General features: G+C 40.7%; 1 protein-coding gene and 1 pseudogene across 1 annotated transcript; one reads left to right on the plus strand and one right to left on the minus strand.

The window, feature by feature from the left end:
• The first annotated feature begins 25308 nt into the window (after positions 1 to 25308).
• Positions 25309 to 27003, plus strand: TMEM215 (transmembrane protein 215). The gene is made up of 2 exons (XM_030292588.1): positions 25309 to 25467; positions 25751 to 27003. Exon 2 carries the CDS (start codon positions 25809 to 25811, stop codon positions 26514 to 26516), a length of 708 nt encoding a protein of 235 aa, XP_030148448.1. The 5' UTR covers positions 25309 to 25467; positions 25751 to 25808; the 3' UTR covers positions 26517 to 27003.
• Positions 27004 to 35390: 8387 nt separating this feature from the next.
• On the minus strand, positions 35391 to 55275 carry LOC115498945 (annotated as a pseudogene).
• Between the last annotated feature and the right edge of the window lie 5673 nt (positions 55276 to 60948).

Here is a 60948-nt window from a genome sequence, read left to right on the forward strand (position 1 = left end):
AGGCTGGAAGACAAGGGAATCTATTGATATGGCTCATGCAGGTCAGTATCCCAGGGCAAAGCATAAAGAAGAGCACAAAAGTGGACCTGTAGAAGCACATAGGAGAGACCCCCCACTCAGTTACTCTTTCCTGACCTCTCACAGGACTCTGCACTTACCCTCTTTCTAGCACTTTCATATTCAGTGGTAATTATCTGTTGACATTTCTATCTCCCTCCCATACTGTGGTTTCCCTATAGGCAGGTACCATGTCCTGCTCACTTCCACAGTGACAAAACCAAGCACAATGTACATCCCTAAGAAATATTTGTTGAGTTTCAATTTGAGGCAATGGTTTTGAAAAACAAGTGCCATATGGCTGGTATAGGTGGCATCTGCTGATTCTGCTGGGTGTTCCTGGGACCCGTGGGTCCTGGAACACAGCTCCATTCCCAGAGCACTACACGAGATGAATGGAGAAAATCACACTATTCATGTGTTTGTGAAGCTGAGGCCAGTGAAGAAATATGTCAAACCTCTTGACTGAAGCTTTTATAATTTTAACACAAGTGATTAAGTCTCTAACCTCATGGAAATGATCTGAATTTTCTGAAAGTTTTTGCAGGGCAACTTTTTTTTTTCTTATTTCAAAGTGTCTCCTATTAAATTACCCTCTCTCATTTCCAGAGTCACAGAACATTGGAGGGACTGGGGATAGCACATGTGAGAAAGTCTTTGTGCCAAGTTGTCTCAGATTCTGGAACAGGAAGGCTCTGCTCCAAACACGGTTCCCACAAGATCCAGTGCTCCAGAAGAAGCTCCAAGAGGTTGAGGAACAATGGGATTCTGTGGACAGAGCTCTGCCCATCACAGGTCTATTCACACCGACTGATGAATTCACCCCGGCCTTCTTTTCCTAAACCCTTTTCCACACATTCAGGTTGAGGAAGTTTGTAAATGGGATGCAGATTTCCGGTACAATGATTTCTCCCTGGTTTCTGGCCCAGAACTTCAGCTGAGAGAAATGAGTCAGTGCCCTCCTGTAACCCAGACCCCAGCCATAAGCTGGGAGCACAAGCCCCACACATATATTCTTAAGAATAATATTTCAAAATGCTTTAAATTCCTAAGATTAATATTTGGTCACATGGCAGGAAGTGTCATATAAAGGTAAGAAAGACTCCATAATTATTCGGTGGTTCTGTGAGATGATGGAGGGAAAATGTTTGATGTAGGTGGTTTACGAGCTCCTTATGGATGGGTGTTGCCCAGAAGTGAAGAGAGAGCTGCTCAATCTTTCCTTTTGTAGATCACAGCTAATATGCCCACACAAAGCCTTCTTCTCTAGTCTACCAGGCACTGGAGTCATGGTTATAGTGGTCAAATTAGCAATACTCTGATCAAAGTATACTATGATCAATTGCCAAAATGCAAAGGACAAGCCGAAAATGAGATAGTTGTGTGCACAGAAGATGGAGGGATAGACTGTTACATACAGCATCAGAATATTAGCCAGTGGCCAGAAAATACAGAAAGAAACTCCAGACATAAATTCTTTTCCCATCTAGGTGCAGAGGGGCACAAGCTCTATGCCCTTCTAAACAGAGGGAAGAGGAGCACCTGGGTGGCTCAGTCGGTTAAGCGTCCAACTTCAGCTCAGCTCATGATCTCACGGTTCGTGAGTTCAAGCCTCGCGTCGGGCTCTGTGCTGACAGCTCAGAGCCTGGAGCCTGCTTCGGATTCTGTGTCTCCCTCTCTCTCTGCCCCTCCCCTGCTCATGCTCTGTCTCTCTCTGTCTCAAAAATAAATAAAACATTAAAAAAATTTTTTTAATAAAATAAAATAAACAGAGGGAAGAATCAAGCCCAAACCTGAAAAAGAATCTGAAGGGGAAAGTTCATAACTGCTTTCTTTGAGGCACTGCAGAATCTAAGTAGTTAGAACCCAGATGCCCACCTAAAATTAAGAAGGTAGAAAAAAAGAAAACAGAAAGGTAACAGTGGGAAAAAATGTACTTGAGAAGATGAGCCAAGAAAAACAGTGGTTCTTAGAAAAGATTAATAATATTGATAAGCTTTGATAAGATGATTAAGATGAAAAATGAGAAAGCACAGGGGCGCCTGGGTGGCGCAGTCGGTTGGGCGTCCGACTTCAGCCAGGTCACGATCTCGCGGTCCGTGAGTTCGAGCCCCGCGTCGGGCTCTGGGCTGATGGCTCAGAGCCTGGAGCCTGTTTCCGATTCTGTGTCTCCCTCTCTCTCTGCCCCTCCCCCGTTCATGCTCTGTCTCTCTCTGTCCCAAAAATAAATAAATGTTGAAAAAAAAAAAAAATGAGAAAGCACAAACAAGCAATATGAGTAATGAAAAGTGGGACATAATTATGATGTTGTGGACCTTGAAAAGGTAATAGGAGTATATTTTTAACTATATCATGCCAGCAAATTTGAAAACTTATATGAAATAGACAACTCCTTGAAAAATATAACTTACCAAACTAACTCAAGAAGAGCTAGGGGTGCCTGGGTAGCTCCTTTGGTGCAGCATCCTACTTAGGCTCAGGTCATGATCTCACAGTTTGTGGGTTCAAGCCCTACGTCAGGCTCTGTGCTGACAGCTCAGAGCCTAGAGCCTGCTTCAGATTCTGAGTCTCCCTCTCTCTCTGTCCCTTCGTCACTTGCGTTCTGTCTCTCTCTCTCAAAAATAAATAGTTACAAACAGAGAGGAAGGGAGGTAAACCATAAGAGACTCTTAAATACAGAGAACAAACTGAGGGTTGATGGGGAGGCAGGGGAGAGGGGAAAATGGGTGATGCACATTGAGGAGGGCACTTGTTGTAATGAACACTGGGTGTTGTATGTAAGCAATGAATCACAGGAATCTACCCCCAAAACCAAGAGCACACTGTATACACCATATGTTAGCCAAGTTGACAATAAAGTATATAAAAAAAAAAAACATTTAAAAAATATACATTAAAAAAAGAAAAGAAAAGCTAGAACACGTCCTATAACCTTTAAGAAATTAAATCAGAAGTCAAAAATCTCTCTTTCTCAAATCCCAGATCTATTAACTTTACTGGCAAGTTTTACTGAACTTTTGGTAAAGTCAATAATATCATCATGCCCCAAATTTTTCAGAATATATAATAAGACTTATATAACCATGATTCTGAAACCTGAGAAGAATAATGAGAGAAAAAAAACTTTCTGGTTAATATCATTCATGGACATGTATGCAAACTTTTTAAATGAAATATTAGCAAAATAAATCCAGCAGGTTATATTTAATCCAGGAATATGAAATTGATTTGTCATTAGAAAATCAATTAAAATAACATCACATTAATAAAGTGGAAAAAATTCACAATGATCATTTCAATAGTTGCACAAAAAAGCATTTGACAAAATTCAATGTCATTTTATGACCAAAAAAAAAAAAAAAACTCTTTGCAAAATAAAAATAAAAGGATACTCTATTGATCTGAAAAGTTTATTTGAAAAAAAAAACTACAGTAAATATTTTTCTACATGTGAACTACTGAATGCATTCCTTTTGAAATGGGAACAAGAAGACAAGGATGCCGGCAACTACAGCATCTATTCAACATTATACCAGTGTGGAAGGTTCTAGCCAGTGTGGAAAAGCAGGGAAATCAAAATAACAAGTATTGGGCAAAGAAAAACAAAACTGTCATTATTCACAGATAATGTAATTGTGTCTTAGAAATTCAAACAATTCTATAAATCTTTTTAACTAATACAGATGTTAGGAAACATCAGACACAAAATCAATTCATAGAAATCAATGATGTTTTGATACATTCAAAGAAACAGAAAAAAATTAAATATAATTTACAATGGGACTTTAAGTCCCTCGCAAAAATGTATGAGACTTTAACAGAGACAACTACACAAACTTAATTAAAATACATTAAGAGTATCTAAATAAATGGAGAGATAGAGAAGATTCATGGATTGAAAGACTGTATATTGTAAATATGTAAATTCCTCAAATTGATCAATAGATTTAATGCAAATTCTGATTAAAAATTCTATATGTATTTGGTAGGACTTGACAAGCTGATGCTCAAATTCATGTAAAAATGCAAAAAATAGCCAAAACATTCTTGAAGATCAAGGTGAAAGGGGGGCTCGGTTGGTTGAGCGTCGGACTCTTGATTTTGGCTCAGGTCATGATCCCAGGGTTGTGGGATTGAGCCCTGCTGCAGGCTCTGCACTGAGCATAGATCCTGTCTAAGATTGTCTCTCTCTTCCTCTGCCCCTCTCCCCTGCTCTCTCTCTCTCACTCTCTCTATCAAAATTAAAAAAAAATTTTTTTAAGCACGAACCATAAAATAAAATACTGACAGATTTGCTGACATTATAATTAAGTGCCCCACATCTGGATGGCTCAGTTGTTTAAGCAGCCATCTTGGGCTCAGGTCATGACCTCGTGGTTTGTGGGTTATGACCCACATCCAGCTCTGTGCTGACAGCTCAGAGCCTGGAGCCTGCTTCGAATTCTGTGTCTCCCTCTCTCTAAAAACTGGATAATAAAACATTTTTTAAAAATTTACATTTGCATACTTGCAAATAATTTACAATGCAATGTTCATGTTATATTATTAAATAAAAAACTGGGAAATATATATGTTTATTATAAATATCCCAACTGTATATCACAGCTGTTGAAGACCTGGAAATAAATAAATCTCCATGCCTCAGTGGCTTCTCAGCATAGTAGCAGAACCATGATCAATGTACATTTTCTTATTATATTTTTCAATGCTTATGAAATCATTCAAACTTTATGGGAGTAAAAATAAGAATGACACCTCCCACAAAATGAGGAATTCTAGTAATCCCTGCACTTTCCTTGACTGGCTTCACTTTATCATTCCTGTTCTTTTCATCATAGCTACCAGAAGTTAATTTCTGGAGCACACGGTATCCCAGGCTTTTCAGAATAGACTCTGATAAAAATTAAATCAGAACCACTTGAATTAGTTCTCAGACATGAATAGTATTGCCAAGCCCTCGATTTTGGTGCTCAAATGGGAACTGTCAGTCAGAGAGGGAAAGGGGCAGAGGAGACAGAAAGTGATGAATTGAGGTGTCTTGCAGGCTCTCTAGTTTGAATCACAAGATACTAAGAATTTGGCAGTGTGGACTTTTTCTTCAGGTCATCTACAAATGTTCCTTCTCTTCTGATTCATAATTGGAGGAAGTTAATTCTAAGACCCATGGGAAGTTATAGAGGGGGAGAGAAAGGCAAACTGCTGTATAACCTAATAGATTAAGAGCTTGGGCTCTGGTATCAAACGTTTTCACTGTGTGACCTTGTACAAGTTCCTTCATCTCTCCATGCCTCAGTTTCCTCATCTCTAAAATGGGGACATAATAGTGCTACCTCACAGGGTTGTTATGAGGATTAAATGAAATAATATATGTAAAGTGCTTAAGCACAGAGCCTAGCTCATCAAAAGCACTCAGTGAACAACAGCCATCTCCATTGCCATCTGCACGAGGCATTCACACGTGCCATAGCAGATGCTGCTATGGGCCAGCACTCTCTTAAGAGCTTCACATACATTGACTATTTAATACCACACCTAATCCTCATGACACCTGCGAATTAGATATTATTATCCCCATTTACAGATGGGGGGAAAGAAGTCTGAAGTCTGCAGCCTGCCCAAAGCCACAGAGTTCCTGGAGATCAGAGCAGATTGTCCCCAAACCTATGACTTTAAGCTCCCTCAAGCCCCTCTTCTTGGTGGGTGTGCTTTGGGGATGGTTGGAGCTGATGATGGTTAAATTGCCTCACCCTAAGGGGCCTGAGTGACCTACCGCACCATCTGGTGAAAGAGAGGAAACAGAAATTGGAGAAAGGCATTTTCCCCAAGGCTCACAGAAAATCTGCCCCCCCCCCCAAATCACTCCAACTAGAATATGAATCCTCCAAAAACTTCATTTTATACCTGTAAGGAAGGTCATTTCCCCCAGTGCCCTCACCCAGCCTCAAGCACATCCTCAAATCCCTGGAGTATTTATGCAAAAGACTCAGGAGTTCAGGGGGGTTCTCCTGGGCTGCCTTTTCCCCCAAGGAGCAGACACTGCACAATAGAATTAATAGGCTGCAGGTTTCTTGAGCAGCAAGACTAACATCTTCTGCTAATAATCCTGCGAGTGATTTGAGTTCCCATTGGGCTATTACTCATAGCGAGACATAGTCTCAAAAGCACTTAGCTGATCTGAATTAATTAAGCCATATAAACCTCCTGAGAGGCAGAGAGAAAACCTAGGAAGAAACAGAATTGGGAGAAGAATGGCAAAGTGTTGCCTGATACTGAGATGAGCCTCCCTAGTGGACTGATAATATTATAGCAAGTAAACCTCACCAGCATAAGCCAGTGAAACCCCAGGAAAAATTACAAGTCATTTGTAACAACAGAAATTACCATTGACAGTGATTAAAATACTAGGAACTTAAAACACTCAGAGCTCAAAGGGTCCTTAGAGATCATCTGGCACATTACCACACTGTACAACTGAAAAAACCAGCCACTTAGATGGATGAGAACGGAAAGCAGACCTGCTGATTCTCAGGACTCTTTCCTGCTGCTGGTGATGAGCCTTCCGGGACCTTTGACTGATACTCCCTGCAGCAGGGGGGAGCTGTGCCCAAACCAACTTCCCCCAGGGCCAGGGGCCTCAAAGACTCCAGGTGCTTCACAGAGATGTCTTTAAAGAGCCGCCCCAAATGACAGACTACTCTACACTCGAATACAAAGTATTTGTCACCCAATGACAAGCCACTCCCTTTGGTCCATTAAAAAGGAGAGCAAGAGGGGGGTGAGGTGAGGTCCCTCTGCTATAGCACAGTCCACAAGGGCGGCTAGCTGCACCTTGGCCAAAATACACTTCTCCATAGGATGCCAGAAGACTGAGAGACCACTGTGTCTTCTGACCCTGCTTCTGGAGAGCCCCAGCCCTTCCAGCAATTTCTGCTGGCATTCACCCGCATCCTTCATGTGATACCCATTAACACATTAACCTTTCTAGACCTTCCCTGTGGTTATTTTTCACCAAATACATAAAGACTATCTTTCCCTGTAAGTATACAGAGATAAACATTATCTTTTCTAATGACTGCATGGTATTTTCCTGCAGAGGTACACCAGGATGTAATCAGCCAACCTTTCTTTGTTGTTTCTGATTTAGGTCCTTCTAATTTTTCACAATTAAAAACAATAGAGCAGTGACCAATTATACAAACACCTTTGCACACTTGCCTGATTATTTCTTTAGGCCAAATTTTTATAAATGGAATTGCCAAGTCAAAGAATATGGACTTTTAAAAGATTTTTTATATAATCTGCCAATTTTTTTTCCCAAAAAAGTGATGTCAGAATAGGTTCCCACAAGATTTCTGAGGTAATCATTAATAATTTCAGATAGTTTTCTTGCTTTTCATTCAGCTGCATTCCAATAGAAGCTAATAGCCAAGTCAAATGCCAAACAGTACATTTACCAGAAGTCTGAAAAGGTTGGACAACTTTCTGTAAATGGTGATAGTTTTGAAGAAATGAGGAGAGGTCATCCCTAGAAGCATTGAGATAAAGGGGCTTTTTCCTTTTTTTTATTTGAGAGCGTGCACGAGCGAGGGAGAGGGGCAAAGGGAGAGAGAGAGAGGGAGAATCTTAAGCAGGCTCCATGTTCAGCACAGAGCCCAACACAGAGTTCAATCCCAAGATCCTGGGATCATGACCTGAGCCAAAATCAAGAGTCAGACACTCAACCATCTGAGCCACCCAGGTGCCCCAAGGAGCTTTTTCTTTATTATGCGTCTTAATTTTGATAAAGATGTCATTTTCTTTTCATAAATTTTCAGTTTGGGATACTGATCATTTCTGCATGGCAAAATTATGAGATATTATTATTCTTTATTTTCCTTATCTATATTTTCTAATATTTTTACAATGTCCTCATAATATTAGCACCGGTTTCTCACCTTTGGCACCCTTGACATTTAGGCCAGATAGTTCTTTGTTATCGAGGGCTATCCTACAAGGCACGGGACATTTTGTAGCTTCCCTGGCCTCTACCCACTAGATGCCAATAGCACCCCCTGGTCATGAAAACCAAAAATGCCTCTTGAGATTTCCATAAATCTCCTGGGAGTCAAAATTTACCCCAGTTGAGAACTGTTGCACTCATGTAATAGACAATACCAAAAATAATAATAAACATATATATTATGTTTATGTATACTACTCTGTGCCAGTGCTTCAGGAGTATTATCATGTTAATTATTTTCAACAATCCTTTGAGGTGGATACTATTATTATATCCAATTTACCATTAAGGAAATTCAAAATGGAGAGGTTAAATAACATGCCCAAGTTCACACAGCTAGAAAGACTGGAATCCAGTTGACTCCAGAGTCTGTGCTCATAATCATTTTTCTGAAGCTGCTTCCCACTGAAACACTTTTTTAAATAAAATTTTTAAAGTTTATTTATTTATTTTTGAGAGAAAGAGTGCACACAAGCAGGGGAAGAGCAGAGAGAAGAAGAGACAGAATCCCAAGCATGCTTCACAACATCAGCACAGACCCTGATGTGGGGCTCAAACTCCTGAACCATGAGATCATGACCTGAGCCAAAATCAAGAGTTGGACACTTAACCAACTGTGCCACCCAGGCACCCCCCCTACCACACTGAAACACTTTTAAAGACTTTTTAGCCATTTAATTTTGTCCAGAAAATCTTACAAAATGTTCTCAAACACATACAATAATACAATGAACATTCATAAAATTATCACCTAAATTTAATAATAATCAAGATTTTGCCATACTTGATTCATTTGCTTCTTCCTTATTTCCATCTTTCCTTTCTTCTTCTCTTCTTTTCTCTCTCCCTCCCTTTTTCCTTCTCTCTCTTTTTCCTTTATCCCTTTCTATTATATCATTTCATCCTTTATATAGTTCTAAAAAAGATGGATATTTTCTTACATAGCCATAATGCCCATCACACCTAACAAGGTTAACAACAATTCTTTGGAATCAATCCATATTCACATTTCCCCATTATCTCAAAAATGTCATTTTAATTCTTAAAAATGTCCGGCTTTGGATACTGACTGAGAAGGATAAAGCAGTGCTTCTCTACATATTGTGTACCAAAACTAAAAGAAAAGGGTAGTCATACCAGTACATTTCATAGGAACTCTCTACATGGTTTGGGCTGAAAATGAGAGGAAAACACCCAGCCACAACTACAATAACGATCTTATTGCTGGTTTTGGGATATGAGTCCTGCCATGAGAAAGAACACAGTTGATTATTAAAGTTAATTTTAATAACAGCAGGAAACGGGCTAGCCTTCAGAGTTTCTCTACTCAGCTTTCTCAATGCATATTTATGATTTAATTTTAGTGCTTGTTGATTTACTTCCATTAGCCCCTAAAACCCTGACTCTTTCTTTCTGTTGTCCTTGAAACACAGTAGAAATTCCTCACAAGTCCGTGGGTAAGGACCAGCCTCCAAGAGGGTGAAGACAGCACAAACTAGTCTTATTTTATCTGAAGGCTGGAGGTTGAAGAGGGAACAGGATTCTTTGGAGACCAGTGGGAATCACTGCTACTCCTTCACCCCACACTGCCACCTGCTGGAATGTGTTAGGGGCAACAAGAAGAACCTTCCTTAAAGTAGTTTCTTATGGCTGCTGGGACAGATTGCCATGAATTTGGTGACTTAAAAGAGTATATATATATACATACATATATATAATATATATATATATATATATGTATGTACATACACACACACACACAGCACACATTTATTCTTTGTTACAATTATGGAGGTCAGAAGTAAAAAAAAAATCACTGGTCTAAAATCTAGGTGTTAGCAAGGCAGCACTCTTAGGGAAGAATCTACTTTCTTGCCTTTTCTAGCTTCTAAAGCTGCATTCCTTGTGCATCTTGGTTCCTGGACACTTCCTCCATCTTCAAAGCCAGCATAAAATATCTGCCCTGGTGGTTACATTGCCCTATTCTGTCACAGGCTCCTTCTGCCTCCTTCTTATAACTTTTGTGATTACATTTGGAGCCTATCAGAATAATCCATGATAATTTCCTCATCTCACAATCCAGAATTAATCACATTTGCAAAGCCCTTCTGCTATATAAGGTAACATTCACAGGTTCAGGAACTAGGACCTGGATATCTTTGGAGGCCATTATTCAACCTATCACATTCCTTGTAAACACAACTCATTCCAATAGTGACATCACATATATTTTGAGACCACAAAGCCTTTTACATGTGTTTTTCATTTGATTACCACAAAAATATTTCAAGTTGGGCAAAGTTTGGGTTCTCCCAGAAGCAAACACTGAGGCAGGGAATTAAGTGTATGTGGTTTATTTAAGAGATGATCCTAGAAGCACAGGAAGAGAGTGGAGAAGTGAGAAAGGGAGGGTAAGGTAGCCAATAAAAGCTGTGGAATCAAGCCAGTTACTACTGTGGAAAACTGGAGCTCTGTCCCTTGGAAGACAGTATAGAGACCTCAATTATCCAACCAGGGGCTGAAGAAGCTGGGGCTTACCCAACTCCGCCATGCAGCCTTGACTGAGGGCAATTCTAGAGCATTAACTCTCTGGCACTTCCAGCTTTCCCTGCCTTTGAGGCTGGTATTCTCCTAACGCCAGAAGAAGACCTCAGGATCACAGGTATCTTCAGAAAGCAGCCTAAGGGGGGAGATGGATGCCCAGAACATTGGCCAAGGCACTAGCAGTGTTTGCTATGATCCCATTTACCAGTGAGACCCATTTATTCTTTTCACCAAACATGTTCTGACTGCTTGATTACTCTGGGCCAGACAGCATGCCAGGTGTTGGAGCTCACAAATAAATGTACAGATATGTAAAAAGACAAATTAACATACACTATGGTAAGTGCTATGCCAGAACTATAAGTATTTGCTCCTGGCACATAGGAGCTTATAATAAAAATTGATTTTTTTTATTAACTTGTTTTATTTCTTATTTTTTAAAATTTACACCCAAAATAGTTAGCATATAGTGCAACAATGATTTCAGGAGTAGATTGCTTAGGGACCCTTACCCATGTAGCCCATCGCCCCTCCCACAACCCCTCTAGTAACCCTCAGTTTGTTCTCCATATTTATGAGTCTCTTCTGTTTTGTCCCCCTCCTTGTTTTTATATTATTTTTGTTTCCCTTCCCTTATGTTCATCTGTTTTGTCTCTTAAAGTCCTCATATGAGCGAAGTCATATGATTTTTGTCTTTCTCTGACTGACTAATTTCACTTAGCATAACACCCTCCAGTTCCATCCACATAGTTGCAAATGGCAAGATTTCATTCTTTTTGATTGCCGAATAATATTCCATTGTATATATATACCACATCTTCTTTATCCATTCATCCAGCGATGGACATTTGGGCTCTTTCCATACTTTGGCTATTGTTGATAGTGCTGCTATAAACATGGGGGTGCATGTGTCCCTTCGAAACAGCACACCTATATCCCATGGATAAATGCCTAGTAGTGCAATTGCTGGGTCGTAGGGTAGTTCTATTTTTAGTTTTTTGAGGAACCTCCATACTGTTTTCCAGAGTGGCTGCACCAGCTTGCATTCCAAAAAAAATTGATTTTTAGAAATAAAGTATTAAAAGCACAGGGGCACCTGGGTGGCTCAGTCAGTTAAGCATCTGACTTTGGCTCAGGTCATGATCTCACTGCTTGTGAGTTGGAGCTCCGTGTTGGGCTCTATGCTGACAGCTTGCAACTCAAAGCCTGCAGCCTGCTTCAGATTCTGTCTCTGTCTTTCTGCCCCTCTCCAGCTTGTGCTCTGTCTCTTTCTCTCTCAAATACAAATAAATGTTAAAAAAAAATTAAAAAGATAAACAAAAGCACAGAAGACCTGTGTCTGGAGGACAAATGTCCCTCTCCATCATTAGAGCCAACCACTCAAATAAGGCACTGACATAAAATAGGATTAAAAAAAAAAAACAAAAAAACAAAAACCAACTAAGTGACTGAGCCAAGGTAATCTGGCCTGTGAACAGCAGAACCAGGACAAGAATTCACATTTTCTGACTCCAAGGCCAGAATTTCTTTCACTCCACCCAATGGTCTCTAGGAGATAAGACTTCACACGTATCAGAAAGCCCAGTACACCGTAATTACCCAATGTCCTGGTAGAATGGAAACAGCGCATTTTATTAACCATGAGAAAGGGAAAACATAATCCACCACAGGAATGGGAAGGGACTTTTCTTAAGAAGAAAGCCTAAAATTTTTGGTAAAATATTTTAATCACCTCCCAAAGGCCCCACTTCCTAATACAATCACATTGGGGCTTAAGTTTCAACATTTGAACTTGGGGAGAGAGATGGGGACATAAACATTCAGTCTGTGGTACCACTTCATTCCAAACTTGCCAAACCAGCAGAACATGCTTCCTGTGAGAAGGGCCAGAGCTGAATCCTTATTCCTATGGGCAGCTTGCTTCCAAGAAGAAGAACAAGCCAAGCATGCTCAGTTATTCTTCCCAAACTTACCATGTAGATAAGGAACTCACCTCTTGGATGTGGTGCGAGGCCAAGATTATATTAGGAAAAATACCTCACTATGGAAACCAGGAGTAGGGGGAAAACCCTTCCTCTCTAACTCTGTGATTGGGAAATGGAAAACCATCAGGCTGAGGTTATTCCTTTCTCTCAAGGTATGGTGTTATTTCATCTCAACTTCTCTCAGGGCATCTGTTTCAGTCCCTTCATGTTCCCCTGGCTCCTCTTCTTAGTTTCTTCCTCACAGCCTGACATGGTGGCCCCACTCCTTAAGTTCACTATTCAGTTCCCCAAAACTGACACACTTACTCTCTCAGTATCCCCCTTCCAAACTTAAAGAAGATCAGAATGGCTCAGCCCACTGATTTTTTTTTTTTTTTGAATTTTCTCTTTTCTCTTCTCCTGAGTTGATCTTAAGTCCACTCTTCTCTTTTGTCCTTATCATCTCCATGTACCTGGTCTCAGTTCCTGTTTTGAGTTTGCCCTACTCCTGTGGCCCCTAACTCAAGCTTTATAAGAGTTATCAAACCCCCTCTACTCTCTCCTTGTCCCCCTCAATGTGGACTCAGTTCTTCCTGGGGTGGGGGGTGGGGTGGTTTTACCAAAGGTCTCATCTTATGACTCTTTCTTCCCTATCCAAATTGCCTTGGGCACCTGTTCACCCCCACCCCTCCTCCTCCTCTGGCCTGGCTTGACTCATCATTTTTTTTTAAGTTTATTTATTTATTTTTGAGAGAAAGAGAGAGCAAGTAGGGGAGGAGCAGAGAGAGAGAGGGAGAGAGAGAGAATCCCAAGCAGGCTCTGCACTGTCAGCATAGAGCCCAATGTAGGGCTCAAACCCATGGACCATGAGGCCATGACCTGAGCCAAAATCAAGAGTCTGATGCTTAACTGACTGAGCCACCTGGCTGCCCCTTGACTCATCTTGTAAAGCCAGGCTGCCCAAGATTCAAGCCAGTAGTTGGTCAACATATTCAGCAACTAAATTAGGAAAGCCCACTCATACCAACAAGACTCACGGAAGGCTATCTATAACCAGAAAGCCACTTTGCTGACTTACAAATGGAGATGTTACTTTCCACTCACTCAAATATTCATGTCTATAGAAAGATCATAGTGGAAACTTGAATTAGTGATAATAAGGAATTATTGACAATTTTTAGGTTGGCAAAGTGATACATCTTAAGACTTATAATTTACTTTAAAATAATTCAGGATGAAAAGTAAAGTATAAAAATTAAAGGAGGCAACCATTTTGGAAAATAGCTTGGCAGCTTCTCATAAAGTTAGAGTTACCATATGACTCGGTAAATCTACTCCTAAGTATTTACCCCCTAGAAATGAAAGTATATGTGCACATAAAAATACATACATAAATATTCATAGCAGCATTGTTTGTAATGACCAAAAAGTTGAAATAACTCAAATGTCTGTGAACTGACAAATAGATAAAATGTGGTATAACCATACAGTGGAATACTACTTGGCAATAAAAAGGAACGAAGTACTAATACTTACTAAAACATGGATGAACCTCAAAAACATTATGCTCGGTGGAAGAAGCCAGACACAAAAGAACACATATGGTATGATTCCATCTGTACAAAATATTCAGAATCTATAGAGACAGAAAGTAGGTTAGTGGTTGCCTAGAAGCGGGGGTGGGAATAAGGAGTGACTGTAAATGAGCATCAGGTTTCTTTTTAGGATGATGGGAATGTTCTAAAATCAGATTGTGGTGAAGACTGTACAACTCTGTAAATATACTAAAATTTCTTTGAATTGTATGCTTTAAATGGGCAAACTATATGGAGTATGAATTATATCTCAATAAAGCTATTTTTAAATAAGGAAGGAAGGAAGGAAGGAAGGAAGGAAGGAAGGAAGGAAGGAAGGAAAGGAGAGAGGGAAAGAGGGAGGGAGAGAGGGAGAGAGAAAGGAAAGAAGGAAAGATTTTTGTCAGCCATGATGGTCTAGCCTTCACAGTACCAGAATGTCAGAGAAGCCAAAATCATCAGAATGTTGCTATGGGAGAGAAAGGTGGAGGTCTTGAGAAAATTTTAGATGCAAGAGATCCTGTGAAACCTGATAAACCACCCCTTCCCTGTAGCCCCCAGCTTTCCTCTGAATAGTGCTGGATAAACATAGCACATGTCTGACCTGTTGGTTCTCTCTTTTCTTTGGTTGATGGTGAATATCGCTCTCTAGTTACTCTCTGTGTAACAAGGAAATATGATGGGAGCTGCTAGTATTTTTTCTCTAAAAATATATCCAAACTGCCCAAATTATTTTATTTATTTATTTATTTATTTATTTATTTATTTATTTGTTTATTTAGAGAGATGTAGAGGCAAAGAGAGAGAAGGAGAGAAAGAATCCCAAACAGGCTCCACACCCCCAGTGCAGAGCCCAGTGCTGGGCTCAAACGCATGAACCACGAGAACATGACCTGATCCGAAAACAAGAATAGGACACTCAACTGACTGAGCCACCCAGGCACCCCTAAACTGCCCTAATTATGAATTTTAGTGTTTTCAAAACTCTTCAGTCACAAATATTCAGACAAGCTCTTAGTATTATCTCAGAGCTGAATACTTTTTCATTGGGTATGAATTCTTTAACACTTAAAGGGTAATCTTATTTCTGAAGTGTTGGAGAACCATCACTCTCAGGCCTGTTTATCTCTTGCAGCATATTGAGGTGCAGCATTATCAAGGATTTTTGGCAAGTCTAGGTAGACTATATGCATTTCTTCATCAGTTAGATTTCACCATTTTTCTGTCTTTCTGTCTTGCCTGGCTTTCTTCTTATTTTCCAGGACTGTGGTAGAATTAATCTCAAATTAATTCACACAAATTTCGAAACTCATTTCTAGACTTTGGAGGCCTGAGGAACAAGAGGTATATGTGCCAACTTGATCCAATTTGCAACTTAATTTATCATGACTGTATAACATCCCAGTGTGTTGATGTAACATTATTTATATAACCATTTAATATTTTCCCATATTAAAATTAACATTGTAGTCCACATCCATATATATAAATCTTGGCATATGACTCTAATCACTTCTAAAGAAACCAGTTTAATGTATGTTGAATAAAATAACAAAATGAGTTGGTGATCTCTGGGTTTTTAGAAATACACATATTATCAAAAGTTTAAATGTGTCAGTGCATTATGTTTAATCTGAGGACACGAGAATAAGAAAATCAGACCAATCTTTAGTTTGGGGATCAAACCACATCAGAATTCTCTACTCTCAGCTCTTCATGATTGCTAACAATTAATTTTCTAATCCTTTCTTTATTCCCTTACCAAAGACTCTGAACAGAATCAAAAGAAGGACAACATGGAGAAAGATCTAAGCTGTTGAATAAGCTCTGTCCTGGAGAGCAAATGGATGTTTGGCTGGAACCACTCAGATACCTAAAAGGTTTTCATTTTTGGAACCATTAATCTAACACTTTCATTTGCACCAGCTTTATTTTTTAACTTAAGAAAAGATTTGTGTAAATTCTAGGCTCTCTTTGTACTTTGAACTGTGTTCTGCACAATCTAATGAACTTTAATGAGCTGCCAGAGTTTTTAAAACTCTGTTAATTTAGCAATGGAAAAACAATTGAAGCTACTTTACATCTTTGAAAGTCCCAAGTGAAATAAAGAAAGTTAGAGGTATAAATGTAGCCTTTAACATGAATAGACACTTCTCTAAAGAAGACATCCGGATGGCCAACAGGCACATGAAAAGATGCTCAACGTTGCTCCTCATCAGGAAAATACAAATCAAAACCACACTCAGATATCACCTCATGCCAGTCAGAGTGGCCAAAATGAACAAATCAGGAGACTATAGATGCTGGAGAGGATGTGGAGAAACGGGAACCCTCTTGCACTGTTGGTGGGAATGCAAATTGGTGCAGCCACTCTGGAAAACAGTGTGGAAGTTCCTCAAAAAATTAAAAATAGACCTATCCTATGACCCAGCAGTAGCACTGCTAGGAATTTACCCAAGGGATACAGGAGTACTGATGCATAGGGGCACTTGTACCCCAATGTTTATAGCAGCACTCAACAATAGCCAAATTGTGGAAAGAGCCTAAATGTCCATCAACTGATGAATGGATAAAGAAATTATGGTTTATATACACAATGGAGTACTATGTGGCAATGAGAAAGAATGAAATATGGCCCTTTGTAGCAACGTGGATGGAACTGGAGAGTGTAATGCTAAGTGAAATAAGCCATACAGAGAAAGACAGATCCCATATGTTTTCACTCTTATGTGGATCCTGAGAAACTTAACAGAAACCCATGGGGGAGGTGAAGGAAAAAAAAAAAAAAAAAAGAGGTTAGAGTGGGAGAGAGCCAAAGCATAAGAGACTCTTAAAAACTGAGAACTGAGGGTTGATGGGGGGTGGGAGGGAGGGGAGGGTGGGTGATGAGTATTGAGAAGGGCACCTTTTGGGATGAGCACTGGGTGTTGTATGGAAACCAATTTGACAATAAACTTCATATATTGAAAATAAAAAAATTAGAAAATAATTAAAAAATAAATAAATAAATAAATAAATAAATGTAGCCTTTAATAAAGATCTTAGTTACTTCCCAAGAGGTAGAAAAGATGGGAGGAGTTAAGGAGGAAATGTGAACACAACCAGATAAGTCAGAAGTTCTCAATAAATATTTGTTAGATAAATGAGTCAGAATTATAGCCAAGAAGTAGGAGATGCAGGGAATCAGGCCTCTAACCAGGTGGATCAAAACAAGCATGTGTAAGTCAAAAGGGGGATAAATAGTATATTTTTTTTATTTTCTAGGCCAAAAACAGGGTTATAAGAAATCTTAAAAGTGATTAGTATAAATTTGAAAGAAACTTCAAAGTTCAACCCCAATTCAACATGAAAATCTATTTGCTTTCTCTCAGTTTCATCTTTTCCCAATTTACTCCATATCCTTTCCCTCCTGTGAGGAAGTACTAGAATGAGGAAGGGGCAGGATGAATTTAGGGACAACTTAGAGTTAAGAAAATTTGAATTTGTTCACTTAGTCTTTCAAGTCTTCATGAATCAACAACCATTTATTCAGTGCTTAATATCTGTAGGAGACTATTCTTTTATTCTTAAAATTACTTTTTCTTATTAATAAGAGTAGAAATTTTGAAAAATTCATACATAAAGAAAGAATATAATAACAATTATTAAACATTCCACCACCTAGAAATAGCCACTGTTCATATTTTGAGAATATTTCCTTTTGTTTTTTTTCTATTCTGATTTCTTTAGCAATCAGGATCCTATTAAATATAGAATTTTTTCAAGTTATTTCAACAGAATTTTTTTACTAGTAGTTTTTTTCATTAGCCTTATATTGAGATCATTTTCATGGGTCACTAAAAAAATCTTTAAAATATAATTTTATGGATGAATAATATTCCCTCAACTGAATACGCAATATTTCCTCTGGATGCACTGTACTATACATAACCTTTCTCTGTTATTGGACACTTCAATGCTTTCCAGTGTTTTACTACTAATGTACATAAATAGTTTTTATACCACTGATTATTCCCACAGGAAAGACTGCTAGAATCATAATGCCTGAGCCAAACAGATCATGAGAAGCCCTACAAGCACTATCCAATAGAATGTTCTGTGATGATGAAATGCTTTATATATTTGCACTGTCTGGTATGGTAGCCAATCACCACACATGACTACTGAGCACCTAAAATGTGGTTAGCACAACTGAGAAACTGGATTTTTAATTTCATTTCATTTTAATTAATTTAAAATTTAACCTCCTGTGGCTAATGGCTATGGTATTGGACAATGAGCTGGTCTAAAGTTGTAATTTGTTTGACTTTCAGAGATTTCCACAAAGTAGCCTCTATTCTGTTTCCATAGTATGGAGTTCAAGAAAGTACTCACCAGTTGTGTGGGTGAGTAGAGTACAAGGATAATAATGATTTCGTTCATGCTTCATGAACTGTACTCTGCTGTCATATCAGGTGGTCTCAGCAGACTTGAGGCCAGGTTATGAGCATGCCTGGATCTGATTCATGAAAATAAGCCTTATGTATATACGGTAAACCTAGAGAGAAACTCTTTTGCTTCTAGAGAGTCAGATGTGACCCTCCCTTACTCAGACACTACCATCCCCACCTGTGTGCCCCCTAGTGAAGCTGTGGGGACCTCCTTATACACCTTGAGATAACTAAATACCAATTAATTAATTTATTTTTTTTTAAATTTTTTTTTTCAACGTTTATTTATTTTTTGGGGGACAGAGAGAGACAGAGCATGAATGGGGGAGGGGCAGAGAGAGAGGGAGACACAGAATCGGAAACAGGCTCCAGGCTCTGAGCCATCAGCCCAGAGCCTGATGCGGGGCTCGAACTCACGGACCGCGAGATCGTGACCTGGCTGAAGTCGGACGCTTAACCGACTGCGCCACCCAGGCGCCCCCCAATTAATTTATTTAGATAGTGCCTGGGTCTGTTCTCCCCATCAATACACACCAATTATTGACATTTTTCAATATAATGATCATGTAAAAGGAATGAACTTTTTTAAGGCTCTTGCCATATCTGGACACGTTTCTTCCACTCCAGAATTACCAGGGCACCTGGGTGGCTCATTTGGTTAAGCGTGGGATTCATGGTTTCAGCTCAGGTCATGATCTCACAGTTTCGTGAGTTCGAGCCCTACGTCAGGCTCTGCACTGATAGCACGGAGCTTGCTTGGGATTTCTTCTTTCTCACTTTCTCTCTCTACCTCTCCCCAACTTGCACTGTCTCTGTGTCTCTCAAATAAATAAATCAACTTAAAAAAAAAAAAGAATTATTACCAATACATTCCCACCATCAACATATACAAGTGCTCATCTTAGCACGCCGTCCCCTAGTATTGGTATTATTTTTTATATTTACAAAACTAATGGATAAAAAAGGTCATTTAAATTTACATCTTACATCTTTACAGGGAAAATGCTAAGAGACCTCCCATCTCTTAAAAAGTTTTCTCTTAACGCAGGCTGTGGGTGGCTCAGCTGGTTAAGCATCTGACTCCTGATTTCAACTCAGGGCATGATCTGGCTGTGAGTTCGAGGCCCACGTGGAGCTCCGCCCTGACAGTGCGTAGCCTGCTTGGGATTCTGTCTCTCGTCTCCCTCTCTCTCTGCCCCCGCCCCCTGCTTGCTCTCTCTTTCTCAAAAAATAAATAAACATTTAAAAAATAAAATAAAAAGTTTATTTCTTGACCCCACATGACCACCTCTGGGTCTCATCTCATTTCTCTATTCTCCTTAACAACAAAACTCATTTGAGTTATCTCTCCTCTCCTTCTCCGATCTTCTTCTCCAATTCTCTCTTGGGCTCATTTCAATCAAACTTTCACCCCCATCCACTCCACCAGAACTGTTCTTATAAAGGTCACCAATGACCTTCATGTTGCTAAGTCCAGTGGTTACTTTTTAGCCCTTTTCATATCTGACGTAGCAACAGAGTTGATGTAATCATTGCCCCTTCCTTGAAATGCTTTCTTCTTTTTTGTTTCTTGGACATCTCTTCATTTTCTCTCCTCACTGGTCAATTCTTCATAGTCTCTTGCTAGTTTGCTAGTTCCTCCTTATCTCCCCACCCTCAAAAAGTTGATGTTCCTTAGTAATTAGTATATGGACTTCTCAAACCTATCAGTGTTTGATCCCTAAGTTATCTCATTAGCTCCAGGGCTTTAGATGCTAGCCATATCCCAGCAGTTCCAGAAATTATTATCTCCAGCTCAGATTTCTCTCCCAAAATCCAGACTTGCACACCAACTCTATCAACATTGTCAAGTTCGACATATCAGGTTAACATGTCCAAATCCAAGTTCTTGATTTCCCACTTCAAATCTCAAGTATTGGAATCATCCTTGATTGCTCAGTTTCCCTCACATCCCAAATCTATCAGTAAATACTGTCAGCTTAGGTTAAGATACATCCAGAATCTGACCCACTTCTTGCCACGTGCTATGACCCTGGTCTGAGTCACTATCATCTCTCACCTGGACAGTTGTAAAGTATCCCAACTGGTCTCCCTGCTCTTGAACTGCCTTAAGTCTATTTTCTATGCACAGCTAGGAGCCTGTCAAACAGTTGGGACTTCTCCTTCCTTTCCCCAAAACCTCCAACCAGGCCTGTTTCTAACATGTGTGAGTTTCTAGGCAAAAATAAAGTGAATGCTGCCTTTCTCTTCCCATCCCTGGTTCTATTCTAAACCATGAAAGGGCTGACAGGCAGAGTCTAGACATCCCATCTTGCATACCAGAGCTTTATCCATACTCAAAACACAGTGGTCCCTTAGCTATCCCACAGGCCTAGGGATGTGCACACCTTCACAACACTTGGGAGGATGGACTTAGCAAAGAACTATGCACAAGCTCTGGAAGCACGTATAGACTGGGCAGAGGATTCTAGGTTTCCAGGTACCTATCACATGGTCTAGAAAGGGCAGGAAGGTGTGCGGGTATGGCACATCACTTTGGTCTATAAAGAAGGGCATAGCTAAAGGAGCCAAGGGAGTATCCACTACAGTGAAGGCCCAGTGCAGGGCCTCTAGCTGAGTTGCGTGGATTCAATGAATGGGGAATGTCCTAAATAGAGGCTACCTTATCAGCCTGGATCCCACAGTGAAGACAACATGCAGCAAGGCTGCAGCTGACCCATCATAAACATGCAGTATGAGAATACAGCCCTTGAGGTCTGGAAGTCTTTCGTTGCCACGGCACAATCTATCCTGTCCTGCTGATACACCCATCTCAACTCTGTGAATGTGAGTTCTATAAAGGCAGACCATATCCTGTTTGATTTGTATCCACAGCACAGTGCCAAGCACATAATAAATACTCAAGTAATACTGCATAGACACAACCTTTCTGGATTTCACCTGTACGATAAAGGGGGTTAGAGTAGATATTTTACAAAGTATCTTCAAATTCCAGCATCCCATGATTTCTATAATTTCAGAAATAAAAGGTTCTGTATTTCCTTCTCAAATACCCACATGCCAAAGCCTCATTCTAACCTGAATTTCCTTTCTTTTCTGATGAAAAGCTTTTGTACATAGCTGTATATGGTTACAGCATTACAAGAACTGCTTAAGGCTTTAAAATCCTAGTCCAATCAGCCTGTACAGGCAAGGAATTAAATACTAGGAATGCTGTTTCTGGCTCTGAATATTGTGACCCTGAGTGATGTCACACACACACACACACACACACACACACACACTCACTTTTGCTGCTGGGCTTGGGCAAGTATACCTGCTGTTCAAAGACCATCTGAAATTACCTCTAAGAAGGAACTGCTTCAAGAATCAGGCTTATAATTAAACAGTAATTGAAGTTTCCTGTGGTTTTATGCATGGCTCTTATCTAATGCTTAAGTAGATAAACTGCATGGCTTAAAAGTCAGAATGGAATTAGATGATTGTACAAGTGAATAGAGGTCTCTGTTCAGCAACATTGCTTATTTAAAATCCAACTTGGGGGGAGGGGCACCTGGGTGGTTCAGTTAGTTGAGCATCTGACTTTCGGCTCAGGTCATGATCTCACGGCTTATGGGTTCGAGACCCACGTCAGGTTCTGTGCTGACAGCTCAGAGCTCGAAGCCTGCTTGGGATTCTGTGTCTCCTTCTCTCTCTGCCCCTCCCCTGCTCATGCTATGTCTCTCAAAAATAAATAAATGTTAAAATAAAAAATAAAAAAAGTAAAATCCAACTGGCCTCCAGCACTATTGTCAGAGCACCTACACAACAAAGACATCAGTCCGACCCTGCAGAAGTGACTCTCAGAGAAGCATGGATTGGTAGAGCTGAAACGAAACTCAGCTAGCCCCTCATCCAAAGCCTTTGTTTCACAGGAAATTAAAACCCAGGGAGGTAAAGTGATTTGCGTCAGGCCACAGGTAGAAGAGGAGAAGATCAAGGGATTTAGGAGGTAAGACTATGATGACTTGGGTGACTTACAGGGTGCAGGTTGTTAGGGAGAGGAAGGAAGAGAGGACAGGTGCAAACATCTCAGCTGGGGTCAAATGAGAACAAGCAAGTTTCAAGGAAATTCGATGAGCTCAACTGGGGTCATGTTGAGTTTGAGGTGTCTGTGTACCATATAGACATATATCAAGCAGACAGCTAGGTATTACAAATCTGAAACTTAAGAAAAAGGACAAAGTTAATGAGATAAATTTAGGGGTTGTCATCCTATCCACTTGGTGTTTAAAACTATTATAAAGTGGGAAAAGAAGTCAGGAAGGAAGCAACAGGGACATAGCCAGCAGAAGATCAGCATCCCAGGACTCTGTTAAAAATAAAAATAAATAAAATAAAGATGACATTACCAAGTAGCTGACGAATGAGTGGCCAAGAGGATAGAAGGGAAATTGGGATAGAATGGTGTCAGTAAAGGCAAGACAAGAAAGGGTTTCAAGAAGGTAAGTGTTCAATAACTGTGGCACACCCCGCAAGATGCTCCTTAATTAATATTCATTCTCCTCTTTTTCCTTGCTAACAAAATCCTTATTGTTTTTCAGAGTGGCAGTGAACCTGGTTAAAAATTAAACTGTGATCTCCCAAGCTCTTTTGCATCTAGAGGTGGCCCATATGACATCCCTCTGGCCAAGGGATATAAGCAGATGTCTATCTACTTGGTAAGGCTGTCAAGAAAAAGTGATACAAATGGTCAAACAGTTGGCATCTCACTCTAACCCTTTGCCTTTTCCCCTTTCTTTCCCAAAATAATGATTCTATATCCACAGATACAGCAGCTATCGAATGAACACGAGTACAAAAGACACACACAATAGATGACATGGAAAATTAGGAGTCTGATTCCTGATCTACTCAGCTGAATGGGTGAGAAACATGGGAGTCAACCCTGACTCCTACTACCATCTTACTTCCTCGGATCCAAGACACTTGACTCTCCCCTTAACTATGCTTCAAATTCACTTTCTTCTAACCTCCTCTAGTCCCACATTGTTCAGCCCCCTATCATGCCTTGCCTGGCTGACTGCACTGTCCTCCTGGAAGGTCTCCCTGCTTCTACCCTTACCCCTTGCAACCTGCCCTCTAATCTGCTGTCACCATGTCAAAAATGGAATACTTTTGTGTTGATCCTTGCTGAACATATTTCCATGGTTCTCAACGCCTACTGGATAAAACTGAAGGTTCTTAGCCCCACAGTTAGGCCCTTTATGATTTGGCTCATGCCTTACATTGATTATGACATAATATGTAAATATATATTTCAACCACGTTGTGAATAAGGACCACTTACCAAGCATGTGCTAAGAGTTTTACATTTTCTTAGTCCTCATGATGCTTCCCCACATATTTGGTAGTACTATTCTCATTTTGCAGATGAGTCCACTGACTCTCAGGAAGGTTAAGTCACTTTCCCAAGAACACACAGCTTGTTTAAGCAGGGGAAGGCCTGGATGTCACAGCTCTTTCAAAGTTCTTTCCACCGCAGTGCCTTGACATAAAAGAGTATACACCCTTCTCTTTTCTCTTCCTTACTTACTATTCCCCATCTAGCTTAAATGAACATCCTTGTTGAAGAACCACAGCCAAACCAGTCTTGCCCCTGGGGCCAGAAGAATCCATCCCCCCCACTGCAGTGGGAACAGACAGGCAGCTTCAGCAAGGGAGGAGAGAATCCCCCAAAGCTGGAGCTGCAGGACGGACTGTTCGGCCTGACCTACCCAGTCAAGGTCCCTACTTCTCCTCGCTAGCTAGGTGTCAGGTGCCACTCGCGGGGATAGGGATCCGGGGTCAGAGAGCCCTTCTTCCTCAGCCCAGACAGCCTGGCTGGCACCACCGCAGTGTTGGAGTAGGATCCCAGCTCCAAAACCACTCCCACCAGGGTCCAGAGCTGGAAGACCAGGGGGAAAGGATCTGCTGACTCCCCAGAAGTCTCGAGCAAGACCTGACACCCACTCCTCACCACTGTGGCAGCCTGGGAGCCCGTCCTGTGGGCTCCGGCGGCGCAGCCCGCGCTGCTGCTGGAGCGCCTTTGCACGCCGCTGCCGCCCAGCGCCCGGACCCAGAGCAGCCCGCGGGCGGCGGGACCCTTGGAGGAGTGCAGCCCTCTGAGCCCCGAGAGCCTCAGCCTCGAGGTTGAGAGACGGGCAGTCGGAGAACCTCTTGGGAGCTGCTGTCAGTCGGGTTGGATCACTTAGATTTGTAACTCGATAAAGGTCCAGGTCCCCGAGGGATATCTCCAGCTAGCATCTCTGGCCCTCGGACGGTGAACTCGGAGACCAGGCTGCCCTGTGGGCAAACCGACTGGAGTTCCGTTCTCCGGCCCCGCGACAGCCTCGCACCCCCCGGCCTTCCCCAAGCACGGAGGCCTTTGCAGCCGTCCGGCTCAGCCCTCCTGGGCAGCGGCGGAACGGACTCCAGCTGCTCCAAGCGCCCCGACTGGGCTCTGGGCAACCTCGTCTGCCCGGGTGGCTCTCCCTGGGGTCTGAACCCCTCGCGCCCCCGCGCGTCCTTCTTTGTTTCTGAGCTTGCTCTGAAAGTGATGTAACGAGGCCAGACTCGCGCGCCGTTTTCCCTCTTTTCGCAGACTAAGTCCTTCCTCCCTCCAGCACCCGATGCTCTGCGCGCAGAGCCGGGCGCTGGGCTGTGCTGTCACTCCATTCCCAGAGCTCTGGAGACCGACGGGCACTGTTGGGAGAGACGCACTCTCACGTCCCACCTCCTGGATGCAGAGTCAGTGGGGAAAGCTAGGCTTTCCTTCCAGAAACAAGGGAGAGAGCCGAGGGGACAGCTGTTGTGGAGGTTTCTAAGGAGACTCAGACTGGCTTCTTTCCCTGCTCCTGGGAGACGGCAGGAAACCTCAGGTATCTCAGTGACCCCAGTGGGTGGATGTTTATATGAAAGGGACAGAAGCTGCAATAATAAGAGACAGATAGACTGAGAGAACGAGAGAGAGCAAGAGAGCATGCAACAGAAACAGAGGAAGAAATAGAGACCCAGAGACTGCGATTGACAGACAAGTGGAGAGCGACAAAGAGTAAGAGAGATAGAGAGTTGGTGGGTGGGAAATTGACGGTTTTCTTTTCTGTTTTTGGTTTTTTGTTTTGTTTTGTTTTTTTTAACCCACTGTGGTTTTGCCTCTGACAGAAGGGAGGACCGCTGCTCCCTAGCCAGCAAGCAGCCCCCAACCTGGATGGAGTGAAAGATGCGGCCTGATGACATTAACCCGAGGACTGGGCTAGTGGTAGCCCTGGTCAGTGTCTTTCTGGTCTTTGGCTTCATGTTCACCGTCTCTGGGATGAAAGGAGAGACTCTGGGAAACATACCCCTCCTGGCCATCGGGCCAGCCATCTGCCTGCCAGGCATTGCAGCCATTGCCCTGGCCAGGAAAACTGAGGGATGCACTAAGTGGCCGGAAAATGAGCTGCTGTGGGCCCGCAAGTTGCCCTGCTTCCGGAAACCCAGGGACAAGGAGGTGGTGGAACTGCTGAGGACCCCTTCAGACCTGGAGTCAGGCAAGGGAAGCTCAGATGAGCTGGCTAAGAAGGTGGGCCTCAGAGGAAAGCCTCCCCGCCAGGGGCAGACCGAGGTGCCTGTGGCCAGTTCCATCACCACCCCCACACCCACGGAAGAAGGAGAATGCCAGAGCCTGGTCCACAGTGGGCATCAGGAGGAGACATCCAGATACCTGGACGGCTACTGTCCCTCAGGCAGTTCCTTAGCCTACAGTGCCTTGGATGCCAAATGCTCAGCCTGGGACAGATCTGAGTGCCCTGAGCCTGAGGACAGCATCTTCTTTGTGCCCCAGGACAGTATCATCGTTTGCTCCTACAAGCAGAACAGTCCCTATGACAGATACTGTTGTTACATCAATCAGAGTCAAGGCAGGTGGGACCACGAGACAATAGTCTGAGCTTTGCATACAAGAGTCGCTTTGTTGATAGAAACGTGGCTACACTCAGCTTCCAGGGGAAGGAAACTGCCCTGTTCCAACAGCCTTCACACTGTTAGAAATTGACTTGGTATGTGATGGATATGCAAACCTGGGGTTCCTGAGAGCCATGTAAATAGGCATGTTGGGGACATATTTTAGGGAAGGGTGATAAGGGTTAAGGACACTGGAAGAGGCATCTGGTAGGAGAGGAAGCAATTCCAGTTGCTTTTTAACAACTAAATCATGCTGGATGTTTTGTAAACATCCAGAAAGTGGATGTTTCTGGTAACCCAGAAAGTGCTACCCAGCACCTGCTAAAAGGAAGAAAAATCTAGAGTGGGCTGCAGATATCAGCCATGAAACGATACGTGGGCTTGCCATAGGGAAACTGAGCTGCTTTCAGTCTGAATAAATTGAAAGACAAAACAATTTAGTGCTTCATTATATGAAATGATTTTTCTCTGGTGAAAGCTCTTCACACTTAATATTTATTTGCTGAAGGAAAAAAAGTCAAGATAGAAAAGCTACATCCCTCTTTAGGTGGGATGGATTTTGGAGAAAGGGAAGTTAAAAACAGTTGAATTATGTAATTGAGTTTTATGGCATTATCCTCTGACAAGATCAGAGATTTCAAATAAAGTAAAATAAGTGTGAACAGCTAAGTAAAAAAACTAACAATTTTAGATGGCTATGTTAGTTCTCAAACTCTTCATTTAAATTGATTTACTGGGTCTTTATCTTAAGTGTTTTTTAACATTTACTATCATTCATGTATAATTTCCTCATCAGGTGCAAAATGACTTGACATAATATTTTCATAGATTAGAATTGTGTTCATCAAGTCAAAATGGGCTTTACATATGTATACAAGTGTCTTTAACCTTTCTGGGAGATATGTACTGGTAATTACTATTCCTATATGCCTTTTAAAACCTGGAAACTATGAAGTCAATACATTAGTCTTGAACTTTATGCAGAATTTACATAAAATGCCATGGTTAAACTTCTGGAAGTGTCATTATTTGTACATTTATTCAACATTCACAAAGACTATAAATGCCAATGAAACAAGAGTTAATATACTAGATTTAACTAAAGCTCAGTTTTTATGAAGTTCATCTAATCAGTGAACATTGCATGACAAAGGTCTGTTTTATTTTACACTTAATTTTTTGCTACTGAGGAAAAAAAATCACAATAGGATCCTAACATGTATTTTCTATTTCACTTGCATAATTGTAATAGACAAGAGGGCAATCAGCCAGAATACTATTTAGTCCCTGTTGAAATTATGTAGAGAAATCGTGGTATATTTCATCTTGAATATCAGAATATTTTGCATCTTTCAAAGAATGATGATTTATTTTTAATGATCAGATAGTTTAAGCGACTTTCTCCTAAAAGGGAAATTGAGGACAAAAATTCTGGACAAAACTCTTTTGTGTGTTTCAGGTCCAATTCTGCAAGTCTTTAAGTGTAGCAATTATTCAGTCTTAAGAATCATGGCTTTAAAAATCACAATTTCCAAATCAAGTGCAGCATCAAAAGTATATAATTTTTTTTTTTTAAAGTAGGGCTTAAATGTCAGAAAATGAGATGTGTGAGCCTGGGCAAATTTTGTGTTCTTGTACTTCAGTTCTTGCTCCTCAGAAATCAAGGAGGAGTGGGACCGACTTACACTAGAGTATGTCTGTCACTCCTTCCCAGTTTGAATATTCTGTGGCATTATGTCAATGACACTTTATATAATGCCAGGAAATGAGTTACAGCAAAATTCATGCCAAAATTATGCAATTCATGATAAAAATTGTATGACATGGATTGAATTCTTGCTACTACTTAAAAGAATTTTGTAGATGTATGAAAGCAGATTTGTTTTATTACCAAATATTATTTATTCAACAAATACATTTCTGGAAACAAAATGAAGATGTTAATTAAGGGTAAAATTTTTTCAATATTGGTATAGCCCCAAATAATGTAATGCATACCTTTGCACTAAATGTAATTTACTTTGGATTTGGCATGGAGGGAAAAGAGTTTCCTAAAATCACAATACATCTTAATAATTCTAGTACATTTTGAAAGATGGAAATCATGTTTCAGTGAAGGTGAAAATTATTGGATAACTGTCTTAGGAATAAAAACTTCTAATTTGCTTGTTTTTTGTGGACATCTTTAGAGATAAAGAGATAGCAAGACATTGGAGAGAGATGTTCACAGACACTCAGCAAATCCGACACAGGGTCTGAAAAGAGATGCTTATAGTGTTAGGTATGGCTTAAGGAGTGGAAAAGTTACTTTTTGATTTCTTGGAATCAGCACAAACTCCTTGATATCACATACACATTCCAATGTCCACATCCAAAGTCAATTACTAGTTTAGAAATCTAAGATATTTTATCACATTTTCAAGTTCTTTTTCAGAAGAAACTTCCTTCAGTCTTCATCTTCTGTCCACCTACTTAGGACACAGAAGGTATCTAAATATGCATTTGAGGGCATTTTCTGCAATGCTAAAACAATGGTTTGCAAATGTTAACTGGGTGACTGAACTTTGACCAGAGAGAATAAAATGTGTGATTGTGTGTGTGATTTATTTTTAACATCTTCTATTAAGCAACCCCCTCCTAATATACAGCAAGGTAGCCTAGTGCCCCAAACCAATACCTGTTAAGTAGTATTCAGGAAAAACAGCCATTCTATTGAAAAGATTTGGAAGAAAAGGAAAGCAAGGTGAGAGAAGTGTCTGAGCTTGTTAGAGGAAACACAGCAGCTCATTCCAGTCAACTGTTTCAGTAAACTGTTAATATTAACTCAATAGACATGAGGATTGTTCCCTGTTCCCTTCAAGAGCTTTCAGAAAGACATAAATGTAAGTATGCACCAGTTATTTTTTTCACTCGTTGTTAATCCAAATAGTCATTTCAACTTGATTTAAATAGGCATTTTATTTTTGAAATGTTTTCTATTGACTTTTTCTTGTTCGACACTCTTATCTATTATGCACATGGGTTCTTTTTCCAAAATGTTTCTTGAATTTAAGTGTGAATTCAGCCAAGATACCCAAGCTGGAGCACGTTTAGATAACCGTTTCAAGATTTAGTTTCTATTACAATCACAGCAAACAAAATCCAGATATGGTGAAGCTCAGACTCTCTTCCAAACCCTACTAACCAGCTTCTTTGAAAATGTTTCCAATACTCAGTGGGTCTTATAACCCACTGAGCTGGCACATGTAGGGAAGGAAGATTCATTCTTTTAAATGTTTTGCCCTTTTGTAATATCCAACCTCTATTTATTTATTAATATCTCCCCTCTGGACCTATAGCACCATTTACTTGGTGAATTCACTGTTACTATTACTTTATAACGTTAGAGGAAAAATAAATGTTCTTAATCCACAGCTCCACTATCCTAATAGAACTACTGTATTTCCATTTTAGCATATTATCTTCTAGGACTCCCCTATATGCACCTTATGTATTATAATTGTGTTTTTCTTTTCTATTTGATTTATATCCTAAGTATGTTTTCATGTTTCTATGCAGTGTTCCTGATTACCATTTAACAATTGCATATTATGCCATTTTTGAGAGGTACCATAATTTAACATGCCATTTCTTATTGCTAGCCAGATAGCATGCTTTATGGATGGTTTTGTATGGTTTTTTTTTTCCTATTTTTGGTAACACAACTACATTATTTGTACTTTTCCCAAAGAAGTCTACAGTCGAAAAGCTGCCTCCTTATAGATGAGAGTGAGGGGACAGAAATGTGTACAAGGATCAAACACTTGACATTGTTGGTTTTCTCTTGACTCATGCGCAAGACATAGGGCAAGAGACAAAATAATGCTTCTATAAAAAGGTCCCCCCATTGGGACCAGAGTCAGTATTTTAAGAATGAGATGAGATGGGGCACCTGGGTGGCTCAGTCAGTTGAGCATCCAACTTCAGCTCAGGTCATGATCTTGCGGTCCATGAGTTAAAGCCCCACGTCCAGCTCTGTGCTGACAGCTCAGAGCCTGGAGCCTGTTTCAGATTCTGTGTCTCCCTCTTTCTCTCTGTCTCTCTCTTTTGCTCTCTGTCTCTTCTCAAAAATAAACACACGTTAAAAAAAATTAGAAAAAAAAAAAAAAAGAATGAGATGAGATGGAGCCCATATTGTTAAGGGTAAGATGGGACATTTTCCCAGTTAAGATGCTGCTAGTGCATATCTCAAAATCAGATTACAATGGTGTCCATCTTCAAGAGCATAATGTTGAACAGGTAAAATAAAAACTAAATATATACAATAATTAGTTTGTAATATTTCAACAGCATATCTTTAAAGTATCTTACCATATATTTTATAATATATTTAACATGTGTGTGTATATATATATATATATATATATATATATATATATATTGCTACCTATTAGTGACTTGCAAGTGAACTGGAATTTCAGGAATTCAATAGACTACTCATGAGTTTTCTGTTTCAATTCCTCAATGGAAAAATTGAACTGAAGACGGAGATATGGACAAGTGTTTGGCTCAAGCAGGTACCTCAATAAAGGACTAAATTCCATTCAGCCTCTTGTCTAGGTAATATGAAATCATGGAAACACCACTAAGTCAGACTTTGATTTCTCACCACCTACCACAGGTTCCTTACTCCATGAACACCCAAAAGAAAAATGTTTATACATGATGCTGTCCAGATACTCACAAACAGGTGGACATTGAAATAAGATCTCCACAATCTTTTGCAAATTATTCCTGAGCCTGACCCTTCTTAGAGACCCTTTCTTTATTTTTCCCTCTACTTCTCCTCCTGACTGCATGTTAGAACCTGCAGACTTGGTATCCTCAACGATAGTGCAAGGCTTTACATGCTTTATCCATCACAAAGTACAGTGTTACAGAATGGACCAGTTACAAAACAGGACATAAGGCTATTAAAACATCTCTTGTGCTGCTCTTTGAAAAATCTATCCCAAGAAAGTTAAATGCAACAAATGTTTTTGCAATTAATCACTTTCTTACTCTCTGTGGTAATAAATTATTATATACGAGACAACCCTTCAGGCTGAGGCCAGATCACATCTGTTTAGAAAAAATAGACTTTTGGGGCGCCTGGGTGGCGCAGTCGGTTAAGCGTCCGACTTCAGCCAGGTCACGATCTCGCGGTCTGTGAGTTCGAGCCCCGCGTCAGGCTCTGGGCTGATGGCTCAGAGCCTGGAGCCTGTTTCCGATTCTGTGTCTCCCTCTCTCTCTGCCCCTCCCCCGTTCATGCTCTGTCTCTCTCTGTCCCAAAAATAAATAAACGTTGAAAAAAAAAAAAAAATTAAAAAAAAAAAAAATAGACTTTTGAACATCACCTGCCTGTAATTCAACATGAAAAGTGTGAACACACCTTCGGACCAACTCAAAAAGGCCCACCTGCCCCTATGCTCTTCCCTCCCACTTCTGATACTCTGTGGCAGCTTCTTGGCTATGCCCTGATTTTGCCCTGCAGCTGACCATCCTGAGCCTTTGCCCAGTCCTTTCCTCTGCCTCAAACGTCCACCCTTTCCTCACCCTTCTGCTGTTTAACACCCTAACATCCTTCAAAGGGCAGCGGCCACATCTTCCACAATCTTTTAGATGTTCCCACCTAGAACTAATAATTCTACTGTTCTCTGGTGTGACATTACCTCCACCATTATCATTGCACATATTAGCTGAGTGTGTGTTTGTCTCTCCAACTACAGTGTGAGTTCTTTGAGGGCAGGGGTCACATTTTATTCATCTTTCCACTCCACCCTCCCCACACACACTTTGCCCTGCTCAATGAAAACTCTAAATTGCACCACTTGGGTCACTCTCACAGCCTTCCTTCTTCCCCATTCTCGCAGGGGAAAAAAAAATCTACCTTCTTGATTTGAACTAAATTAAATTTAGTATAGTCAGTAAAAACATGGGTTAAAATAGGCTTCTGTGGGTTGGGACCCTAACTTTTATTTAGCATATTGTTTCTTTGGGAAAACCACATCTTACATAACAAAGAGAAAAAAGAAATAAACCATTCCAGAATATTTTCTCCTCCCTCCATGCCTGACCTAACTCCCACTCCCTGTCTCCCTCCATGAGTCAGTGACCATACTACACATGCAACAAGAACTAGTGGTTCTAGAAGCACCTGACAACCAAGCTTTTGAATTCCTGACCAGAAAGAAGGTGAATCAATGTACTCGGGTTAATTCTGTGAGTAGGTCAACAAAATATAATTCCCCAGCCTGGCTATTGTCCTTCTATTATGCCTCCATCCAATAATCCTTAACAGGACTTTCTAGGCCACCTGGGTATTCTTTCAGGACACTCTCAGGGGGCTGAGTTGCAGACCCTCACTCCCCACCCTCAGTGAAGCTTTTCTTCTCCACAAAGACTGTGAGATGCTCAGAGACTGGTTTGTTGTTTAGAGAAGGCTCTGGTTTGTTCTGGAACAAGATGATGGCACTGCTCAGCAATTCCCCTGAGTAGTAGTGAGGCCATTCTTAATAAACTTCCAACTCATATAACTTACCCTGTGAATTTCCCAAACTATCTGACTGGGTAAAAGTGGCATTTAATTTGAGTAAGTCTTTTTCTTGACCATGGCGATTATCCTTCAGCAACAGCAAAAAGGATCTCATTTGAGTATAAGTAGGGAAGGGTATAGCAAAAGAAGAATGTGTCTGTATGGAACTGTCAGCACAGGGAGAAGAGCCAACAATCCCTCATTAAGCCAGTCACTGTTGTGACATACTCCCCTGACATCACCACCTTAGCATCTCAAACTTAGCACCAAATGCTAGAAAATGGACTGAGAGGATAAACCAAACAGAAAAATGTTTTAAAACTGAAAAGAATAAAAGGAAAATACTAGAGAATTTTGATACATTTTTTTAAATGGCTAAGAAAAGAAATATAAACAATTTAAGAGTATCTTCCAATAAGGGCAAAATTTAGCTAAAAATATCTTACTGACTGGACAGAGTTAAAAGGAATGTAAAATAGCATCCACTAAATAAGATCAAACTGGCTTAAAAATTATTCAGTAGAGGGCATAAATTCAACAAAAATGTCCCACTGAAAGAACAGGGTGTAAGATATGAGCAGTAATACCAAGACCAGGACCGAGAGCCCATCAGTGTGTGCCTGGCAGAGGCAAGGACAGACAAGGAACAGGGCTAGGCTGAGTTCTCCTCCCTGGAGATTCCCAGCCCCCAAAAGGCTCTCACCCTTCAGGTAGGAAAAACATGGAGCCCAGAATTGTTGCTCCCCCACAAGCCTAAAGTCCCTCCAAAGCTCACCGCTCACCCTCCTGTGTTAGAATAGAGGCCAGCAGCAAACACAATGAAGGGCAATGTGCAATCATGGCCTCATGGAGGTCCTAACACAGGAGAAGAGTCACTGATTACACCTTTGTCAGCCTTGCCTGGTCTCTGTCCTCTGTATCCTCTCTTTCCACAAGCAGCCTAGCATGCATTCCTTCACTCAACAAGTCCTGGTTAAGCAGTGCTGGGTGTTGTGCTGGTCTGAGATACCACAACGAATAGACAAAGCTCCTGTTTTTATGGAGCTCACAGCCTAGCAGGGGGAGGCTGCTGAGTAAAACAATGCGCCAGGCTGGCTCAGTTGGTTAAGTGTCCAACTTCAGCATGGTCTCACAGTTTGTGAGTTCCAGCCCCACATGGGGCTCTCTGCTGTCAACTCAGAGTCAGCTTTGGGTCCTCTGTCCCCCTTTCTCTCTGCCCTTCCCCTGCTCGCACTTTATCTCTCTCTCCCTCTCTCTCAAAAATAAACGTTTAAAAATTAAAAAAAAAAAAAAGGGACAGAGCTTCCATACCCTCTCAGATCATACCACTCTCACTGAATCTCAGCCTGTTCATCAACCTGAAAAGTCTCCTGGTCCAACCTCTTGGGTTTTTATAGAGAGGCCTCATCATATAGGCATAATTGATCAAATCATTGGCCATTGGTGACTGACTCAATCTCCAGCCCCACTCCCCTCCCCAGAGATCAGTGGGTGGGACTGAAATTTCCAACCCTCTAATCAAGAGGTTGATTCCCCTGGCAACCAGCCCCCATCTGGTGACCCAGGGGTTTTCCAAAAGTCACCTCACTGACATAACAAAAGACACCTTCATGGTGGTCACCACCTAGGAAATTTCTACAGTTTTAGGAGCTTTATGCCAGAAACTGGACAAAGACCAAATACACATTCCTTAATATGAATCACAATATCACAGTGTCATGGGAGAAAATGTCTGATATGAGACCTGAAGAATGCGTAGGAAGTAGCTGACTAAAGAGGGAAGAAAGTGTTCCAAGCCAAGAAAACACTGTTTATGAAGGCAAAGAAAGAAGAGAAAGCACAACACATATTTATTTGGAGAAATGCACAACATCATTAGATGGCTGGAGAGGGGGCCAGGTAGAGAAGGGCCAAGCCATGCCCTGAGCCTCTCCCCCCATCACATTTAGGCTTTGCTAGGCCAAGAGACCCTGTACCAGACTGTCAGAGATGGAAGAAGCTTAGAAATAATCCCATTGGCCTCTTATTATACAGAGGAAGAAGGCCTGGCCAGCCTGCTTGTCTGCAGCACAACCATAAGGAAGGAAGATTAGACTCATCTTGACTAGAGTTCACAGGTTTAACAGAATTCTACTTTAAGAAGAATTGATTCAACAAGCAACTGTTTGATTTGGTCGCATTTCAGGGGCAAGGTTCCTTTCCACTTGGAGACAAATAACTAATCAAATTAAGCAGTCCACCTTTCAAACAATTGTTTTGCTCTTAGATGCACTAAAATAATTTGGAGCTCTTTTTTTTATTATTATTGGCAACTTAGAATGCAAAGTATTTTATCTCCAAACTTCTAAATTTGAAAAAAAAACAGCCTCGGTTAAATAATAGTTTTCCAAAGCTGAATGTGCTCATTTGGAGCTCCGTTTTCCTGCCTGCAGTACAAAACAACTTCCTACAACTCCTAGGCAGGAACACTACTGTCTTGACGATCTGTGGTTGGATGAATGGATCAATCTCAGTTGGTAAAATCCCTTTTTTCCTTAGTAAGGGCTGAAAAAAATTCTAGAACAGATGTACTTTTCTAGTCTTACACAGACACTTTGATTCCAAATGTCTCCTGAGTGTATACCATATACAGGAATCTATCTTCATCCTCCTCACTTTCATATACTTCAGAAATGTGCGTGGACACACTCACCACACTGTGTCCATTCACTAACAGGAAGAATGCTGTGCCTCCTAAAGATCTTGATGAGCTCACTCATGTTGACGTGATCAGGTACAAGAAACTTGGTTTTGTCCAGGACAGGAAGTAGCTCTCACCCTTGTACTGTTCTATTATCACTGGGATTTTCATAGGATGCGGGGGCTCTCGGATAAGTCGGACATCTTCTATTCTTTGTTGGAAGGTGTGGTGCTGCTTGAAGATCTTCTCCGAAGGCATGGTGAGGAAGGTGAGGCAGAGAGGCAAGGTCCCGTCTGTTCCAGGCAGCTGTGGGAGTGGCGGAGGCTCCGACTGTGTCTAAAATAATTTAGAGCTTGTGAAGCACCTGGCTGGTTCAGTCAGTTAAGCATCCGACCTTGGCTCAGGTCATGATCTCACTGTTTGTGGGTTGGAGCCCCACATTGGGCTCTGTGCTGACAGCTCAGAGCCCAGAGCCTGCTTCCAATTCTGTGTCTCCCTCCCCTGCCCTCTCTCTCTGCTCCCACACTTGCTCTCTGTCTCTCTCAAAAATAAATAAATAAATAACATTAAAAAAATAAATAATGAAATAAAATAATTTAGAGCTCTTAAGTGATATTAAGAGATATTAAGTGAAAATATTTGATATAAACAGCTAAAATCACCATTACTGTGATACTTATAATTATTACAGACAGCTTGATATAAGGGAAAACTTTTTTCCATCATGGAGTAGCCAACAATGATTGTGAAATTAACTGGATATATATCTCTGTGGTCAACATTTTCTGTGTTTCAAAATGTCCCTAATTTCTCCCTTACTTCAGCTGCCTGGAACTCATGTCTCTTGTACAGATATATCTATTCCTGCACAGATACATCTATCATTTTCAAAGAGTGTCCCGTGCTATGTTAGTTCCTTTATATGTGAATATATGTTACACAATAAAAAAAATTTTTTTTTTTAATTTTTTTTTTCAACGTTTATTTATTTTTGGGACAGACAGAGACAGAGCATGAACGGGGGAGGGGCAGAGAGAGAGGGAGACACAGAATCGGAAACAGGCTCCAGGCTCTGAGCCATCAGCCCAGAGCCTGACGCGGGGCTCGAACTCACGGAGCGTGAGATCGTGACCTGGCTGAAGTCGGACGCTTAACCGACTGCGCCACCCAGGCGCCCCTACACAATAAAAAATTTTAACACTCAAATAAGTTTGGGAATTACTGGGCTAAACCAAGATAAACATATTTTTTTTTAACAGTATGTATCCCCAACATCCAGAACAGGACCTAGTACAGAGTATGCACTAAATAAGTACTTGTTGAATTAATAAATGTAGAATTCCATAAAGCCATTTATTTATTCACATGCTTTGTGATATACAAGAAGGGAACTGAGTTTGCAGCATTCTGTAGAGCTGTCCTCAGGACTAGCATTGTGAAATCTTGCCCTAATCTCTAAATCTAGAAGCACTAATCATGAAAAAGAAGACAAATTTCCAGAAATCAAAATAAAGAGTCAAAGGAAAGAGAAGGAAGTTACATAATCTCCAGAATTACCCTCATGTTCATGGCCCTTGCCATTTACCCAAGAACAGTCCTCTAACAAACTACTCTTCCCTTAGCAGGGAGAATTTGGGTGATCAGAGCAAAGATATATCTGCCAGACATATTTTGCCTCCAGACGCTAATTTCCTAGGTATCCAAGTTTTGCTCAAAAAAGGTTGCCAGGTCCTGCCTTCAACTCAGAAATTAAATTAGTCCTAGATACCAGAAATTGGTGAGGAGTGTTTATAAGAGTTCTAAGAAGCTTTATGATACAGAAGAAGTAAGTTATGGCACTAGCAACCCATGGGAAATTGGAATCCCTGCCTTCCCTAGTCCCATCCCCATAAGACTAGCATTCTCAGCCTCATTCAAGACCTGAGAAAATATCATCAAGGTAGTCCAGTGGTTACCAAACTCTAAGATACATCAGAATCACCTATAGGACCTGTTAAAATACAGATTGCTGGAACTCACCCCCAGAGTCTCTGATTCAGTGGAATTTACATTACTGTGAAATTCTCAGATGATGCCAATGGTGATGGTTCCTGGTTGCTTCCTCACCACTACTTGAGCTTTCAATTGGTTTTATAGCCATAAGTTTAGTATAGACCCATGGGTCCAATCATGCAGTAGCATTTGGATCTAATGACTGGTGTATAATAGGCACTCAGTAAATAATTTGAATTAATAAATAATTATTTGTCTAATCCCTAAGATCTACTTTTAGAAAGTGTTCCCCCCCTTCCTTGATGAAACTGGAGCCCAATTTGCTCAACTGGGCTCATGACCCTTTCTGCCTGCCTCCAAGTCCTACAGAGACCATGTGCCCCAAAGCCAGACCTTTTGACTAGTGACAAGTCCTAGTCAGGACTAGGCCCTCTTTAGACTCCTGGCCTGCCTGGTAAAAGCCAATTCCATCATGATCTAGTTTGTTCCAACCATTCCTGGTTGATTCCTCTCCCTGCCAGGCCACTCCTGAGCTCCCCGGCAGGATACTTCACAGCTGTGTTGGGACATGGGACAGGTATCTGAACCAGGTTCCAATGATGACTTTGAAATAGAGACTTCACAAGAGATCTTGAAAGCCTGCCCAATCAGCTAGAATAAACAGTGGTTTACTTTATTATTTTCTTTTGTACTATTTTAGCCATGCTGTAAGTGCACAGACCCCAATGGCTAATTTTATTCTTCCCTACCTGTGACTGAGATACGTGAACTGTGTAGAAGAGAAAAATATACTATGCCCTTGAAAGAGCAATATACTTGGGCTTTGATAGATTATGGGAAAAGTGAATTCCAAGAAAAAAGGTTTTTCTAAGAAATTCATAAATAAAAATTAAAATCTGTTGTTTATCACTATTCAAACATTTTAATATTCTCCACAATCCTGTGTCACTGAGGAAGTCCAGGTAACCACTTATGTATAAATACCTGATAAAATGGCCCATCTGTGCTAAACCACAGCCTTCCCACTCCTTTTCTGATGCAGCTTCTACCACTGTTTCCCTTGGAAACCGAAGAAGCAGCTGTCTGCAAAAACATCTCTCTCCCTCCTCACTCATCAGTCCAAAGGACTAGCAGCTTGTTTTCTTGCTCATTGAAAACATCTGATGTTGGGGAATGGCTTGCATGTGGGGGGCAATACAAAAGAAATTACCACAGTGGGTCAGACACATTGTGCATTCTGTCTAGTATTCTTTCTTAGATAGTTTCATATTCCTCTTCATTTTATGTGATACACCATCAATTTCTTCTCTGTGTTGTAATAATTTGTGTACACCTTCTCTACAAGATCTCAGGTTATTTAAAGTCCAGGGAGGACATAAACCTTCTGTTTGGCATTCACTACACATTTATTAATATATATAATAATAGCATATAATTATAACCTGATTATAATCCAATGACGAAAGTTCTAACATCCACTGAGGATTCCTGCCTAATTATTACCATATTACCATTAAATATTACCATATTACCATTATTACCATAATGGCTGTTAAATATTCACTTTTCTTCATTCACTATACTTTTATCAGTTGGAATTCTACTCTCAGAAAGAACTTTTCCTTCTCCATTTATTTGTTCACTTACTTATTTATAAACAAATATGGACTCATGGATTATTACTTTATGCAATGAGTTCTAATCTGTTTCTATCAATTTTTAATTATCAAATTGTCATGGATTATTTCATGCATGGGTTATAATCTGTTACTATCATTGTTTAAAGCTCAAATTGTCCCAGATTTGGCCAGGGGGAAATTCCTTGAAGCTTGCTCCTGTCCCTGTGGCATATTTCCATCCTATTTCAAACACTACTTCCTATCTCATGATGTTTCCATAAAACACTTATTAATTACAAAAAGAGAAACAGTAATTATACAGTAGATAAGCCTGGTAGACATAATCTTAACTAGTGACCAAAGTTCATATCACCAGCAATGGTGCCTCCTGATACTCTGCAGTGAGAAGGAGAAATCATTACTTTGATGGTATTTCTGCCAAAAAATGAATAACCCCAATCTGATCATAAGGAGACATCAGAAAAATCTACCAACGGACATTCTACAAAAGAACTGGCCAGTACTCTTCAAAATGTCAAGTTCATGAAAGACTAAGAAATGGTCTTGGATTAAAGACTAGAGACATGATACCAAATGCAATGTGTGATCCTGGATAGGGTACTAGATCAGAGGGAAAAAAACAGCTGTTAAATATTATTGGGAAACTTAGAAAAATTTTAATAAAGTTTGGAGATAATAGTATTATATCCATGTTAATTTTCTGATTTTGATAATTGTATTATGGTCATTCAAAAGAACGTTTCATTCTTAGGGATTTAGACACTGAAGTGCTAGAGGGAAAGAAGTATCATGCCTGCACATTACTCCCAAAAGGTTCAGAAGACTAATAAGGCAGATGTGGCAACCTGTTTGAAGAGTACATGGGAAAGTGGGTGAAAGTATGTTGGTATTTTTTGTGCTGCTCTTGCAACTTTTTAGTATGCTTGAAATTATTTCAAAACTAAAAGTTATAAAAACTGAGTTACATAAAAGTCAACACTACCATTTACTTATTTTTTATTCATTTATACTTCACTACATTCTATAGAGGATTAAAGGCAATTTATAACTCTTTCTATCCAACAGGATTTTTTTTTTCAATTAACTGTCTTCAGCTGAGTTCCCCTAGAAGCAGACCAGAGCCAAGTATTTGAGTACAAATAGTTGATTTGGGACATGATCCTAAAAAGCATCTTATCTTGCAAGAAATGTAAAAGAAATTCTTCAGAGAGAAGGAAAATGATTAGGATCTTGGTTAGGAACTTGGATGTACATAAAGGAACTTAGATCTAATAAAGAAAGGAAGAACATTAGAGAAGGAATAAGTGAAGATCAAATAAAAAACTTTCTTATTCTTACTCTTAATTGCTCTAACAAATAACAATTTATTCAAAATAACAATATCAATAATGTACTTGATTATTACAACCCATAGTTAAGAAAAATGAATGACAACAATGACACAAAGGACAAGAGAGAGAAATTAGGAATATTTTGTTATAAGGTACTTGCACTGCGAGTGAAGTGGTGTAGTGTTATTAGAAAGTAGGCTTGGGTAAGTCATAAATGTGTGTTGCAAACTCTAGGCCAACCACTAAAAATGTTGTTGTTGTTTTTTAAAGTATAACCAATATGCTAAGAGAAAGGAGAAAAATGAAAATGCTCAGTTAAAACTACAAATGGCAGGAGTGCCTGACTGGCTCAGTTGGTTGAGTGTCCAACTCTTGATTTCAGCTCAGGTCATGATCTCATGGTTCGTGAGTTTGAACCCCGCATCAGGCTCCGTGCTAATGGCACAGAGCCAGCCTGGGATTCTCTCTCCCTCTGTCTCTGCCCCTCCCCCCTCTCAAAATAAATAAACTTTAAAAAATAAAAAAATAAAAATAAAACCACAAATGGCAGAAAAAGAGTGGAAGACAGAATTAGGAATAAAGAATGAGAGCAACAAATAGAAAACAGTAACAAATATGGTAGATATTAATCCAACTATATCAATAACCACTTTAAACAATGGCCTAAACACACCAATTAAAAGACAAAGATAGGCAAAGTGGATCAGAAAATAAGATTCAACTATATGTTGTGTATAAAAAATCCACTATAAATACAAAGTAGATTAAAAGTAGAGGAATAGAGAAAAATATACCATGCTAACACTAATCAAAAGAAAACTGGAGGGGCACCTGGGTAGCTCAGTCAGTTGAGCATCTGACTTCAGCTCACGTCATGATCTCGAAGTTTGTGAGTTCAGGCCCCGCGTCAGGCTCTGTGCTGACAGCTCAGAACCTGGAGCCTGCTTCAGATTCTGTGTCTCCCTCTCTCTGTCTCTCCCCCACTCACACTTTGTCTCTCTCTCTCTCAAAAATAAAGATTAAAAAAATTTTTTTCTAAAAAGACAGCTGGAGTAACTATTATTAATTTCAGACAGAGCAGACTTCAGAGCAAAGAAAATTTTCAGGGATAAAGAGGGTTCTATGAACTGAATTGTGTCCTCCCAAATTCGTATGTTGACTCCCTATGCCCCAATTTGACTACATTTGGGAATAGGGCTTATAAGGAGGGAAGTAAAGCTAAATGAGGTCCTAATAGTGGGTCACTGATATAGTAGGATTAGTGTCCTAAGAAGAGACACAGAGAGCTTGTTCTCTCTTTCTCCAAATGTGCTCAAAGAAGACAGCAAGTGAGCACCCAGTAAGATGGCAGCCACCTACAAGCCAGAAAGAGAGGCCCTACCAGAAACTAACCATGCGGGCACCCTTATCTCAGACTCCCAGCCTGATATAAAAACTGAGAAAATGAGTGTCTGTTGTTTAAGCCAACTGGTCAATGGTATTTCATTATGGCAGCCCATACTAAGACAGAGAGACATTACATAATGATAAAGGGATCAATTCACCAAGGAGATACAGCAACCTTTGATGTGGATGCAACTAACAACATAGTGCAAAATACATGAGTTAAAAACCAACAGAACTGCAAGGAGAAATAGTTGGAGACATGAATACCCTTCTATCAAAAAGAGGCAGATCCAGCAGGCAGAATATATCAGATGTGAAAAAGGGGTTATCACTACAGATCCCATGAGCATTAAAAGGATAGTAAATGAATACTGTGAACAACTCTATCACAAATTTGATAATTGGAATGAAAAGGACCAATTCCTTGAAAGACACAATTTGCCAAAACTCACATAAGAAGAAATAGACAATCTGAATAGGCCAATATCTATTAAATAAATTGAATCAATGATTAATAACCTTCCAAAATTGAAAGCACCAGATCCACATGGGTTCACTGATAAGTTCTTACCAACATTTAGGAAAGGAATTAAACCAATTCTCTACAATCTCTTTCTGATGGGAGGGAATGTTTCCTAAATCATTCTATGACTCAGAATTACCATAATACCAAAACCAGACAAAGACTTCAAAAGGAAAGAAAACTATAGACCAATATCTCTCACAAACATAGATGCAAAAATCCTTGACAAAATATTAGCAAATCTAATCCAACAACATATAAAAAGAATCGTACAACACAACCAAGTGGTATTTACCCCAGGTAGGCATAGTTGCTTCAACATTCAAAAAGCAATTAATGTAATCCTTCATATCAACAAGCTAAAGAAGAAAAATCAGGTGATCATATTAAAAGGTACAGAGAGGCACCTGGGTGATACAGTGGATTGAGCGTCTTACTCTTGGTTTTGCCTCAGCTCATGATCCCAGGGTCGTGGGGTCGAGCCCCTAGTCTGGCTTCACACTGAACATGAAAACTCTCTCCCTCTGCCCCTCCCCCTTTCCTCCACTTGTGCTTCTCTCTTTCTCTAAAGTAAAAAAAAAAAAAAAAATTAAAATTAAAAAAAAGAAATCTAAAACACTGACCACACCAAATGCTCAGAAGGTTGTGGAGCAATAGAAACTCTCATTCATTGTTGATAGAAATTCAAAATGGTACAGCACTTTGGAAAGTAGTTTGTGGATTTCCTACAAAACTAACATACTCTTACTATATTGCACTCCTTGGTATTTACTTGAAAAAGTTGAAATGTATGACCCAAAAACCTATGCGCAGATATTTGTAACAACTTTATTCATAATTGCCAAAACTCGGAAGCAATCAGGATATACTTCAGTGGGTGAATGGAAAAATAAACTGTGGTACATCTAGACTATGGCATATTATTCAGCGCTAAAAAGAAATGAGCTATCAAACCATGAAAATACATGGAAGAATCTAGGGGCGCCTGGGTGGCGCAGTCGGTTAAGCGTCCGACTTCAGCCAGGTCACGATCTCGCGGTCCGTGAGTTCGAGCCCCGCGTCGGGCTCTGGGCTGATGGCTCAGAGCCTGGAGCCTGTTTCCGATTCTGTGTCTCCCTCTCTCTCTGCCCCTCCCCCATTCATGCTCTGTCTCTCTCTGTCCCAAAAATAAATAAACGTTGAAAAAAAAAAATTAAAAAAAAAAAAAAAAAGAAAAAGAAAATACATGGAAGAATCTTAAATGCACATCACTAAGTGAAAGAAGTCATTCTGAAAAGACTACATACTGTCTGATTCCAACTATACAATATTCTGGAGAAGGCAAAACTATAGATATAGACAGTAAAAGGATCAGTCTTTGCTAGGGGTTAGGAGGAAAGAAGGATGAATAGATGAAACATAGAGGATTTAGGGCAGTGAAACTACTCTGCATGATGCTTTAATGATACATGTCATTATACATTTGTCCAAACCCATAGAAGGTACGACAGCAAAAGTGGACCCTAAGGTAAACTACAGACTCTGGGTTATATAATAATGTGTCAGTATAGGTTCATCAACTGTAACAAGTGTACCACTTTGGTGGGGGATGCTGATAATGCAGGAGGTTATGTATGTGTAGGGGCGGAGGTATATGGGAAATCTGTGTACCTTCTGCTCAATTTTGCTGGGAACCTAAAACTGCTCTAAAAAATAAAGTTCAAAAAAAATAAATAAAATGTTTAAAAAACAAAGTCTATTTAAAAGGAAAAGGAAATTACCTTTTTTAGCTAAATGGAGATTATTACAAAGCATTTCTCTCCTCCGAAAGCTAATAAGAATCCATACAACTCTAGAAAGTGTATCATACATAATGAGTTCTCAAGTTGGAATCCACGACCAAACTCCATAAAAGTGTGTGTGTGTGTGTGTGTGTGTGTGTGTGTGTGTGTGTGTGTTCATATACATGCATCTTTTCCTCTGGAAAAAAATTCCAAAACTTTCATGCTTAGTCACTTAATGTTTAATTACTATCCCCTTCCCAAAATCTTAAGGATCTCAACCTATGACAGTCAGCTCTGAGTCCATGCTTCTGACACCTTCATCCTTTCTCCAGTGGCTGATATAGATGGCAAATAGTGCAGTCACTAGGTCCTTCACCAGCCTCACACAAGATGCCAATCTGTAGGTTGCCTGCCATACTCAAAAGTCGGCTGATTATCCCCAACAGAAAATCAGCTCATATCCCTTCACAGGTACTGTCAATCTAGAAACATCCCCAGCAGAAGAAACATATTATGACACTCAGGAGTAGCATCTTCACAGTATCTTATATAGCCAGTTAGATATTGTTCCCCCAGGAGAAATAAGGAAGCAGAGAAAAATGTATAGCATATCTTCATAATTATCAATATTGTTACAGCTATCACTGTCTCTCCTTAAACTGCTTGACCTTCCCATCTGATGTCTAACTGAAAACTATTTTTTGTAACATTTCTTTATTTTGGGGGGAGGGAGGGAGGGAGAGAGAGAGAGAGAGAGAGAGAGAGAGATCATGAGTGGGGCAGGGGCAGAGAGAGGGAAACACAGAATCCAAAGCCGGCTCCAGGCTCTGAGCTGTCTGCACAGAGCCCGACGCAGGGCTCAAAATCACAAACCACAAGATCATGACCTGAGCCAAAGTCAGATGCTTAAGTGACTGAGCCACCAGGCACCCCTGAAAACTATTTTTTAACCCACATATCTCAATAAACTTGCATGGCTTCCTCTTCCTGCTACAAAGTAAATATGGATTAAAGAAAATTCTGAGGGAAAATCACAGTTCTCTCCTACTCTCTGCCTTGGAATGGGCATCCACTTTCTTCCCAACATGTGTCACCAGACCTCCTAACCCCACAGCCCTGGGTCAACACTTCCAGCATTTGTGGAAACTTCAGTTCTCTTGTTACCTTTAATGTCTCCATTCTCTTCATGCTTCCTCATCCGACCAATCCTCAAATCCTCTCCATTTTCCCACAACAACAATTCTCACATCTGGTTATTCCTTTCTCCTAGCTCTTGCATGGCCCAATAATGCTGACATTTGCCAACCCCATTAGTTTACACTTATCACTTGCCCTGATAATAATGATATTCCTCTTTTACTCAGAAATAAAATACTAATTGATTCATGTGTACTTCAGTGAGGTATGGGAACTCTAACACAATTCTATGAGATAAACATTATCTCCCTTCTCAAAAGAGATGGATGGTGAAGCTCCCTATACAAAAATTGTAAATTATTAGGACCACCAGAGATAAGATGATTAGAAAAAGAGATGTGCAGAATTCTAGGTAGAACCCCTCATGAGTTTCCTTAGGTGCTGGCTTCATATTAATATATGGCAGGGGGTCTGAATGGGCCCCAGAACATCTGCCAGTTAACAACCCTCCAATACTGGCACATTTAGACAGACAAGGCATAAACCTTGGTGAAGACAGGATACGGCCCAGAAGTCCATTTGATTTTGACTTGGGTCAGGCTTCCAAAACATTGACAAGCCCTCTACCCAACTTGACCAGTGGTCTGTATATAAGTGAGGGGTTAGAACTATTTCATTCTATATTAAAACTTGATGACAAAAGGTACACTCTTCTCAATAAACCCACATTGGCTAACTAAAGTGCTTATGCCTTTGTTGGAGTTAACCCAGCTCCATGAGGTAGTGGCATTTGTTCCTGCTGATCAGAACCTCAGGTTGGCAGTTACATACTATTTGATTAATGAAAGATTAGGGAACAAATTAAGCACACTTAGTACAGTTTTACAGGGAAAAATATTTTTTCAGAAAAAAAATGTTTCAGGGGTGCCTGGGTGGCTCAGCCGGTTAAGCGGCCGACTTTGGCTCAGGTCTTGATCTCACCGTTCGTGAGTTTGAGCCCTGCATCAGGCTCTGTGCTGACAGCTCAGAGCCTGGAGCCTGCTTCGGATTCTGTGTCTCCCTCTCTCTCTCTGACTACCCCCCCCCACCCCGTTCACACTCTGTCTCTCTCTCAAAAATAAATAAACATTAAAAAAAAACCTTTTAATACTTATTTTGTATGGTATACATATTATATCCTGTATTCTTATATTAAGTAAGCCAGAGAAAAGAAAATGTCAGCACAGAGCCTCATGCAGGGCTCAAACTCACAAACTGTGAGATCATGACCTGAGCTGAAGCCAGCGGCTTAATCGACTGAGCCATCCAGGCGCCCCCCCCCCCCCCACAAAATATGTATTAATCAACTATTTATGTTATAGGTAAAGCTTCCAGTCAACAGTAGGCTATTAATAGTTAATTTTGGGGAGAGTCAAAAGTTATGCTCAAATTTTTTACTGTGTTGGGGCTTCAGCGCCTACTGTTGTTCAAGGTCAGTGCCTGCTGTTGACTATCTGGCAAGGTGACCAAAACTGAGTATTTAGTAAGAAGTAACTCTGATGGTGGTGTTGGGTTCAAAGAAAGGTGGTGTTGGGTTCAGGTTTCATGGAGGGGCTGGTGTTTTAAGAAATTGAACCAACAGAGCTAAGGAGAGTATAGTGACTGAAGGGAAGAGCAAAGGCAAAGGTGTGACTCCCAGGAAGCAAGGGCAGGTGTTCTGGAAACAATGAGCCATTTTGTTCCATCGGATGTACAGTGAGCAAGCAGTGAGAAAGGTACATGGAGAGGAATGTAGGGTCCACCATACTATGGTACTAAAGGGTATGCACTCCCAGGGCCATACTGCATGGGTTCAAGTCCCCACTCTGCTTCTTATTAGGTTTGTGACTTTAAGGATAAATTCTCTGTACCTCAGTTTCTTAAGCTGTAAAATAGGGAGAATAATAGTGGCCTGCTTCAGAGGGTTGTGAGAATGAAATCAATTAATATGTGTAAACTGCTTAGAACAATGCATGGCACATAGCAAATGCAGCACTTTATTACCATGGAGGGTCTAAGATGCCAGAGTAAAGTGTCTGTATTCAATTAGGACAAAGAGCTAGGGGAGCTTCTCTGAGGTCAGAAGTGACAAGATTAGAACCAGATTGTAAGTCTGGCAAGCTATAAGGGATGGAACAAAGTGGAGGTGGAGAAGTGGGTGTGGGAGGTAAACACAGTGTAAGCCCAGGGCTCTGGGCTGTGAAAGAGGGACCTCTATCCCTGAAGATAAATGTGGTGGTTTTGAGGGGGTCCCAGAGCATGTGAATAGGTGCATTCCTTCTGATTCCTCCTCCTTATTCAAATTGCCTAATTAAAATGTAGAGGAAGTTGAAAAGGATTTAGTACCTATGGCAAGAAACTCTACCAGCCTGAACCAAAAGCTAGAAAGCAACTCTCAATATATCAAAAGGAAAACTGACCTCTAAAAGCTTCTAGTTTTCCTTCTGTATCCTGAACTAAGACTCAGACTGAAAGGAAACAAACGATCTTGTTTATTTTTATTTTTTATTTTTTTTTTCAACGTTTATTTATTTTTGGGACAGAGAGAGACAGAGCATGAACGGGGAAGGGGCAGAGAGAGAGGGAGACACAGAATCGGAAACAGGCTCCAGGCTCTGAGCCATCAGCCCAGAGCCTGACACGGGGCTCGAACTCACGGACCATGAGATCGTGACCTGGCTGAAGTCGGACGCTTAACCGACTGCGCCACCCAGGCGCCCCACCAACGATCTTGTTTAAAAGGACGTACAATTCTTTTTTTTTTTTTAATATTTATTTATTTTTGAGACAGGGAGAGACAGCATGAACGGGGGAGGGTCAGAGAGAGAGGGAGACACAGAATCTGAAACAGGCTCCAGGCTCTGAGCTGTCTGTCAGCACAGAGCCTGACGCGGGGCTCAAACTCATGGACCGCGAGATCATGACCTGAGCCGAAGTCGGATGCTTAACCAACTGAGCCACCCAGGAGCCCCAAAAGGATGTACAATTCTTAATAAGGACAGACAAACACTTTCCTCTTTGGAAGTCATTGAAGATTGATTGCTAAAAATCCCCTTCTATGGGGCTTGCCCCCAAACCTAGGTTCTCACTATGTGTTACTTCTAAGAGATAAAACAATGGTGATCCCTATTAAAATGCAAAAGAGATCACTTTTCCTATCCAAATTTAATATCTCAACAAGAATAATTCATTCAATTAACAATAAGCCAGTCACTAATGAGTTTCCACAGAATAGTTGGGTTTGACTGGGAGCGTGGAGGGGGATATGATCTAGAACTCTGGATGAGAGAGTGGCCATGAGTGGGAGGCAAGGAAAAGTACATGGTGGGGAAGGAGTGGGGTAGGGACCACATTAAAAAAGGAAGCAGATATAGAAAAGGAGTAAAGGGGCTTAGGGAATAAATTTGCCAATCTCAAAATCTTGAAGATCAGCCCTGACCATGCTTAATGAAACCAACATCTACCACCCAAACAGTATAACCTTGATCCTCACTGCCACCAGACTTGGTGCTCTCTCCTTCTGCCTGCATGTACACCCCTACCCTCTCTTCACTCATTCCCCACCCCCCAAAAAAAGGAAAGAGAAAAAGAAACAGAGAGAAATAAACCATTTTCAATTTTAATTCTCTGTGGTTTCAGATGATCTGAAGTGTGTAGATGTCTCCCTTCCCTTTGGCCCAAGATGCCACTAAAATTCTAAAACTCTAAGCCCCTCTATGTTTCATGAAAAGACTGTGATGGGCTACATGGCTAGAAAGAGTCAAAAACCACATGTATAACAGAGAAATTACTTTAAGCTGAGTTATAGAGATATTTGTTGTTAATGATTCCAGGAATTAAATTAAAAGAGTTTCACTCTGGTCCTTAAATGGGGACAGAAGTGCCACAGACGTCTTTGGGGACTGCAGCAAATGTCTTTCCTTCCAGCCAGTAGGTGACCATTCCCCCTTTCCCCTGGGGAGGAAAAACACAAACGTTTCATTAGGGAAGAAATAGCCAGCTCAGATGGAAAGAAGCCATCCAGTGATAGACTAACCAACTCATTGGACATGACAGAGCACATTTTCAGCCAGGCCAGGGAACCCTGGAGTCCCTGGGGACTGGCATCCCCAAGAGACTGTTCTTTAATTGGCTCCCCACATTGCTGCAGAGAGCACTCCCTGCATTCAGGGCAGAGACAACTACTTCTTGGGCACCATGACACGCTGGCTGACTAATGAGTCACGGTCACCCGCACAAACTCACTGAGGCTGCTACGGCTAACAAATCCCACGTGTGCTGCCAACCGAGGAGGAGAGAGACAACTTGAGCTCTGCAGCTACTTGGCCCTTCCAGCATAGCTAAAAGAAGATGATAACCCAGTAACTCTGAGGACTGTCATCTTCTTTTTAGACGGTCACTAAGCAGACAGTATCCCCATGTGAAAAACTAGTGTCCTTCCATCAACTGCAGATCAATTATACCTTCCCAACCCAGGGGTCAGAGCCCCAGCCTCTCATTTACATGAAAACTGGTCTTCAGAAGCTTTCATTCAAGATTCATATTTATAGACTCTGCAAAAGAAATGTTATCTGCCTATATTTGCTGATCAAATCCAACTGAACTAATCGTGATTCACTTCAATAGAGAAACACTCATGTAGGCAATACTCTGTGCAAAATTAATTTCAGAGATAAGCCACAGGAATGAGTTGCTTTTCCTTGGGCTTTTCCATGTGGGTTACCATGGCATTCCTTCTGAATATATTCATAGTTAAATATACAAAACTACCACAGAAACTATTTAGACAATGTCTGGAGGAAACCACCCACAAATAATGCACATACATCTCACATTATTGTATAGCAGGTTAAATTTTGTGATTTTCTAAGTCACACAATCATTATTCTTGTGACTCTCCATCTGGGGATGCTGGAGGAGAGTAAAGTGTCTCAGGTCACACCACAGCTGATGTGAACAGATAACAAATCTGGCTCTGGTGAAGTATCCCTTCCCCAGGCTCATCTCCCCCATGGATGGAGTCAAGGATTTGGGGACTGAAAATCTTTCTCCCCCTTAAGCTAGCCCCACCTTCTGCCCCAGGTATAACCATAGCTAAACTAATTTCAATGACTTTAATACAATTAATTTCATTGCCTTTTCTAGGAATAAATTCTTTTTTTAAATATAACATTGCTTAGAAGGGAAGTATCCTGGGAGTATCTCAGTGGGAATAAGTTCATGAATGGACTTCTATTATAAAGAGGAACCCCAGGCAATAGAAGAGGACTGAGTCTAGTGGCAGGGACCGAGAAGGATGCTGAAATCAGGGGAAAGGACCTGGAAAGGAAATGTGTGAAAAACCAGACATAGTTTGGCTGTTTCACAATTTTGGCAAAGATATCTCACTCTCTCCAATTTAACCCCAAAGGAGTGTCCCAAGAAAGGTCTGATCAGCTCATAATGGGTCAGGAATGAAGAAAACATCTACTGTATGAGCCAAAAGAAACATATGTGGCCCTTAAGTAGATGCACAATCCAAAAACCTAGTATCTTGATCAAAAGTCAAAGGATTTCCAAGTTTGTTTGCGACTTTTCCCCCTATGGCAGGGACAGCATGTGCAATGTTGCAAATTCTACCAATGAGTTTACTGACAGTAGTGACTGACAGGGTTTTAATGTCTAGTTTCTTTGTCATGCTCCCCTTACCCATATGCCTCTATAGATACAAGTAGCTGATAGCTACCTTGACTTGAAAATTCCCACAGCACACCAGCATATCATCTCCAGTTTGTTCCAGGGGTTGGTATGCACCTGAACTACAGTGGATTTTCAGAAGTAAAGGACAGAAGAGGAAGTAACACAGTTACATTAACCCAGTCAACATCCCTGCTTTTGCTTTGCCCTGAAAAATCAAGCAACTCTAAAGCTTGACTAAGGAAATTCAACTCCAAGAATCACCCACCAAAGAGGTGCCTCAGGGCACATCCCAGCAAACATCCTGAAGTGCTTCACATAGTATCTTACACCTGACTAGCTTTTCCCACAGTAGTTATGTGGCAGGGGCTGCTGACCTGGGAAAACCTTGCCTATTCTAGACGAAAGTTGATGTCTACTCTTTTTGGACAGTTATCCAGGAATATCTGCCCTTTATCTCATCATACCTCCTTCTAGCAGCCAGCTTTTGACTACCTGAGGTGGGTGCTCATCAAGAATAAAGATATAAAATTCCCTGAAAACCCTCTCATCTAACGATTCCTTACATCCAAAATGGTAGGAATTTACCTTATCAGGTGCATTCCAAATCATGATTTTTTTTTTTTTTTGGTCACAACCTATACTATTATTGAGTTAACATTTTTCTTTGAATGGATTCACTTAATTGTTTTAATGAAGAGGCGCAAGGGTTTATAGAGTTAAAAGCATCCCAGTACAAAAATGAATCCTCTTTCTCCTTGACTTAATCAGAATGTCTGTGAGAAAAACTGAAACTTTCTCATGATAACTTTCTCATGATGTGATTTAACTATATTTAAATCCTTGTCCTTTGACCACCTAAGATCACCTAGTAGAATGACCCTACAGGTGGAGATGAGGGGCTATAAGGAAAGCCCATGGACCTCCCCCATACCTCTACACACACACACACACATAACCACACACACACCACCTTCTACACACATATCACCAAGAAGGAGCTCTGATTCAAGTGCTCCAAACTGGGCCACAGCAGTCAATAGAGGCTGGAACTTTAGATGGTTAAACCAAAGGGGTTACATCTAGATATGAAGTGACCCCTTTTCTAGATCTCTCACAGATTGTTTCTGCTCCCTCTCTTCTCTCCCACTGTACCAAGTGGTCATATAGGCCAGAGGCTGCCTCCCATTTATCAGGATCCACATTTACCCTTGGTCTTCATAAACAAACAAAAAAACAGGGAGAACCTAGAGAAGTCATGGAGAGGACACGGAGGCCAGACTGATCGAGGCTTTACAAAAAAGGATTCTGTTCCCATTTGTGGTCTTTTGGGATCTTCTCTTACCTACAGTCTTAGAATCCTGTACTGGGGGAAAGGATCCAAGGAGGCCTCACTATGCCTTTACCTCATCTAAGCCTTGAGCTATGGGACAAAGGAGTCCTCCTGGCTCAGAAGTGGTTCTCCTCAGTCAGTAGGATCTAGACATCATTGTTTTCCTCTGACTCAGTCAACCCTAAACTCTGATAATGAGTTATAATACTGAGTGGCCCCAACTTGTGTTTTTATTACCCTGCCCACCTGATTAAGTTTCATTAAGCTGGAAGAGAAGCAAAATTTAGATAATGCCAACCAGAATAATTGGTCCCTGAATAATTGTGTTAATTGTGCAACCCAATCATGAATAAATAAAAATAATGAAAACTTTCCATAAAGCAGATAATAAACCTGAAACAGCACTTATTGTTTTTTATTTTTACATTAAAACTCCCTTTTGAAGCCCCATAACTGTGCAAAATATTAATAATTATTATCATTTGTTGGCATTTGTGCCAAGATTTTAATAGCATCTCTAAGAGGTAAATAGACTTTCCCCCCATTTTATAGATTGGATAACTGAGGCTAAGGATGTTAAAAGCATGCCCAAGAGAACACAGTTTATAAATTTCAAAGCCAGGATCCAAAAGCTAATGCATTAAACACTTCAATAATATTATCCTAAATCCTAAATTACCTCCCCCCATAAAGACAAGTCATGGGAAGTAGAAAATGAAGTCGTTGAAATGCTACAGTCTGTATAGAGTAGGGAATACATTTTCCTAAAAGGAAGGCTTTATTTTGAGCTTTTACTAACCCAGTAGAAGATTGGAAAGAAGGTTTTTAGTAGAATTCTAATCTTTTGCTACAGAGTCTTTTAAAGAGCCTCCATGAATAAAGGAAAGTGGTTTGGAAAAGAACACAGGCCCTTGAGTAACTTTCTTCTTCTTTTTTCTTTTTTCTTTTCTTTTCTTTTCTTTCCTTTTCTTTTCTTTCTTTCTTTCTTTTTTTTTTTTTTTTTTAGAAACTGGAATAACCTGGGTGGTAATGCATTGTAACATTCCAACTGGAAAATTTCCAATTGGTGTTTGTCTTTTTACCAAGTTGGCCTTAAATAAACTTCCCCTTGGGGCACCTGGGTGGCTCAGTCGGTTAAGTGGCCAACTTCGGCTCAGGTCACGATCTCGCGCTCCGTGAGTTCGAGCCCCGCGTCGGGCTCTGTGCTGACAGCTCAGAGCCTGGAGCCTGTTTCAGATTCTGTGTCTCCCTCTCTCTGACCCTCCCCCGTTCATGCTCTGTCTCTCTCTGTCTCAAAAATAAATAAACGTTAAAAAAAAATTAAAAAAAAAAAAAAACTTCCCCTCAGCTTGATTAAACTTTAGATAGGCTTCTACCTGACCTCCCTTTTCTTAAAGGATTTACTTTAGAAAACTTGTAATTATAAATTCTTTCTCTGAGAAGATGTACATCTTCTCACAGCCTCTTGCCACTTATACAACCCAGGGAAGTCTTTATCATGGACCTGGGAGCCATTCCTTTGAAATGTAATCATCCAGAAAGATAATGCCCCTATCTCCCAGTCTTTGTGGGAGAGTCAGAGTCTAACTTCCTTGAGCACCAACTAGCAAACACCATCACATTGAACCAACTTCCCTTCGAACACCCTCAGTACTCCTACATTAGCTCATCCCAGAACTAAAAACTCTCCCCCTTTTGTTTCAGCAGAGTTGAGTTCTCTCTCTCTCTACTCTACAGTCATTTTGAATAAAGTCTTCCTTGTCTGTCTAACTCCATCTGGTGCAATTTTCTTTGACATTTTTGATTCACAATAACCTATGCTAACCCATCCTTTCTACATTGGCAATGGCTTTGCGCTTGCAGTGACCCAGCGACTGCAGTTTCTCTTATAAGATGAGGAGCTAGAAGTGAGTGCTTGGTGGTTATTACAGGTACTATACATTATACACCCTTGTCTTCCACTTCCTTGTGACCAGCTGTTGCAGAGACTGTAATGAAAGCATCCCAACATAGGAAAAAGCACCACATTCAGCTTTGGCCAGACATCCACCCCACCCCAACACCATCACCAGGACTTTCTACTCATTGGAGGATCACTTGGTTTGATATGCAGACACCCTCTGCACTGAACTCAAATACAACATACCTGGAAATGTTTGGGACCCTACTATCTCTAAGACCATGAAAAACATACAGATCACAATCAGCTCACTAAAACAACAACCTTACATTTCACAAAATTTCCATCCAACTTGCATTGGCTTCTGTACACCCCAGTGAACATTCTCTACCCCCTAAGTCCCACTCCGCCCCATTGAGCTACACTGATTATCATTTGAGCAGTTGTGACATCAATGTACTGAACTAGACCCATTTAGATTTAACATGGAAAGTTAAAAGGAAAGAGTTTCAAAGAGTTGTTTTACAAGGCAGCAGGCAAATGAATTACCATGTAACTTGATGTGTAAGAAAACACACTAATTAATCCCTTAGAAAATGTGCCAATGGGGGTATCTCACCTTGGCTGGTTAACTCCATTCAACAGGCTGTGTTCACAGTTGTCTCCAAATAGACAATAATTAGACATTTTGGTGCCAACAACTCCATCAACCACTGGCCCTGGTCAGAGAAAATTTATGAACTCAAAATACATAAGCATATGAAGCAGGTTGTAAGTCTAAAGTAAGAAAACATGAAGCTACCACTTGATGTATATCTATTATGTATCAAGTGCTTTGCACTCTCATTTTATTTGCTCATCCTAACAACCTTGAGAGGTAAGCACTATCATCCCCATTTTAAATCGCACAGCTTGTAAAGGTTAGAGCTAAGACTAAAACTAGTGTCTATTTAATTCCAAAGTATGTTCTCTTTCCACTGTACAATACTATACTTAATTGGGGGGGGGGGAGGTAATTAATAACCTTCAACTCTTGTTCCTTTGTTCCTAAAAGAAATGCAGCCATTTGTTTAGCATTCAGAGGATTTGCTTTATGGTTCAGAGAGCAAACATCTTACAGGAAGTATTGAAATAGAAATTGAAGGAGACTGTGCTGACAAGTTAAGGTGTTTGGTTTAGATATGGAGAATCTGACATCCATGTAGGACCTCCAAATGGAGGTGCCTCAGGGACACTTGTCACTACTGATCTGTAGCTCAGGAGAAAGGTTGGGGTAAAGGTAATGATTTAAAAGTTTTCATCAGCAAAGACTTGTTTGTAAACCATGGAAGTGGACAAACCTGCCCAAGGACAATGCAAAAACTGAAAAGACAAGAAGATTGAGGACAAAGCTCTGGAGTCAAGAGACAAGAAGAAATGAGTGAAGAAACCTGGGGAAGGGGCATTCAGAAAGGTGGGAGTAAGGAAAAGCAAGTTGTAAGCAGAAAAAGGGGAAAGATGGTGGCAATGCTCAATAGAGTCCCCTGCCTCAACCAGATCAAGTGAAGTGAGAATTAGATAATGCTGCAGGACAAAGAATAATATAAATGGTTTGAGGGGTTCCAGAAAGTTGGAGATGGTAGAAACAGTCAATGGAGATGATGACTCTAAGGAATCCAGAGTTGTAATAATAATGGCTAATATTTACAGAGTGCTTACTAGAACCCAAGTGAGGTATACAGTACCTCACTTAATCCTGATAGCAACTCCTTGGGAAAAGTACTATTACTATCTCTATTTGATGGATAAGGAAAATGAGGCACAAGGAAGTGAAGGAACTTGCTCAGGACCTCAAATCTAGTAGGTAACATCAGGATTTGAATCCAGGCAATCTGATTTCAGACCCCAACTTTCCAGTCCTCAGGCTAAATTTCCTCTCTTCGTAGAAGAAAAAAGAAAAGACTAAAGTTAGGTAAAGAAGGGTGCCAGGACAAATTTCCTATATATGTTTGATTTTGGATGGAAAGGTTTTGAGTATGTTTTTATACTGAGAAAATGGATCAGTGGAGAAAACCTAAAGATCCTAGAAAGAAAAGAAAATCAATGGTACAAGCCCCCATAAGAAGGCAGGATCAGAAGCAATTCCTTACCTATTATTAATTCCTCACATCCTTAGTGAATGCAAATATGTCAGACTCTGCTTGGCTTTAGGGATTCAGTGGTGAACTACAGAGATGGTGCTCTCACCCCAGGAAGCTTCCAGCCTAGCAGTAGGAAGACAGGTAGAAAAAACAAGGAAACAGTCCAACAACATAAAACGTAGTGTGTATCATGAATGAAGCAAATGGGGTGCTGGGGCAGAAAACAACCTCCAATAGACAGTGACATTTGAACTGAAACCTGAAGTTTGGAAAAGAGGTAGACTTCTGAAGATTGGAGAGTAGAAGTGAAGGTGCAGAGCAAGGAGGAGAACAGAATGAAGTGCCATAAAAGACACAGCAAATCACCTGGGTGGTTTTTTTAAAAATATAATTTATTGTCAAATTGGCTAACATACAGTGTGTACAGTGTGTTTCACCTGGGTGGTTTTTAAAAAATACTGTTGACCAAGAAATCAGAATGTCTAGTCAGACAGAGAAATGATATCATCACATTTACATTTTTAAACAATTAAGAAAACTAAATGGGACAGGGGAAGGAATAAGCTTTATAGGGATGAGAGGGCAGCTCTTTTTTTAAAACAGGAAGGAAGGAAAGAAATACTTTTATAGACAAGTTTAAAGGTGAAAGGGAGAGTTCACATCTAAGGACTTCTATTGCCTCTGAAAAAGGAAAGATCTAGTCCTCCCTGCAGTGACTGAAGGGCATGGGGATGGGGCTCAAAGAAGAGATGAGAAGTCAGTAAACAGCCAACAATGGGAATTTGGAAAGGAAGGTATCTGGGAAAAAAGACCTCAAGGGTAGCACTGAGAAACTTAGAAGATGCTGGAAACCAGCTCTTTCCATGGAGCCATGGTCATTGGGCAAGGTTATATAAGAGTCTCCACTGTGCAGAAGAGAGTGGAAATTGTTAGACTAACAGAGAGATGTGAACTGTACAGCAAGTACAGAAGAAAAACCAGGCAGTTGAGAATTGTTGGTAAGAAACCATCTTAGAGATTGACCATGGATCTAAGGCTGTATCAGAAAGTAAGCCAGGCAATGAGAAAGAATGAAATATGGCCCTTTGTAGCAACATGGATGGAACTGGAGAGTGTTATGCTAAGTGAAATAAGCCATACAGAGAAAGACAGATACCATATGGTTTCACTCTTATGTGGATCCTGAGAAACTTAACAGAAACCCATGGGGGAGGGGAAGGAAAAAAAAAAAAAAAAAGAGGTTAGAGTGGGAGAAAGCCAAAGCATAAGAGACTCTTAAAAACTGAGAACAAACTGAGGGTTGATGGGGGATGGGAGGAAGGGGAGGGTGGGTGATGGGTATTCAGGAGGGCACGATTTGGGATGAGCACTGGGTGTTGTAGGGAAACCAATTTGACAATAAATTTCATATATTGAAAAAAAAAAGCAATAAAAATAGATGAAAAGTAAAAAAAAAAAAAGAAAGAAAGAAAGTAAGCCAGGAAAGCTGGTTAGACTGGAACAGTTACACTGGAGCCTTGATGCAGCTGAAGAACAAAGAGATTTAGTGAGGGGAGAGAGGAGGGTTGTAGTATGTGGACGCTAATGGGATTTCATAAAAGAAGCAGTTTCAAGCAATGACAAGGTCTGGGCTGTGATTATAAAGCAGCATTGGCAGCATCCAGTGTGCCCATTGCCCTCTTCAGGGAACCTTGCAAATAGACAGGCTTTTGTGTATGGACATTATCTAGATTCCACATTAGAAGCCACCACTCTACAACCACCAAGTATTAGAGCATTATTGTGAAGGGATGCTGGGGAGATGGCTTCAGGTCATATGTTTGATGGTTGGCTGGCACCTTCCCTACAGCACTTAAACCCTGAATACACTTACTAAGCATATTATCCCAGCAGGTGGAAAAGTTCTATTTAAGAACAATTTCCACCATTATGTCATCAAGAAACTAAAATCACTGTCTCAATTCAAAATATCACTGTTGCTGACACCCAGTTCTTACAACCCTCGTTATTTCTCAATCTTGGTTGAAATGCCTGTCAAGATCTTGGTTAGCCTAATGCAAGATTATTATTCATGGGTGGTAGTTGATTTTTCCAATCAACTAGAGGGTTAGCTGTGAGATTCAGCCAAAAACCCAGGGACAGCTTTGGAGAAATGAGGGTGAGAAATATGAACTGAAGCTCCAGGCACCAGCTGTGAAACGCTGAGCAGAGGGGAGTTAAGATCACTGGCTCAGTGGTCAGCTCTGGCATCCAACTCCATCTCGACTTGCCAGCTGAGTGGATAAATCTCACTCTCAGTGTCCTCTTTTGTAGAGTAGGCTAATAATATCCACTTTGCCTGCTTTGTTACAAAGACTGAACAAGATTGAGTATGTAAAGTACTAAGCACAGGGTTTGGTACACAGTACCATACAATTCATTAAATGGTCATTAAATGGTAGTTATGGGGCGCCTGGGTGGCGCAGTCGGTTAAGCGTCCGACTTCAGCCAGGTCACGATCTCGCAGTCCGTGAGTTCGAGCCCCGCGTCGGGCTCTGGGCTGATGGCTCGGAGCCTGGAGCCTGTTTCCGATTCTGTGTCTCCCTCTCTCTCTGCCCCTCCCCCGTTCATGCTCTGTCTCTCTCTGTCCCAAAAATAAATAAACGTTGAAAAAAAAAATTTAAAAAATAAAAATAAAAAAAATAAAAATAAATGGTAGTTGTTAGGAACACCTGGGTGGCTCAGTCACTTAGGTGTGTCCAACTCTTGATTTCGGCTCAGGTCACGAACTCATGGTTCATAAGATCCAGCCCCGAGTTGGGCTTGTGCTGACAGCTCAGAGCCTGCTTAGGATTCTCTCTCTGCCCCTCCCTGGTGTGCACACATGCACACACACACAAATACTCTGTCTGTGTCTCTCTCTCTCAAAATAAATAAAATTTTAAAATAAAAAAATAAAAAATAAATGGTATTTGTTGTTATTATTATTATTATTATTATTATTATTACTAAATTGTCAAATTGTATGTTTGGGACAATGAATCACTTCCAAGCCATTGCTAAGGGGTTCTAAAGCAATATATATATATCTCTCTAAAGCCATATATATAGCAGTATGCCAGTAAACCCATTAGGGACAGGGAGAGGAGGAGAGTAGAGCCCTGATTTATAATGGTTACCAATTTTCATGGTATAAATACATCCACCATGATTAACTTCAAGCTACCAATGTGACATCACCAAAAGCACATTTGGCTTTCAGGAATCAATACACCACTGGACATTTATCCGAGAATGTCACTCAAGAGTTCTTGGGAATTCATTTGTTAATACATACACACACACACACACACACACACACACACACACACACACACACACACATCAAACACCTAATCTAGGGGCGCCTAGGTGGTTCAGTCAGTTGAGTCTGCCTCTTGACTTCAGCTCAGGTCATGATCTCATAGTTCATGGGTTCAAGCCCACATCAGTGTCTGCATTGGTAGTACAGACCCTGCTTAGGATTCTCTCTTCCTCTCTCTGCCCCCCCCCAACTTGTGTGCTCTGTCTCTCTCTCTCTCTCTCTCTCAAAATAAATAAACTTAAAAAAAAAAAAAAAAAAACCTAGTCTACTCTATTATGGGCCAAGCATCTACTGTAGAAAGGGGATTTTAAAAAATGAACAGAGGGGCGCCTGGGTGGCTCAGTCGGTTGGGCGGCCGACTTCGGCTCAGGTCACGATCTCGCGGTCCGTGAGTTCGAGCCCCGCGTTGGGCTCTGGGCTGATGGCTCAGAGCCTGGAGCCTGCTTCCAATTCTGTGTCTCCCTCTCTCTCTGCCCCTCCCCCGTTCATGCTCTGTCTCTCTCTGTCTCAAAAATGAATAAAACGTTAAAAAAAAATAAAAAAAAAAATGAACAGAGACATGGCTCTTCCTTCCTTGAAGCTTATAATCTAGGAGGGGAATGGACAGTTAAACAGCCATTACAACACTGTAAGGGAGGAGCCATGTGGGGAGAGCAGTACGACAAGGAAGGCCAGGGAGGACACCTCACATCAGAGATTTCTCCTAGTCAATAGGATAAGCAGAAGCCAGCCAGGTAAAGTGAGAGCCAGGAAAGTGTTGAATGGAGGAAGAGGCACAATGGCCTAGAGGTCTAAGAAAGCAGAAATTATGAGGAGGTTAGTATGGGTGGGCCTGGCATAGAGGATGGAGACCGGCTGGAGAGGCTAACCCCCGACCAGGCTATCCTGGGCCTTGTAAACCATGTTAGGAGAGACAGCACAGAGCTTTAAGGAAAAGAGCGAGATGGTTGGATTTGATTTTTGTTACAGTTTCTCTGATACAAATTTATATAATTATATATATATATATATATATATATATAT

Source organism: Lynx canadensis, chromosome D4 (genome assembly GCF_007474595.2).
Source record: "Lynx canadensis isolate LIC74 chromosome D4, mLynCan4.pri.v2, whole genome shotgun sequence".
NCBI classification, from domain to species: Eukaryota; Metazoa; Chordata; class Mammalia; order Carnivora; family Felidae; genus Lynx; species Lynx canadensis.

Bases quoted from the DNA above. Each gene is read 5' to 3' on its own strand.
- TMEM215 (XM_030292588.1), top strand. From the start codon at position 25,809: ATGCGGCCTGATGACATTAACCCGAGGACTGGGCTAGTGGTAGCCCTG.